Raw genomic sequence first — 72,089 nt, forward strand, 5'->3', positions numbered from 1 at the left:
AAACTGACGCAACTTGAAGCTCCTGCGAATTTGAATGACCCGATATGACATTTTAATTTGAATGCATTATCTTTGAAATTAAATCATTGAAAAGTACAATCGCATGCCTTTACATTTCAATTTAACGATCTATTTAGTTAATTGAATGTTGATCTAAACGTGCATCCAAATTCGTGCGAAAACGGGTAATTCGTGATTAATTTGGCTGCCAAATCTATTAAACTGAGCGGGAAACCTTTATCAAAAACGACAAACATGGGGCTTTTACACGCAGTATAACAAAATCTAGCAAATATAGGTTTTCCCGCCAAACTTCGCAAATTTAGCATCCGAATTAACGATAGGTACATTAAATTTAGAACGAAATTGATTGACGAACTAGACTTCCATTCAAAGAGAAAAAAGGATCATTCAATTTAACTTCATGAGCACACGATTGCACACGTTTGTTATACAGAATTGAAGAGTCAACATTCAATTTGGAAAAGCATACAAATGGCGTTCAAATTCGCGCGACTCTCGGTAAGCGTTTTCGGCATTCAATTTCGTGAATAGGCAAGCATTTGTGACATTTCGTCACCGACACCACGAATTGACCTTAACCCCGCGAAGCTGAAAATGTGTGTTTCGAGATACAAGCGATTTAAGTTGGTGATGTTTTGAAACGGTGATCTGAACATCGTATTAGCCTCGAAATTCATAATTTTTTACATTGTCTGATAAAGCTGGGATCTTGAATGTCACGTTTATGTGTGATTTTTATTGAAAACAAATAATATTAATGAGTTATCAACTAATTAACCTTAAGGTCACTGAGTAAAAACTCTAAAATCAGAATACGCGCTGTTCGAGTTTTCACGAAGTGACGCTAACCATGTGTATTAGCTAATGGGTTAGCGCTACTTCGTGATGACGCCAGAAGTGAGTCGCGCGTATCACGTGACATTTGTGTTACTTCGTGAAAACGCAAAACCCGTTTTTGACGCGTAGTGTGCAGGCAGTTTACATGCAAAAGAATGGTATAGTACACTTCGTGAAAACGCATTTTCCGGTTTTGACCTATTAAGTTGCAAACGTTCATTAATGTTAATTAATGTTTTGACAAAACTAATTAACTATGTGTTTAGTAACTTCTTGAGGTGATAGATTATGTGTAATTAATCACAAATCAGGAAAAAAATCGAAATCGCAAAATATTGATTTTTTGATGTTAGTGTCACTTCGTGGTGACGGTGACGATTAGTGTAAAATTTGTCATTTAATGTTAATTTTCTGATACGTAATTTGTTTCGTTTTTAATGAAAAGAACGAACAACACCTATATTATAAGTAAACTGAAATAAAACAGCCGAAGGGATATATATATCCTTTCGAGAAAATTAACATTAAATGACAAATTTTATATTTATAACAGAAAGGATTAATAAATGAAAAAAGGAGGGGGCATGCAAAAAGGAGAAACAAAAGATAAATGAAAAATGGAGAGACAAAGAAGTACTTAGAAAATAAAGAATTTAAGCCATCGCGAAGAAATTCCGAATAATTTTAATTTGCACATCACACATAAATCATGCACATGTGAGTATGTAAATACCGGCGCTAACAATTTATGCAAATTATATTATGAAAGGAAACGTGTAGTTTACAAACAGAGATCTCTAATTACACTAATAAATTGCCGTCGAAGGAAGAACATGGAGCATGATGTAAGACTGTAATGATTAATTATGCAAAAATTGAAAAGACAGAATAACAATAGATCAATATTTTCATTGAATGTTAATTTTCTGATACGTAATTTTTTTTTTTTTATAATTATGAACAGAAAAAATAACACCTAATTGAAATTATATAGGTTTTCCCGGCCAATTTCACCAAGTTTTCTTTCAATTTAACGTCATTCGATTCGGATTGAAATTGAAAGATCATGCAGATCGGCATTCGACAGTCAAAAAGAATCCTTCAATTTCCCTATCCGAGCATTCTATCGCCTTTTAGCTTCACTCGTCCCTATCAAAGATGCATTCATATTAAAAGTATCGCGTTGTTCATTCAATTTCGTCTAAACCATTAGTAAGGAGTTGATCGGGCATTCGTTTTCATTAATGGGCAAACATGTTTCACATTTTGTCAAACATCTTTTAAGACTTCATATCATACGTGTCCGTATTCCTTAGCGTAAATCATATTTGATGACTTCAAACCGTTGATTGACTTTCTTTCTTAAAGGGAATGTGCAATGAATTTTTCTCAGGAATTCTTTTTGCGCAACTCTGTGAAATGTAAGAAAACTACACATTTGACAACACTTTTTGGGTTTAATCTTATTGCAAATTATTGTGCACTTCTTTAAGCATTTAAAAGTTTCCATGTTTTTCCGGATTAACGCTGTTACTGTGATGTCATTTCAGGAAGACACTGTTCAGTTTAGGGTGTTTTTATTTCAAATTATTCATCCAAAATTTGCTAATTAAAAACATTTGTGGGAAAGGGGTTGTCATTGGCTTACTGCCATGTACTGACACATCATATAATCACCAAATATATAAAAGAAATTTATGACGGCAAAATATCCAAAATTCTAGCAACTTTTTTTGCTGAAATAGCCGTGTAACATTAATCATGCTCGGAATGCCATCACAGGTTTTCTAATGAATATAAAACTTTGCATTAGCACAAAAACGGAGAAGGCACCAAAAATTAACACCCCTCAAAATGGAAAATAAAACTTGCAAATAAGGTTAAATGTGACACAAAGATGTATTGCATTGAAAACTTTGCATGGGCCCTATGAATATGGTAAGTGTTCGGTCAGACATACGCAAGAAAACATTTAAGAAATAACGCAAAAGAAGTGTTCCCGACGGTACAACCATTTCCAAACATAATTACGTGTCCCGATGTCTTGCACGTCAAGAAATCGTCAACGTAAAAAAGCCCCTTGATCAAACGTTTAAACAAGTAGAAAAGATCAACAGTGAAAAAGAAAATTATCGTAGTCCTTTTCAATTCATTCTTTCGTTGCATGTTGTTTCCCTCATATCAGTTGATTTGTAACATCGTAAATTTTTACAGTCATCAAGATTTTTTTTTGGGGGGGGGGGGAAATGAACCTCGGAGAAAAATAGGAAAAAATATCGATTAAAAAATCTTACTAATTTAAATGACCAAACGATGAAAGCGATTGCCCATAAACGAATAAGAAACGAAAAGCATGGTTATACGTTATAAGCGCACAGATGTTCACTAATTTGAATGCGTTAACCGTCAAAAGGTTACAAAGACTTAATTTAAGACTGCTACAAGTTATGTCTTGAATGCACCAAAACGAAATAGGCTGCCCGAAAACGAAAACGAACATTCACAGAGAAATCTTGGCTGCCTAAAAATGAAATTGAATGAAACCCAAATGAAAAAGAAACCCCAATTGGACCACATGTGCAAAACTCACGCGAAATTGAATGGCTGATAATGAAACTGATTAGAAAAATTCGGAAATTCGCCGGGAAAACCTATAGTATCGCACAAAACCGGTTCGTCCTTGCTGTTTTCTTAGCCAGAAAACCATTTCTTTTTAAGAAAACACAAGTCTGAGAAAAACTTAAATGCATGGTGGCGGCCAAACTCCATCCCATTTAACTTAAAATGTAGTGACGACATGTATGATTACGCCCCTTCCTATTAAACACATAAAATTGGGGAATTGAAGAGACATGGTAATGAACCTCTGGCCCGGACTTGGGGCTTCCAATTCTGAGCATTTTGGATGCTATTGGGCTCGAAAGTGGCGTTTTTTCTTTGGTGTGGAGGGATCGTTTTTCAAGATGGCTACTTTTCCGCTTTGGGGTCAACCCAACAAAAAATGAAAAGAAAATGACACATTGATCATCATTTTTCTGTGTAGCTTGAATACCAGTCCTGTGAGAGTATTTTTAAAAGAATTTCGAAGTATGCGCATTTAGCACTAGTGTCTAGTATGGGATTTGTTTTGCAGGGTTGCACCCTTATTATTTCGCTTTTGCGAATTTGCTCTTGCCGTGGTGAATTTGCTCTTGCCGTGGTGAATTTGCTCTTGCCGTAGCGAATTTGCTCTTGCCGTGGCCCTTTTGCTCTTGCCGTGGCCCTTTTGCTCTTGCCGTGGCGAATTTGTTCCTGCCGTGACACTTGTGGGCCACCTTATAGCTGTGACAATTACGTACAACCAAATAATGTCGCGCCCGATCGCCGTATGCTGGTAACGAAAACAAACTCCGAATACATATCTTCGTGTTTCTAAATTAAAAGACACTGCTATAATTTATCAAGTAGGCCTAATCTTCGAGGCTTAACTTATAAATAATTGACATAAGTCATTGCAATTGGGACAACAAAGGGAATTTTTCTTGTTACATATGATAGGTTATTAAGTTCATATGGTAAATTACCCCGCAGCCACTGGCGCCAATGAATGCCGTTAAAAATGGAGGCCCCTGGCCCACGGAGAATATTTCCCCCTCAAATTAAGGGTCACAATATGTTTAAAAATTACGGGAAATCACCATGAAGTGTGGCTGCCTAAACTCAAGTTGACACTCTTCTCAAGGATTCATCATAATCATATAATAGACAATTTGGTGACATTGTTGTCTGTCATTTCGCCCTCGAGACGAGAGTGCAGAAATAATTGTGTCCAATTTTCAATTACGCCAAGTAAAAAAAAAACATGTTTAGCGTCCTGCCTTTTAAAAATAAAAAGGAAGGAGGAGGCCCTTTTTCCCCTCCAAAATGGCCGCCCGACCGTGCTGTTTTTCATGATGGCCGCCAGCTTTTTTTTAAATGGCCGCCACTTGGACTCAGGAAATGACATACCAGCTTTTTAATATGGGCTACATGCAACAGACAAAGAGGCTAGAATGATGTCACTGTTTAAAATTTATAAATTTTTTCGGTATTAAAAAAAAGAAGAAAAAAAGAAGCTGCCTCCAAAAAAGAAGCGGGCGGGGACGCTAACCATGTTTTTTTTTTAATTTGGCCTTAGGTTTTACTCTGAAATTGTGGGATTTTTGGCTGCCTCCAGTTCCAGAGGGGCCAGCATATTATAGCCCCGCCCCCTAAACGTCACTGACTTCCTCACATGGCACTTGTGAATTAGACTTGTTTAAGTCTCACTTTCGTTAGTGACTGAGTATGATTCCGTGATCGACGCCAATGAGCGAGCTCTATGACATGTACATGTATATTCTGCCATCTAAGGCGTATAGCAACATGCATGGAAAGACTTCTGCTTATGATACTGTGCAATCACCTGCGGTTATTACGCACACGGTGAAGAGCCATTTTGAATTGATGAATGTATTTGTTTCAAGTTGCTCTGAAACTGATCGACTTGCCTTTACTGTATAATGTATCTTGTTTTTTTTATCCTCTATCTCCCCATATCTTTGATCTAGTTTACACCCCACGGATTGGTCAAGACAATATGAAGATTTATTGCGGATTATGGGGTAATAGATATATAGTCATATTTGAAGCCTATCTGGAACCCAATTGGAGAACGTGCTTGTCCAGACGCAAATTCACCACCAAAATGCAAATGTACTGCGAAAGAAATGGGCCCCCCGACACTTGCGAGTTCAAACTGAACGACATCCTCGGATTTAATCCAAGCCCCGACTGCTACGACTACGTTGTCGTCGACTACATGTGCCAGTTCCCCTAGCTGTAGGGAGCAGGCAGATGGATCTCACGAGAATGTCTGACGACTTTTCTCTGTATTATTAAGTTTTCGCATGCAATAGAATTTTGCTCCTCGTTTTAATGTACCAACGAGTTTGACATTAAATACACTTGGGTGAAAGGTTTAAGGATTTTTGATGAGTAAGATATTATTAAAATGCCTATTTGAATTATCCGAGACAGAAAGTAGCTATAGTACGTGCACCTATGTAATACAATTGGACGAAGGAATACATGTTTAAACAGTGCACCCAGGCCTAGGCAAGATTACCATATGCGAAGTTCACTAATTTTCCTCTGTATTGACTAACAAGCCCCCCAGATAGCAATTTCATGTCATCAAAGTAAATTTGAGCAGTGAGAAATAGGAGCATTTTCTTAGAAAACACTTAGAATTTTTCAGTCCACTCTCATAGGGTTTGTACACAGGGTGTTGAGTGAACTTCTTATATGGAAATCTTTCCCAGGCCTTTCCTGCACATTCATGACAATCACCAATTGAAGAATTCCGAAGCGTTCGATTTGGTTAACCTTAAAATACCCCCCCCCCCCATCAATGCGTTCATATATTATTATAAACATGTAGTCTTGTATTTAAACGGCTCGTCCTTTTTTTTTTTTTTTCGTTCTTCAATGCAATCCTTCAAAATGCACGTTTAATGTCCTATCTCAATCTTCGTTTTCAAAGGCGTTTGTCAAGTTTTTGTTTCGTTGTTCTTTGATAATTTAGTAAATGATAGCCATGAAGTCACAAGGGCGGATCCAGAACACAATTTTTTTGGGGGGCCACAAAAAAATTGGTCCCCCAAAAAAGTGGGTAAAAAAAATTACGACATTTTTTGGATTGTAGATGCTCTGTGGTGCGATCTGAGGCAATTTCTGACCACTTTAACAAATTTTTTTTTTAGGAGATGGTGGTGTACTCATTGCCTGCCTTTATTGCGATGTCACATAAAAAAAAATTTAAAAAATGGTTTCGTTTTGGGGGGCCATGGCCCCCTTTGCCCCCCCCCCTCCGATCCGCCCTTGTGAAGTCAATGGACAATCAAAATAAACAGAATGAACTACATTTTAGGTTACCTTATTATGTGCAGATAATCCCTAAATCAAGCGTGCCGATATTTTCAGTTTAGTCCAAATGCATTGATATTTGCAGATTTTTTTTGGGCGAGAACAGTTTTTTATAGACTGTAAATGATCTGTTTATTTGTCTGTTTATTTGTTTTGTTAGGGATAATATCAGGCCATATAGGACTGTGACTACTTTTATGCAGCCAATTGAGATGATGCACAAGTAATGTCTAAATATCTGTTCAAGTTTATTCAATAAAACACATCTTTTAACTGACATTCCGATTAAAATATTTACAAATGTACACTGAAAACAATTCTTGATTTCTTCTTAATCTAAGTTTAGCAGAAGCATTTATAGACAAATGCAACATTTTGTTGGTACAGTTACTTCACTAACAAAATTCAGTACCTCGCAAAAGCATCGTACGTCCACACACTATGGGGAAGTGGTTCACAAGAATGTCTGACAACTGTTGGTCTGCATAGTCCCTAGCTACCTGATGATCAAGATGATTTGGACTGCAGCCATCTTGGAGGTCAGGAGGTGTATGCTTTTGTTCAACAGGGATACGCATGCGCAGAACTCTTGTGCATTGACAAAACAAAACACACCAGAGAGATGACGGCTGAAGCAATCACTCAACACGGTTGCTTTGCCGGGTTTTTAATGAGTGGACCCATATAATGACATGGGCCACAAACGTGCAATTCAAGGCTTCATGTTTTCAAAACATATTATGGGAAACCTGAACAGTATTCATACTCTAGATTTAGGATCCCCCCCCCCCAAAAAAAAAAAATAACTTAGAAAAAAAATCCATTTTGGGGGGGGGGGGGGATCCTAAATCTAAAGTATAAACACTGTTTAGGTTTCCCATAGGGATTATGTATCAGTTTCCCCGTATTCACTAGACATGATTGAAAAGGGCTTTAAAGGGAGTATACAACATTTGCTTTTGCTGTAATTTTCAGAAATGGATGGATTTGGGGGGGTTAGTAATTTATAGCAAATTTTGTTACACTGACTTGTTTGAAGTTTCGTGGGCGTAGATGCTCGAAAAGACAAGAAACGCAATCTTGTTTATGTAGTCTGGTTCCCTGAAACCACTTATGATGAAACGGGGCACTCATCACAGACGTCGGGGAATTGTAAGGTCAAGGAATCAGTCTAGGTGGTGTGTACCCGTTCATAGGTGTGTAATCGATTGCAAACAAAATTCGGACTAACTAAATATGGTAAACTGGGGGCAGTTTTTGAAAAAAGCCAGTTTTTTTTGCAACGCTGGTCGGCCGACCAGTTTTGGAAATTAATACAAAAATACCACTTTTCTTGAAAATGACAGCACACCAGGTGCCATGATTTTACAGGATGCTTTAAACCTCACTAACAGTCCAGAATGGTATTTCATAATAATTTGGTAGTTTTGTTTTTTGATGTTTGCAAATGTTGTATATTCCCTTTAAATCCTGACATTAATTTTATTTTCAGCTAGCTCCAGCTGGCAACAGCCAGCTTGTTTCATTTCAGTTCAACAATAGACATCACATGGCCACTACCACTTCCACATATTATGCTTTGCCATTTGAGACTAGGTCCTAACATCACGAGCTATAATTACAGGCTTTCAAGTATTCCTTTTTTTCCCTATTTTTTGTTTTACTTTGCTCCTAATTTTCCTACTATTTTCTTGAAATTCCTACTTTTTTAAAATAATTTTTTCTTCATTTTTGTTCCCCAACTCCCCCCCCCCCTCCCCAAAAAGGAAAACCCATTGAACATTTTTCATAACAGTGTTGCACATAGTCTGAGTATCACCCGTTATCCACAGAGCCATCTCTGATATGTCAAAGCATGCAGATTTATACAAGCCGCGCGCCAGCCAATTGGAGTCGATTGAGTCGACTAAATCGTGACGTCATTTCATCCCAAAATCAGGACTAACGCTGTGATTGGTCAATTTGAATGCAGCGTTTTGTAATACAACAACAGCCGGGAGCGCATTTGCGTAACATGATACCGAGCGCCGCGCGCCGTGACATTTTTTTTTAAATTCATGTCTATGATGCACAACGGGTGAATGACCGAAGACCCGATAGACCTGTAGAAGACGCCTGCTGATTGGTCAAAATCTAGGAAGTCGAGAGGCGGGGTCTTGCCTAATTAATCAGCAAATCTGTTCACGCATACAATTCGCCGTGGTCTATTACATAGACTATGTTGCACACTGTCAAAATGAAAAATCAAAGTGCTAATTGGGCGCAGAAGTACAGCAACCGTATTTTCCAAGAGCTTAGTTTAGGATGGAGCACACGGTGTTGTGAGTACGTGCCAAATGAGGCTTATGCTGTGGATATAGGCGAGTATCACAGAAAACTACTCCTGAAAGCCCGCAAAAGTCCCTCTTCTATCCTGTTTTTTGTTTTGTTTACTTTTGATCCTACTGTTCTCCTACTTTTTCACCCGAATCAGCTTGAAAGCCTGTAATTATGATTGTCAGATTGCTCAAGGTGCAAGTCATTTAGGAGATCCAGAACCACAAGGATTTACCACATGTAGTCCGACAAGAAAAGTTGGGTCGAGTTCAAAACAGGTGTTTTTGGGATGAGGATATGGCTGCGGATGTTTACTGATTTACTGCAGAGTGTACATGTCAAACACTGAAGCCTTAGCCACAAAACTAGCAATTCAGACGCAGCCGTACTTCGTCTAGTTGCTTTCACGCCCAAGTTCCCAGTTGGGTCATCGGAGCCTGCCCCCGCCCAATTGAGAACCGGATCGGTTATTTGTGCCTCCAGAGAGCGGTCTGTAGTAGGACATTGCAGAAATGAAAAAACAATTGACGTGATTTTTCTGTTAAATTATAATTTCTGGAGTACTTGTGAATCATTATTTGACATCTACTGTCATCAAACAAACTATTAAATAGCCATTTGAAGATCAAAACTGAAAAATATGTACTTACTTTCCCACTGGTCCATGCTTCTTCTTGTTTTGAGATGATTTAGACCTGAAAAAAATAGTTAAAGCTTTGTTAAATTTGTAATGGTACCACAGTTGCATTGAGTACGCAAATGTCGTAAATGAATTACACTATTTGGGGGCTCGGAAAAATCGTTCTCCAATAAAATGCTAAATAACAGGAAATTTTGAAGCAATACTAGATAATTTTGCTTGCAAAACACAATGGAGTTATGTACGGACAGAGTAAACAAGCTGTTTGCATAAAAAAAAGTACATAAAATTTATCAAGGCTGCCAGTGTAATCATATCTTGGGTAACATGTCAAGTTTAGTTCTTCAAAAGAAAAATCAACTTGTCAACATGCGCTTTCAAGATATTCCAAAGCAGAAAAAAAAAATAGAGGGGCTCAACATAAATTTTCAGTATACAGGAGTAAGGCCGACAAAAAAAAGTCTTCGGTTTCTGGTATGGAGTTTGCCCCAAAAGTGGTGCGGCGACAGGGCTTTTTTTTTCTTTTTACTATTTTTTACTTCAAATGTTGGCTGATGACTGCAAATGGTGCCCGACTAAATTTCGTGCAAAATGTATGGGAGCCGAGAGAGGCTACATTTAGCTTATACTCGATCATAACCCCATCTAAAAACACGTTACAATTGTGCAGCAGCAGGATTCCAGTCAAACCAGTGAGTTTGGCAGTTTTGAGACATTTCATTGAAAAAAAAAACCTTTTTTAATTTTGCCGACGCGCATGGCTACGGCGACGCGCGCATACCAGAAGCCGGAGCCTTTGTTTTTTGGCCTAAGCGTTTCACTCCAAAAATGTGATTTGGCCTTACTTCTTGTCTGATTTGCCTTTAAAGACTCGTCCAAAGTCCAGCTTGTTGACTTCCGTGGAGTCACTCTTAGGAGCTCCCTTGGCAGCTTGCCAACTATCGTCCTTTTCTGGTTCCTCCTCAGCCAGGCTAGTCTCCGAATCCAGCCTGATCCGAAGCGGGGAATACAGGTTAAACCATTGCTGTATGCAAGACAAAAAAAAAAAATTTGATTGTTTTTACATAGACTCTACAAACCCGTGGAGCCTATGGGATGTTTCTATTAACATACTTCACTAGTACAAAATGTTCGACTGACTTTTATGTTCAAGTTGATGGGTTTTTTTTTTGGGGGGGGGGGGCAGGTTTTAATTACCTAAAATTTGGGGGCCCTCAATACACAGACGTTTCTAGCATGTGAAGGTGAAGCAAATTTTGTGTCATACACTGCAAAGAAATTTGCCAGGGAAGATATACGTGTTCAACTTTGGTAAATTCTAGGGGTAAGCATATACGGACGTATGCGAACTGGGTACCTGATTGAAAAAAAACACGGGTACTCGGGTACCCGTTAAAGAAACCCAAACACGAAACTCAGGTCTGGGAAAGTACTATCCAGATTTTTCACAATGGTCCGCATGATAATACTAACACATGGGTTCGTCAATACAGCAAGATACAAAAGTGTACAGTGAGCTTTACGGTCTAAACTGCAACTTTGGCGAATGTCATAAACGTGAAATACGGTTTGTTTTCCCTTGTAGCCGGGTTTTCACTTTGAAAATACCCCACAAATGGCATTCAAAACCTTTTCTTTTTAAATTGTCTGAGAAGTTACTAATATGTCATTTGTAAAGTTGGTTATGGGTACCCGATCCCATAATCTGGAACCGGTTCCTGACATCAAGGGTCGGGTACCCGGCTCCGATGCACAGCCCTAGCAAATTCGTATCGTGGGCACTAATTACTGTGAAGTTACAAATTCACGTTTGTACCGAGTTCTATTAGACTCGGAGAAACAGCCCTTGGGCAATACTAGGAAAGAGGCCACACTTGCTCATTGCTGGGCCCAATACATGTATCTTTACACTGCTATGCAGATGATACTGCTTACCAAAAGGATGTGCTAAGCTAAAACAGTAGAGCACCAGTCAATACAAATAAACATCACAAGGCATTTTGGTTGGTAAGCTAATTTTGCTAAACAATATTTGTCTATGCTAAGGCCAAAAAAAAAAATAGTTCTGCTTCCGATTACATGCCTTTCAAAAATAGGGTCGGTCGGTCGGAATTTTTTTTTTTTTGCCAATTTTTTTTATGCAGATTGAATGGGGTATTCAATTATATGCGAAGTTTTAGCCTGAACTATTTCCATTGCACTACGAAAGCTATACACGAAATGGCAACAAAAAGTGAATAAAACCTACCTTTAATTATTGTCAATATATTTACGTTCGATAATTTCAAAAAATAATGGAAAATTCAGGTCGTTCGCACCATATGCACAACGCTAGTCAAGACGCGGGGAGCTGGCCAAAACTCCGAGGTGTGTGATGCGAGCATGTGTGGCGAGCGGCCCACCATGGGCCGACAGACCTGTTTTCACGGTCAAAAATTTCGGGAAACACGCGGCATGTATCACTCCAAATACGAGTAGTGCGATCTCAAAATGAACCCTTGAACACAGAAAATACATACACAGACAAGCTAGATCAATTCTGTAAATTAACTTGCAAAAATGTTCTTTCTCCATCGGTGTTTTCTTGGCATTTTTCACGATGTCGAATCCGACCAGTTGACAGTGGCCTGCACTGCTAGCGCGCTATCGGTCGCGATCGCATAGCTATGGACTGGTTACCGCATTTTCATCATGTCTTCTAAATTGGCCCCTGCGCGGCGCTGCGGGAACCAGTCGTCGCCACGTGATATAGTCACCGTACGGACATCGTTTATATCGCGAAGCGAATTTGTAAAAATAACGGAGGTTTCTTTTGAAAAAAGCGAATGTAAGTAAGAAAACAAATAAATACAAGCATTTTTTTATGCAAAAGGGTTGTTTGATAGGTATTTTGTGAAGACAGAAAAGACAACAAAATTTTATTTTTATTTATTCAATCTTTTTTTTTTTTTTTTTTTTGGAATTGCCCATAAATTTTTTAGGGTCGCAGCCTAAAATTAGGGTCGGTCGGGTAACCGGAAGCAGAACTATTCTTTTTTTTGGCCTAAGCAGCTTGTTAGCCCTTGGTCGCAGTGACGTCATGGAACTGTGACCAGGAGGAAAAGAACAGCTCGGTGAGTTTCATTCCTTCTCCCATCCATCTAACCTTTGCCTGTGGGCTGAGGCCGACATCAGTGTAGGCCAGCTGCCACTGGGGGAGCCCTAGGTGCATCAGCATCATGCGGAAGTACTGGCTGAACGTGTGGGCCAAGAAATGCCACCTCAGGGCTCTGTCTAGAAGCCACACCTCAGGATGCTGGGCAGGGCTGCCTGTGGAAAAGTAACCAAACCAAACAAAATTGCATTAAAAAAACGTGACTGAATCAATTGACGGTCTTAACCTTTGCTTGATAAGTGCAATCTGTTCAATTACTTTAGCCCTAGCTCTCCCAGATTCAACACAATCCACAGCCTGTGGGACCTTGCTGCGTACACTGAGCTTCAACACCAGTGCATAAGGCCAAGTTCGCGCAAGGACTACATGTATAGTGGACCAATGGTTAACCATAGTCCGACTAACGCTTGCCCGAACTCTGTCTAGTCGACGGTGGTTGACTAGGCTAGTCGACTATTTGGAAGTAACCTACTGGGGCTGGTTGCATCGCTGGTAACCAATAGCCGCGTGCATTCATAACGCTTGCAGAGAGCCAGGATCCAGAAGTTTTGCAATGACATTTTGACCAGCGTTTGACTAGAGACGTTCGCACGTTGCTATCAGTGTGCAGGCGTAAGGTACATCACAAATCAACCACTAGTCGACTAATGGTCCTTGCCCGAACTTTGCCTTAGCTGTCACATCTGAGACAGTGGGGGCTAGTCCCATTGAACAATGTTACTAGTGTTGTTACTCTGTCGCAGTTGGTGACTCGGGCATTTTGACCATGAGATTTCTGACCTGATGGATCTTGCTAGGCTGGACAGGCTTCTCATTTGGACAAATGTTGCATTTTGCTGCATTCAGGAATGAGGATTCAAATCAAGCTCAAAATGACGTCAATGAGAATTCGGGCGATTCACAATGCAGTGCGTCACCAAGAGTTTGCCATGGAGAGTCAACTTTTCAAGTCTACGGTCGACAAAACACGGCCCATTTGAATGAGTGTCAGTAGACAACTTGAGCAAATTTGTTATAGATTTGGGCATAGCGTTCTGCCGCCTTATCAAAAATCACCATATTGGTACAAAGAAAAGAAAAGGGCAAACATATACTCGAATCATATGCTTATAAAACTACTGACCGGGAAAAACGAAAAATTTCGAATGTCCCGCGCTGCGAATTTGTCGACCATCTCCCACAATGCACTGGGAAAAATGAACTCTCTGTGGCAAACTCTTGGTGGCGTACTGCATTGTGAATTGCCCGAATTGTAATTTGGATAAATATATGGCCGCAGAGAACACTGTCCCCACCCACCCACCTGGCCTGGTATTCCTGTAGACCAGACAGACCTTGGCAATACCTCGGCAGGGATCCAGCTCAAAGATGCGACTCCTTGTGTCAAAATGTGGCTTGGCTGGAACATCAGTGTCCTCATCTGACAATGTCAAGAACAAAAGTTTAAAGTGTCCTTCATTGTAAGTTACCATTTATCAATGAATATTTTCTTTGTTTCCCTGTTTGTAAGATGTAGAGTACAATTTTAATAATGCAGCAAGGATTTTTGTCGTCATTCATATCAACAGATCTGGGGGCACTAGTTCAGGAGAACCTTCTTTCCTCAAGTAACATTTGAAGAAATTGTTTCCAAAATGCAATAAATGCCATTTGGTTACCTTTTAGAAGTCCACCCTCTCCTGGTTGCCTAAATAGCAGTTTTGACGGCTATGATATAGTTTACCACATTTTCAGAATACAGTGAAGCGAAAAAAAATGTGGTTTAGAAACAGTTCTTATATTGTCTATGTTCGATAAGTTTTCATAAACTTCTTCATGTTTTTTAAATGGATATATCTTAATAGGACAGGATATCAGGAACGCTATAGAGCATATAGATGTATACATGTACAGTCGACTCCCGTTATAACGAGCTCGGTCATAACGATAACCCGGATGTAACGAGCACATTCTCCCAGTCCCGATCAATTTGTGTACATTGTAGTACACTGTGGCAAAGTAAAATTTTGCATTTGAATGCTGAGGGCGTTCTCACAGGGGGACGTCTCTATAGTCCGAAGTACCATTGGTCCGAAGTACCATTGGTCCGAAGTCCCATTGGTCTGAAGTCCCATTGCTCTATACGTTCCATTGGTATAAACGTCCCATTGGTCTGACGTCCCATTGGTCCGAAGTCCCATTGGTCTGAAGTCCCATTGGTCCGAAGTCTCCTTGGTCCGACGCCCAATAGGATTAGGGTTAGGGTTAGGGTCAGTCAACCTGAACCAGTGAAACTACACAGTATAAAGTTTACTTTGGACCGATGGGACTTCGGACCAATGGGACTTTGGACCAATGGGACTACTTCGGACTATCGAGACTCAACCTTCACACAGTATGCATGGAGTCCTAAGGCATGGGTTTGGTTGGCAGTATTATAGCATACCACACTGCTCCTCATCGCTTGCGTAGTCCACATCAGCTAGTGACGGCGTGTTGGCATTGCTGGGGGCTTTATTTCCAGCCAGCTTGGTCACATTGCTGATCTTGTTAATCTCCATCCGCCCGACCGACTGCAACTGATCTGAATGAAAAACAAAAATTACACAAACTAAGGTCAAATTCACAACTCAGAAATCTTACAAAGACGGTCTTTTTTTATCATTTCAACACCATTCTACACAATAAACAATCAAATCATCCTGATTTTGGTATTTGTGCTTGCAGCAGCAACCGGGTACGACGACCCAATGTTTTAATTACATCTTTCAATACTTTGAACCTTTAAAGACTTGATGGTATTTACAGAACTATCATCTATTATCTAGGCGTAAGAGCCTTTCATTATAGACACATTTAAGTAATCAATTAATTATACAGAATTATACCTGAGACAACACTCGTTTTTGCAATTGTTATGATTAATTCTAAATATTCGTACCCCATTTGATTATGTTTAGTCTCATCGCTGTGATGACTACCAGGTACGACAGTGTTTTAATTACGGTCATTCAATAATTTGAACCTTAAAGACGTCTTGATGGAGACAATATTTACAGAACTAGGGTCCATCATTTAGGCGTAAGAGCCTTTCATTTAGCATATTTGCGTAATCAATAATAGAATTAACCTTGAGACTTCCCTCCTCTTTACAATTGTTATGGTTATTTCTAAATATTTATACCACATTTGATTTTATATTAAGGCAAGCTTTTCAGAACTATCTTTTTTGGTCTTGTACAATACCAAATACCTTCCGCTGAGGATAAATCACGCATACTATGGTGGAAGTCTATTCAGACTTGTTTGCGTTCTGAACGCATTAGATCACTAGAACAATTCTAGCATCTCATCTAGTAGATCTGATCTTTATGAATCTTACTGCCGACCTGCAAATCTCGTTTTTATACCTCCGTCAGAAACTACTCCGACCATACCTTGATTGCCACTTGTGGATTTCATTTGAACCTTCAAGCTTTACAGAACTTTCCTTTTGGCTTCAGAGCCTTTGACTATACTTAATTGAATAATCGCAAGATACCACTCGTCTATTACATTATGGCTGTTTCTGGATTTGTACCCTATCTAACATTGCTGTGTTGACTGCCAGATACGAAAAACCAAAATCATATTTGGAAAAATGGAAACGTACACCTGAACTATGCAAGACAACTCCTTCAGGCAAGGGTAGCAATGTTCGTCTCTTATAAATACTGTTTGAGACATTGAACAACTATGAAATTACAACCAGACTTAACAACTGTGTTAAAAATTGTATGTTGTCGTTGCTGCTCGCAAGCGTGAAGTGATCTACCTTCAATCCAACCACGCACACATTCCTGTGCCACTCCCTATTCAAATTACCCGCCCTTAACCACTCTACCGTGTCTCATTTACATATCAATGATAAAGCAAATTTATTCTAATTCGTCCCGGTACTCAACCGAATAAATCAATATTTTTAAACATAACCTTTGCAAAATAAACACTACGGTGCTTAAATACAAGGTTTTGTCCTCCACAAGCACATGGCTTGCTTTTGCATAATGGTAAAAAAGTATTGCAGGAAAGGGAAAAGCCATACGTATTGCCCTTTCCATATCCCTCCGACTTTGGTTTTTAGTAATTGTACAAAATCACTCGAGCAATCATTGGGATAAAGAACAACTGTTGCTGAGTTCATGAGCAGAATGGAAGAAAAACTTGACGACTTGAAATGCACAAATACTTGCTTTTGAGCATTAAGCATAAAGCAGCCCTTCCTTTTTCCCTAAAATCTAAGTCAAAGTTAGGACTTAGCCCCCCAAAAATAATAGTTCTGCTTCCGGTTACCCTACCTACCCTATTTTGACAGCCCCTACTCTAATTTTGTTTTGGGAAAAATGAGGAAGATGCGAAGAAAACCTGAAAATCATCAATTTCTACCTTTTACCCTTGACTACATGCAGACACCTCCATATGATTGTTTGTACACACACAAAAAATGCCAACAAAAAAAATCCCTACCTACACGTACCTACCCTATTTTGAAATGCCACGTAATCAGAAGCAGAACGATTTTTTTTTTTGGCCTGATGTCAGTGCTGTTTGAAGTTGTATACTGTAATTACCATCAAATCTGACACTCCATGTCAGCAGTAGCCCATCTGAGGTCAGGTAAAACCTCTTGAGGTCATCTGGCAGCATGCAGGAGTTGCGCTGTTCCCAGGACACCACTTGGTGGCGCTCCGCTGGCTGCAGATCAGCAAGCGTAATGTCACAAATCCCTGCCCTCTTTTCTGGAAAGAAAATAGTCAGTTGAAAAAAAGATTTGGCGAAATGCAGTAACCTAAAGCCACTTTCTTCACTATTCCTTCAATGACCAGTTAGTGCTTTAATTCAATTAATTGACTAAACTGTGTTAGATCCCTCGTTTTAGTAACATGTGGTTACTGAGTTAGGATCTGATGGAGAAACTCGCTTCAAATTTTGTTTCAACAATTTTCATAATTCCATAAATTTAATGCTCCTATACATGAAAATCTCTTAGCAGTATCGACAAGTTAAACACAAATTTATGTTTAAAAAAAAACATTTTACGCAGCTGTCCATATTTGTACATTTTCTTACTTACAATCGCTATATTCAGCAGGAAACCTGTGCTTGAATACTACATTCAATCAGCACACACAAGAATTGCAGAATTAAAACAATTCCCAGCCTACCAACCCTATTGATGAAAGGCATGTAATCGGAAGCAGAAGTACATTTTCCTTTGCCTAATCAGGCTAATCACGCCAAAACTGCCTTCAATACAAGTAGTTTGTATTGAAGGCACTGATTCTGATTATCCAAGTTTGTTAATTCTCTAGGGTTGGTGGAGCCGTTTCTTCCCAGCAACTGTCAAACTGCGTGAGATCCTAGCTGCTGGTCTTATTGGCAATGTAAAGGTTTTCAATGCATCGTTTGGCTTGCCAATAAGTTCTCAGGAAAGAATAGCAAATAAAGGAACGGCAGAGTTAAGTTGTTGAAGTTTGAATTTCTTCATATTTTTAGGCCAGTCTTGTCTCAAGACCATCTGTAGACCTAATTTGCAGTGTTCCGGTCTTGACTTGGTTTCAATCTTGGTTGCAATTTACCAATGACCAGACCAAGAATGTTTTCAGTCTTCCATTGCTGGCACTAATTAATGTCCTCATATAAGTGCATGAAATGCGAGCAGTCAATGGTTTGTGTACATTTACGCATTGATTTTAATTGTTGTGTGGCTAAAAGTGTTTTGGAGGGTGAGATAGAGCAGGGGTTAGACCTTTTTTTGAGATTACTTAATTATGAAACTTGAATATTTTGGTAATGTCTGATGGCAGATGTTGGAGGGGGAGGTCTGTTGGACTTGGGCATCTATCCTGTGCAGGAAGCCCTCATGGTATTTGGAGAGGCTCCGTTATCATGCAAGACTACCGGCACCTTAACAGATTCAGGTGAGATTTCTTTCTTGTTGGGAGTATGAGGTCGGAAGTTAAGATAACTGACCAGTTGGAGATCCAAACCAAGTATTGTATTAGCATCCGTCACAAGTCCTTGCACAAGTCTGATCATAACAGGGGATAAACAATAACAAAGTAAACGCCTTTGTCACAATTAATTTGAATATCTTTTGACGTGAGTTTGGAGAACTTGTCATGGACTTGTGCGATTCTTGAGGACTTGTGATGACAGTCAATTCACAATCCAACCATAAGTAAGGACACATGTACAATGTAATAGAGAATGCACACTAATACGGAATGTCTTTTTTTTTCCATAGTTCATTTGATTAACTTGTGACTGGACTTGCTCTTTATAATGTGTATTTTTATAAAACGCACTTATCCACCAATATCATGAATATTGATGCTCAAGGCGCTACATCATTATTACGTCATTATCAACCTGCTCATTGGGCCAATGTATGAAACATTCCAAATACCATCTCAGTTCCCCAGGTAGTATACATGTCGATGCTGCCAAATTCGGCGCAAAGCAGCTAAAATCAATTGCAATAACAATCTCTGCCCTCACAGGTACCCAATCTACTCCTGGGTGGGGAGATGCAACGAGTGACAAAGTGGCTCGCCCAAAGGCACACGCACCATTATCCCAGGCTGGACTCAAACCTGCAAAATTACCCGCAGACCGAGAATTCAATGCTCCAGAGTCCAGATAGACCACGAGGCCACGGCCCTCCGATTGACTCTTTATTGACTTGTGATCAACTTAATCACATCAACTCTACCTTCTTGCATGAAAATCTCCTGTGACTGTGTGTCCTGTTATTCAGGTGTGGATGAGACAACTGCTACTACATTGTTGTTTCCCAACAAGGCTGTCGCAACACTGAGCACAAGCACTGTGGTGAGACTCCCCAATGAAGTGGAGATAAGAGGAACCAAAGGTCATATCAAGGTCAGTCAGTGAATGTGAAGTTGTTTGGAAATGCCTGGGAACCCGAAGGAACATCCTTAAACACATAACAGAGATAACAAATCTCATTTAGAGATATATTGGTTACTTGTCAGGCTCAGGCTACCTTAATTCCTTGATCCCTTGGAGGTTCAGGGTTTACTGAAGATGTCAAAGTGTAAATAACCAAATAATTATGTGACTCACAGTTGGGCTTGGATGCAAGCCAAGGTTTATTGTATAAGATATTTGTATAGTGTATGGTTATTCTTATAGTGGTGGTTTGTGGGTCGAAGGTTCAAATCCTTGGGCAACTGCTTGTGTCCTTGGGCTAGCCACTTCACCCCCATTTGCTTCTCTCCACCCAGGAGTGGGTACCGGCATTGGCTGGGGAGTAACCTGTGATGGACTGGCATCTTATCCCGGGGAAATAGAAATATTCTCAATCATTTGATAGCAGGGAAACTAGAGGTAAACATCAACGTGATGAGCCTCATCAACTCAAGACATACTTCTAGTCATTCTTGTCTTTTGAAAACTGCAGATCATTAGAACAACCTCCTCCAAGATGGATTGTTCCGAGTGCACCCTCTCTGTGTAATTGCAATTCCGTTTTGCAGTCCTTTTAACTGTTTTTGTTGCAGGTGCCTTGCCCGTTTTGGTGCCCTACAAAACTTGAGGTGACAACCTCCATTGGAGAGGCTGATCTGAAGACCGAGCTGTTCGAGTTTCCCCTGCCAACAAAGGCTGACAATAGCTTCCTCCACGTCAATAGTGCTGGCTTCCGATATGAGGCAGAGTGTGTGCGACAGTGTCTTATGAAAGGTGAGCTGTTATTGAAAAATTATCATAATCTGCGGGATAAAGTAAAAGATTCCCAACATTAGACTGTTTGTTTCTTCAAGTTCTGCTTGAAGTTAAATTATCCATATAATTCCATTAGAATAGAACCACAAGTTGATATACAAATAATAATAATCGTAGTGCTGATGAAGCGCTTTCCATCGTGAAAGCGCTTTACAATTATTACCCCGAGTACCCATTTCTACTCCTGGGAGGAGACAGGCAATTGTAGTTAAGTGTCTTACCCAAGGGCACAAACACCATGTTCCTGGCAGGATTCGAACCCACGCACCATCGTGGTTGAGTCAAACACCGCAACCACTGGACCATGGCATTCTACTCAATGTCATAAAAATTAAAAAGCTTTGCCAGATTTTGAGCTGATTTAAGATGCCCAAAATAAAACATAAAGTACAAGTACCTATTTTTTGGGCTCTTAAAAGTAAAACATAAAACTTGAAAATTTAATTCGAAAACAAACGCAATTGTTGAATTATACATGGAGAGCAACTGTAATGACTAGTGTTTGACCCACAGGTCTGAAAGAGTGTCCAACTGCACGCCTAAAAGAGAGTTTGTAGGCGGCCGAGATCCTGGACAGTGCCCGGCGTGATGTGGGCTATAAAATACCTGCAGATGACCTTTGACCTCTAACTCTAAAGGTCATACCCCCCTTCATAACCCTATACCTAGGAAGCAACAGCAATCAAGTAAGCTATAGTTTAGAACCCATTCGCCAGACACATCACCTCTGCACTTGTGCGCAATAACAGTGATGCACGAGCTCACCAGCAAGTGCAAAAAGTTGTGATTAAACAGAGGTTCAACCTGATATGATTTATGTTGCTGAATCATGATTGTTTCAATTGATAAATATCTTGAAAAATTACCCCTTTTTGTTGCTTGATGTATGACTAAATTTAAGATGGAATGTTCTGTTTTTGTTTGAAAATTTAAAAATGGCTCAACGTCATCTTTTTTTTATAGAAGATATTGTATAACATTTGACAGTTTGAAGGGGTATTTTTGGAAATTTTATGACAAAAAAATATATATATATATAATAATAGTAATGATAATGATGATGATGATGATATATTAATTTATATAGCTCAAATTCTATAACAAAAATATATTCAAATGTGCTTTCCATAAAAATTCTTCAAAATCCCCCAAAATAATAAATTAATTAAGCAAAAACATTCTGATCTTGTAAAAAATAAAAATGGGGGTGCTGTTCCAAATTGACGATTATGTACACTAGTGGACAATGTCTGGTGCTTTTCAGGGCGATAAATGCGTGAAATTAAAAGCTTTAAATTTATAACTGAATAAAATTAAATGTCAGCATTAACACTGCATAGACAAACCTATACAGTTCAAAGTAGAAGTTGTATATATTCTTGTTTTCTAGTAAAACTATAACACGGCTATAATATCACCAACAGAAGCATTTGCTGTTTTTTCTTCAATATACACAAGGGAATTTTCTTCAACTTAAAAAAAAATTATATCTAAATTAATTACTTAGAAAGTGTATGATTAATCAGTGACGACAAATGGCTGTCATTGTTTTGAATACGTAAAAGATCGCAGAAGACACAAACAATAATGTGTATAGATTCGCAAACGGGAGAACTAAGGGGCTTCTTCTTTGGTTCCCTTAACAGACTTGGGAAAGCGCCTGTGCACGGCCAACCTCATCCACAGGGTGTGAGCATGAACGGGCCCACTACCTATCTCACCCTGGTACTACTGGGTCATTTGCAGCAGGGTGACCGTAAGGTCATGCCCAAATTCTGCTAAATGCACTTCAAAAATCTGTCAGATTTATCAAAAATCTGCCGAATTCCCATGAATTACTCGAAATACACTATAAACACTTGAAATCACATGCAGATGTTGTAATATTGCCTTAATTAAGGTTCAAATTACATTACAAACAGTCTATATTCATATAAAGGTGTTATGAAATTGCGTAAATTTCAGTCAAAACGAGGTTGCGTCACGACGAAATCTGATTCCCAGTGAACGTCAGCACATACACAAGGCAACCTGTCCTATTTTGCAAGGGTTTGTTTGAAAAGGTTGAAGTTTGTTTAAACAAATTTTCCTTTTTTCAAATTTGCTATGTTTTCCTGTTAAATAACCATTTTTGCAGAATTCTGCCAGAAATCTGCCAGAAAAATCCATTCTGTCAAATTTTCTGTCAAACTCATTTTTAAACAAAAAATCTGTCAAAGTTAGCCGGAAATCGGCTAAAACGGTCACCGTGTTTGCACGTGCAGAAATTTTTAACGCGTATGCAAATGAGGAATAGTCTGGTGCCTGCCTCCGCGTTACATTGAGCGTTTGTTTTTGTATGCGGTGTCTGGGGCAAAAACAGAATCAAGTTGTCGCGCCGTGTGTGAGTTACGAAAACACGATTGTTAAAATGTTACCATCTTATCCCGCCAATATGCAGTATCACATTTCATATTAATATAAAAAGTATGGTGTTCCATATGTGCGTTGCATTTTTCGGTGTCGCATTGTTCAGCTCTTACAGGGATCATTGTGATCGATTTCATGAAAGACTTTCGCAAGACTTCTTGCAACACGGCCAGAGCGTATTGTGCGTTTTATTGCACGTCCTTATCTATCTCCTATGATGTGAATGCTTGAGTCCATGAATTGTACCATACTTTCAATGGGGGCGCTGTTCAAATCCGACGATTATTAGGCCAAAAAAAAAAAATAGTCAGTCTCTGGTCAGCGCGCGCGTCGATTTTAATCATGCGCGTCGATCTTTTTTTTTCCAAAATGTTCCGTGGTAGCTCCAACAGCGCCCTCTATTTCCGCACCTTCTCAATTTTTTTTTACCAAAGAGCACCAAGGAATGGGAAATTGCACCAAGGCAAATGATTGAAAGCACCAAGGCAAATTATGGAGGACACCAATGTATATGAGGACACCAAAAAAGCAAACTAGTACCCCACCTTGTCTGTATAATCCAAGCTTGAAGAAAAAAAAAAAGCAAAAAAAATAAAAAGAGCCGCGTCGCCGCGTCAATTCCGGAACTTTGGTCTGACCAGAGACCGATTTTTTTTTTTTTGGCCTTAACACTATTATTACAGATTAGTGTACAAATACCCCCTAACCAAGCTGGCTCTGTCCGTATTTTGTGCACAGGCGGACATTACCAGAACAATTGTTGTGGGTGTCAGAGCAGAGCAGGGGTGGGGGGTCCCATTATTGTTAATGAATTTCCATGAAAAAAAAAATTGACAGAGCTGGGATTTTTTTAACCCCCCCCCCCCCAGGAGTCTGGGCTCCGTGGATTACGGGTGATACTCAGACTACCCTCCCCCCCCCCCGGATCCGCGCCAGTTTAGGAATTCGAATTCGCCATTGTTAGCAAAGGAATTCGAAACCGGTTCATGTAATCACTTTGTTCGTCTTTGTTCTTTGTTTCTTTGTTCCTATTTGAAAACGCATAAAACTAACTGTCCCCCACAAGATTCGGCTACAAAGCAGCAGCCACAAAATGACCATATTGATCACTTTTTTTGCATAAAAAGAAAGCTCATGTGACTGAAATGAAGCATGTTTAAGATAAAGCCAATTGAGGAAAAGATTAGAGATATAGGACAATTGCCCAGATCGCAATTTAAATAGGCTAGAAGATGAAAAAATGTGTAAAGGTAACAATTAAGAACGTAAAACAAAATATGTGAACACGATAAAAAGAGGGCAAAGGAGCTCCTAGTTTAATGTTGCCTGAGTTTGTTGTTTATAATGTCGATTTCGTGTGTGGTGTTAAATTTTCTCGCATCACTAGTTTACACTGTTGCTTGTTTAGATTAAAGACAGATAACAGATACTTTGAACATGAAGGGACTATAATTAAACCAATAACAAACGAACATGTAAAAAGTGAAGAAAAACAATAAATCTCGCATCTTGCCTTCGTTTCCCATTATTTTGAATGCAGAATGTGCTAAAAAATAGAATGCGCAGAGATGAAAACGAAAATAAAATTCTAACGCAAATATCCCTAAACCAAACAGACTGCCAAATTGAATGACCAGTTAAACCGAATGACATAACTTCAATTTAGGATGTGTTAAACTTGAACTTGTCAGGTCTAACAATGAATTGGAAGGTCTGAAAACTAATACGAACTACGGGAATGCCATTAAGGAGCTTCGAATCGGCAACTATCATGATGAATTTGAATGCTATTTTTCCAAAATTGGCCGGGAAATCTACATGTATACTAGGCCAACAAATATCACAATGTAAAGAGGGACACCAAAATTCACTGGCCTGCACATTGACGGAATCACCCATATGGCTAATCTTAAATAGAATCAGTATCGATAGACTTGAATGAAGTTAGACAGAGCCTCTGAGGTATCTGGAGTTGATGGAACATATGCGTATCTAAAAATAAATGTTTTCAGGGCTTTTTTTGTCTTTGCACGGGCATAATAAAATTCTGCTCGAGCTTACAAAAAAATATGGTTCGTGGCTACACGGTACGAAATACTATTACATGTATTATTAATTATATTTGATTAGCCTGCTTGAAATGCACAAAATTATACTTGCTTTGAGCATTACGCATAAAGCAGCCCTTCCTTTTTTTTCTCGGATTCAGCTAAATATCAAGTCATAGTTATGTCAGTGCTGTTTGAAGTTGTATGCTGTAATTACCACCAAATCTGACACTCCATGTCAGCAGTACATTTGTACACGATATGGGACAGAGGCACCCCCCCCCCTTTGTGTTGGTCATTGTGTTACCAGAATCTCAGAAATTCTTTGAGATGATATCTAGAGGGATGTGTTATAGGTAACAGTCTAGGGCTTGCATAGGGTATATAGGAGATTGGGGGAGGGGGTACCTCTCCGTCCCATATCGTGCTGGGTATACATCAGTAGCCCATCTGAGGTCGGGTAAAACCTCTTGAGGTCATCTGGCAGCATGTATAAGGACACCACTTGGTGGCGCTCCGCTGGCTGCAGATCTTCAAGCGTAATGTCACAAAATGCCTGGCCTCTTTTCTGGGAAAAATTTAATTGTCAATTGAAAAAGAGATTGGGTACTAAAATGCAGTAACCTAAAGCCACTCTCTTCGCCATTTCCTCAATGCTCAGATAGCGCTTTTGGGGTCATTCAATAATTTAACTGTCTAACTGTGTTAGATGCCTTCTGACACTATGACTGGGTTACATCCGATGGAGAAAACGTTTCAAAGTTTGTTTCAAAAGTCTTCATATTTTCTTATAGATTTGGTGCCCCTGCATCTCTTGGCAGCGTTTTTCCCGTGCATTGTTATTGTCATCTTATTATTTTTTTCCCATAAGTTTTAACATAATGAAGGAATGATAATTTTGAAGTACATACACGTAGGCCTACTGTTTTTCTTTGCCTTGAGATGAAATAAAGTAAGTAGGCCTGAGTATACATTTATATGTAATATTGTTTCTTTGGGGAAAAAATTGTCAATATATTGTGTAGCCTGGCTCTGGGCAGATTGAGTCAACATGGAGCCACCAAGTTTTATGGATAGATCGGAAGAGTGCCATGTGTGCAGTGAAGGTAATGCTGCGCGTTGCAACCTGGGATAGTTTGCGCAACAAACGGGGAATTTTACAATGCAAAGTGTCCCACAGTGCAACGTAACATATACCTTCACTGCACATTTCCAGTCTGGCGGTCATCCGTGAAACTAAAGGGTCCATGGTAAGATGCTGCGATGGTCAATATCATCATTGATCATGTCTTTGTGAACAAAGCTCCATGTCAGCATGTAGACCGAAAATTGGGGACTCTCAATACTCTGTATGAGAGTCCCAAAACTTAAGACATTGAAAATATGCAATACAAGAAAATAGACTGGCACCTGAAACAACCAGTCCAACAACCCTTCAGTGCTGCATCAATCAACTGTGCCAAAAGAAACATCTGGCGTGTCTGGTAATGGTCTCTATTTCTACACAATTTCTCCCTAGTCAGCCACCAGACTTCGGCATGTACCAGTCTATAGTCTTTAGCCTCATTTTGAAATCACTTGACTTCCCCCTCATGTGCAAAATATTGAAGAAAAGTATAAATTGAGTCTTCAAACTTGGTTGGTGAAATTAGGACCTTTTCTTTGCCCAATGAATATTTTGGAGAATTTCGCTGGCAAAAGATGGAGTAAAGTTGGCCTGATTTCGTTAGGATGTTTTTCAGTACTCAGCTCAAGGTCCTTGTTACCTACGCATCATTTTTGGAAACAAAAAGAACAAAGCGATGTCTCCACAAGGATACACATTTGAGTGTGTATACGTGTTCCCTCTGCAAAAGGCAATATCTACCACCTCACAAAATGAACAGGATACTCAATTCAGTTCTAAAGTCATTTGTCAAAATTAGACCTTAAACGCTTGTATTTAGAAAAGCTTGAACTTATAAACGCTTGTATGTTTAAAGATGTGGCAGTTTTTTGAAGTCATCGGATAAACAAACTAAATCAACATCGGATGAACCCAAAAGCGATGATTGTGGCACAAAAACTGATATTATTACCATAATTTCTTGATATGATCTAAGTCATTCGAATGATAAGACGTCATATTAAAATAGTAGCAAGTGGCACATGTAGGACTATACGTGTGCATGTATATTGAAGAGATGAACTAACTTTTTGAAGCGCATTTCGGTTGCTGCACAAAATGGCTCATCAAAAATAGAATCAGTATCGATAAACTTCAATATGGAGTAAGATGGCGCCTCTGACGTCTTTGGAGTTGATGGAACATATGCGTATCTAAAAATAAATGTTTTAATGGCTTTTTTTGTCTTTGCACGGGCATAATAAAATTCTGCTCGGAGCTAACAAAAACATGGTTTGTTGCTACACTGTACGAAAACTATTATATGTATTATTATTTATATTTGACTACTTGAAATGCACAAATACTTGCTTTTGGGTATTACGCATAAAGCAGCCCTTCCCTTTTTTTTTAGATTCAGCTAAATATCAAGTCATAGTTATGTCAGTGCTGTTTGAAGTTGTCTGCTGTAATTACCATCAAATCTGACACGCCATGTGAGCAGTACATAAATTGTAGCGCAATATGAGACGGAGGGACCCCCCCCCCCTCTTTTGTGTTGGTCATTGTGTTACCAGAATCTCAGGAATTCTTTTGAGATATCTATGATCCATGTGTTATAGGTAACAATAGTCTAGGGCTTGCATAGGGTATATAGGAGATGGGGGGGGGGGTACCTCTCCGTCCCATATCTTGCTGGGTAAACATCAGTAGCCCATCTAAGGTCAGGTAAAACCTCTTGAGGTCATCTGGCAGCATGTATAAGGACACCACTTGGTGGCGCTCCGCTGGCTGCAGATCTGCAAGCGTAATGTCACAAATGCCTGGCCTCTTTTCTGGGAAAAATTAAATTGTCAATTGAAAAAGAGATTGGGTACTTAAAATGCAGTAACCTAAAGCCACTCTCTTCGCCATTTCCTCAATGCTCAGATAGCGCTTTGGGGTCATTCAATAATTTAATTGTCTAACTGTGTTAGATGCCTACTGACACAATGACTGGGTTACATCCGATGGAGAAAACGTTTCAAAGTTTGTTTCAAAAGTCTTCATATTTTCTTATAGTTTTGGTGCCCCTGCATCTCTTGGCAGCGTTTTTTTCCCGTGCATTGTTATTGTTATCTTATTTTTTTCCCATAAGTTATAACATAATGAAGGAATGATAATTTTGAAGTACATACACGTAGGCCTACTTTTCTTTGCCTTGAGATGAAATAAAGTAAGTAGGCCTATTAAGTATACATGTATATGTAATATTGTTTCTTTGGGAAAAAAATTGTCAATATATTACTATGTAGCCTTGCTCTAGGCCGATTGAGTCAACATGGACCCACAAAGTGCCATGTGTGCAGTGAAGATATGCTGCGCGTTGCAACCTGGGATAGTTTGCATAACAAACGGGGAATTTTACAATGCAAAGTGTCCGACAATGCAACGTAACATATACCTTCACTGCACATTTCCGGTCTGGCGGTCATCCGTGAAACTAAAGGGTCCATGGTAAGATGTTGCGATTGTCAGTATCTTCATTGATCATGTCTTTGTCAACATTGCTCCATGTCAGCATGTAGTCCGAAACTTTGGGACTCACAATACTATGCATGAGAGTCCAACAACTTAAGACATTGAAAATAATTACGAAATACAAGAAAATAGACTGGCACACGAAACAACCAGTCCAGCATTACAACCCTTCACTACTGCATCAATCAATTGTACCAAAAGAAACATCTGGCATATCTGGTACTATATAGTCTCTATTTCTACACACTTTTTCCATAGTCAGCCACCAGACTGCTGACATTGAAGGAAGAGGTCAGTCTTTTCAAACAATTGGACCATGGTTGGACATGTACCCGTCTAGTCTTTAGCCTCATTTTGAAATCACTTGACTTCCTTCTCATGTGCAAATATTAAAGAAAAGTATGAATTGAGTCTTCAGACTTGGTCGGTAAAATACAGAAGACCTTTTCTTTGCCCAATGGAAATTTTGGAGAATTTTGCTGGCTAAAGAGTGAGTAAAGTTGGCCTGATTTCGTTTTGCATGTTTTTCAGCACTCTACTCAAGGTCCCAGTACGCTACCTACACATCGTTAACATAAAGTTAACAAATTGAAAAGTGTGCGGAATTTCTTCCATATAAAGTTGTAAGATCACTTGTAAGAGCACTTCGATTACTTGCTTTAATAGGAAGGAGCATATGTCGATGTTTAAAAACTGAACTCGGTATTTAATTTGCTCTCCAAAAGTAGTGTCGTCAATGTTGAAGTTTTTGCAAACCTTGTATGTAGGCCTTTGCACCTTGTATGAACCAAGATCAATACGACACGCTTGTTTTTGAACTCTTTCTATTGTGCCACATTGCTGTTGGGTAATAGATGTATGCCAGACCAGCCATGCAAGATTGGGATCACATATAGGCAACAAATACGGCTATCATGATATCTTGTATGCAAAGTTCCAAACTCAAATGTTCTAGCATCCTGCTAGAAACAGTCACTGGGAAAAATAGACGGGATAGGCCAAGGAAGAGATGGAAAAATGACATCATGGATAACAGCGCCCTCTACCTGGAACACCGTAGAGCGCAAGACAGACAGGAGTGGAGAGTGAAAAATCGTGCAGCCAACGTCCTTCGGGACATGGTGCAAGATTAGATTAGATTATATACAGAAACTTTTTTCTCAACACAGCACGAGAAATTTCTGTTCCAACTGAATTTTGTTTTTACAATTCTATTATTTAGAAAGCTGATCAGTGTATGATTAATCAGTGACGACAAAAGTTACATATGGCTGTCATTGTTTTGAATACGTAATAGATGGCAGAAGACACAAACGTTCATGTGTATTATAGATTCACACACGGGAGAACACATTCCGAGCCACATGTCAATACGATGTCGGTTTCAGCTTTTCAATTGGTCCAAGGTTCATGAATATGCATCATCAATTGTTTTGGATTGGTCCAATCTCCCTAGCAAAGGCCTATGTACGCAGGGACGTTCTGATCTTCAATTGGCTTAGAAAGCCAGCGGGAAAATGATAAAAGGGACAATAATGACCGGCTGACTGGAACCACGTTTTTGCGACACGGATCAACCGTCATCATTTTGCTGTCTCGGAGGCTGATTTCGCTGAAGTTTTTCAAGTTTACGTCAGGATGTTTCGTCTCTTGTGCTTGATCCTGGCTTGTGTCTTTTCCTGCGAGGGCGAACGTACGTATACCACACGGGCGATTGGGCTCAATCCGATCACCGTTTTCAAATCGTTATCATTCTATACGCTTCTTAGTTTCTTATTTATTGCCAATATTTCTCCGCGACCTTTTTTTCTAAACGGTACATGGTATGAAACTTGGAACATCAACTCTGATCCAAAGGTGTGCATATTACTGTGACGTAATGGTATCAAGTTACAAGCGATTTTAGCTCAAATGACTGAGTATTGTCATTCATGACTCATGAACAAACTGAACAACCATCTCTGAAGGCCGCTTATCGAGGACGGATCCAGAACGCAATTTTTTTTTGGGGGGGAGGGGGCATTTTTCCCCCAAAGAGGGTCCAAACTTTTCTGCCCCAAATTTAATATGAAAAGCAAGGAGGGGGAAATCCTTATGTTGCGACGTCACTTAAAAGAAAATCAGTTCTTTTGGGGGGGGGCATGACCCCCGTTGACCCCCACCTTAGTTATTTTCTGGAGATATCTGATTAAATAAACAAAATCCAAAGTCTCATTTTAAGCATTTTATCATTTGACCAGAGGTAAGGGGAAATATAAAATGGTTTCAATCAGTGACTCTGTGACTGAACCAGACCTTTTAGCTTTATCGTTTAGCATTATTTTTTTGTCTTATTCTCACTCAAGTTTGCCTGATCACACTTCTTACGGGATGGATTTAACGCGTTTACACAAGGTCAAGTGCTCGTGTGTAAAATCGTAAAAGGATAGAAAGCTATTTTCAAAATGCTCTTTTTTAACCAGAATTACTTTCCTGGATTGAAATTCTGATTATCCCGGACATAAAATACTTTGTTTGCGACGATAAGTACACCTTGGAAATTCCTAGTGTTTGAGTAAAATCCACATATCTATTTCGTGAAATCCTTGACCTATTCACCTTTAGAAATGGCCTTGTGGTGACCTTTGCAATCTTTCGTTCCGTATCAAACTCCGGTCTCCACAAGGCAGCATTTTTTGGAAACAAAGGAACAAAGCGTTGTCTCCACAAGGATACAAATTTGAGAGTGCGTGTTCCCTCTTGTTGCACAAGGCAATATCTACTACGGTACCTCACAAAATGAACAGGATACTCAATTCAGTTTTAAAGTACTTTGGCAAAATTTGACCTTAAAACGGTTTTATTTTGATATATGATGACGCCATGGTGACGTCACCCCAAAAAACGCTCATCTTTGGACAAGGGTTTATGTTTGCACAATGTTTCTTATTCATCTCTTTTACCGTTTAATTTTTCCAGTTTATATTCCTATATTATCGTTTCCAGTGCTACACACATTATCATTTTTATAACCCTGGCCCAAATTGCAAGAGTACAAGCGTGACTTCATCATAACGTCTTGCATATCAAATTACAAGCGATTTAACTTCCAAAAAAAGATTACCATCTTCTGTCATTTATATCTCATGAACACAATTTACAATCATGTAAACACTTTTCGATCTGATAAACTATCCCTTGATAAATTTGTCGTGCACGTTGGTTGACATCGAAAGGTCAAATGCTAACGCAAATGGCATTTATTCCAAACCATTCAAGGAATGAAGATAAGTCCTTGTGTGAACACAAATGCCTTATTTAAAGATGGGGCAGTCTTTATGACGTCATCCGATGAACAAATGAGCATCGGATGAACCCAAAAGCGATGATTGTGGCACAAAAACTGATAGTATCACCATTTCTTGTTCTATGTCTTTCGAATGATGTGACGCCATATTGAAATCCGATGTTTGATGTAGCAGTGGCAAATGTAGGACTACGTGAACATGTACATTGAAGACATGAACTAACTCTTTGAAGCGCATTTCTGGTGCTGCATATATGGGTGATTCCATAAATTAGGGTACCAACTTTTGACATCTTGACCCAAAATGGAAAAAATGTATTAATACTTGTTAGTATAATTAGATCTTGACATTCCTCATTAGCCAAAATCAGACATTATTTACTCCAGAAATGCCAAAATACCATGTCAAAACTCATTCACAGTTTCGCGTATAAAGGGGACACCAAACTAATTTTCTGCTATTTTTGTGATGATTCATGCTCAATTTGGTGTGTTTCTTTCAAAATATATTTTGTTTTGTCTTACCCAGGATAACACATCAATTGTTTATTGTGAAAATAACTTTGTTATATCACGGATCCTATACACAATGGCCATGTTCAGACACCGTGTTAGCTAAAACGGTAAAAGTTAAAACGGTCGCTCACCACGGGAGGCCCGTCGTAAAAAATAAAACTACCAAGCGTCCAGACATCGTTTTAAATATAGAAAGTTCAACTCGAAGCAGTTTATCTCAGTTTCTAAGGTCACATAGAACATCCGCCTCAGGAAAAACCGCGCGCTAAAAAGAGCCTTCACTCTTCCATTTTTACAGTTCGCTACACGTGGTCCGAGCCCCTCAGCGTGTGATGCATGTTGCTATGCCGTGTTTGACATCGCAGCCTCGGCCGGTCATGTAGCGTGGCACGCCGGTAAACATTACGACAGTCACTTGTCCACCGCGGCAATTTCCCCATTTTTTGGAAGTATCATACATCTTTACATATACACCATTTTTACATATACACCATTTTGTGTTTACATTTTGGGGGCTATTTTCTGTACCTTTCGTGGTGCAAAAAGACATAAAAAATGTTCTGAAAAGTTGTTCGAAAACCAGTGTTCGAAACGAGACGTCATTGAACAGATTTCACTCAAGGTTTAATACATCAACTAACCCGCACAACATGTCAGTCACGTGAAAATACACGTGATATTAACGTTGCAATATTGACCAATCGACGCAAAGGTTTTCCTGGTAGTTGAATATATTAGTGTATTATGATAATTATGCTCCGGTTAGCGGTTGTTGCGTTGCCATCTAAACGTTTGTTATGCGAGTGAGCACGATGTGAAACTCGGACCATGTGGTCAGAAAACTTGCGGAAATTGTACTTGAAATTTGATTTTTTTTTTAACAGTAGGAGAATTAGGACATTGTTTGCTTAATACAAAAGCGCACCACAGAGAAAGCGTTCCGTAACTCCGGGTCACTGCGCTGGCTAAAACGGGCAGCGTTAGCTAAAACCGTTCAGACATCGTACTAGAAGATAAACTCGTTCTGGTTATTCGCTAAACCCTCCCTCCGAGGGGGTTTAAGTTGCCGTTTTATCTTTGAGTTTAACTCGATTCGGTCTAAATAAAAAAGCGTTCAGACATCGTTTTAGCAAGAAAGTTACACTGAATCGAGTTCAACCGGTGTTTTAAGGGAATTTAAAACGGTGTCTGAACGACCCCAATGATTAACGACTCAACCAAATTCCTGGTTAGACGCGTGATAACGGCCCGTAGAGGTGGCAATACTGGGGTCGTTCAGACACCGTTTTAAATTCCATTAAAACACCGGTCTTTTTGCACCACGAAAGGTACAGAAAATAGCCCCAAATTGTAAACACAAACGGTCTAAGGCCGATATGATACTTAAAAAAAAGGGGAAATCGCCGCGGTGGACAAGTGACTGTCGTCATGTTTACCGGCGTGCCATACATGACCGGCCGAGGATGCGATGTCAAACACGGCATGGCAACAGGCATCACACGGTGAGGGGCTCAGACCACGTGTAGCGAACTGTAAAAATGTGAAGAGTGGAGGCTCTTTTTAGCGCGCGGTTTTTGCCGAGGTGGATGTTCTACGTGACCTTAGAAACTGAGACAAACTGCTTCGAGTTAAACTTGCTCAACTTAAAGCGATGTCTGGACGCTCGGTAGTTTTATTTTTTACGACGGGCCTCACGTGGCGACCGACCGTTTTAACTTTTACCGTTTTAGCTAACACGGTGCGTATTGGAAACCCCGTTCTCGGGTGACCCGGGAACAGTGTTCTCGGGTTGCCGGTTACGAACGCCCCAGTGCATGTGGAGAGCAACTGGGCGCAAAATTCAAGATGGCAGCCGCCGCATGAAAACACTGAATGAAAAGAAGGGACAATTAATTGAATAAATACAAAAATAATTGAAATCCCGAAACAGCTATAAAAATGGGCAAAGACAAGGCTGACAAGCCCACTCTAAACCACGTACAATTTTTTTTTTTTATTGTTACTGCTCCTGCATTGAGTGAATGCTTTCAGTTTTTTGTTTTATTTTATTTTATTTTATTACCTTCATTGCACAAATACTTTAGAAATGACATGTGGTGCAAAAGGGAAACCCCGAACAGGCACACAGGCCCATTAAATGGGGACCCTTGTTCACACATCAAAACCGAAAAACAGGGGACAAGCACAACAACAAGCAAACAACCGAAGAAAACAAAGAAATACCGTTCAAAGAAAAAAATGACAAAAAGAAAAAGGAAAAACTACAATTAAAAGCGGCCACAAATTATTGCACTAGCATAATAAAAAATATACGGGTGAACTCTACCCAAATTACACATCACTGACTAGCGAGTAGTGGTCAAGTAGGCCCGATTTAAAAAAAAAAAAAAGAACTTGTGAATTTCTTAGGTTAGATGGAATTTCGTTCCAGGAGTTGTATATGCGGTTAAAAAAAGTTTGCCTAAAAATGCCAGTTTTACATTTGTTGGGAATAAGAGTGGGAGAATCGGAGGATCTCAGATTGTGGAAATCAGTGTTGCGGAAGCTGACCTTATCATTAATTGTGATAGACGTCAAATTCTGGAGGCCCTTGAAAAAGAGACCATTGCCCTTGAGTTTGCGACGATCTTCTAGGCTTAGGAGGTCTAACTCTTTCAGACGCTCCTCGTACGAGGCAGAACTTCTCAGAATAAATTTGGTGGCACGTCTCTGAACTTTTTCAATCGCATTGTTAAGGCCTTTAGCATCCCAAATGGGCCTAACATGCGCTAAATAAAGAATTTTACGAGTAACAGTGTCGTGAACATCAAAACAAGTGTGCCTGATCATACCTAGAATGCGGTTGGCTTTTATACACCAATATTAACGCAAGTTCCGGTAGGGGTTTAAGTCCGCCATCTTTGTTCTTGACGTTCTTCATCTACTCCCCAATAAGTGGAGAGTGAGAATCTTGTTCGCGAACACCGTTCGTGTGTTGGTTCTCGTTATTCGGAACGATGTTCTCGTGTTTATTCAACACGGGAACGGAGTTTCGAATACGCCCCCGGTGTCAGAACATGGCCACTAATAAGTCTTGTCAACAAAGACCCAGACAGCTTAACCGCTTCACTGCACGCGGTGGCTGTCAAATTTGCAGGGCTCTGCGCCCGATCTGGTGTCGAAGTCTGTCAAGCCAGCTAATTATATTGATGAATATTCATGATCCTACGTTTTTGGCCTTTATTATTGAATTCTGATAAGGAAGCTAATTCGCTTCAAATCGGCCACTATCAAGATGAATTTGAATGCTATTTTTGCGAAATTGGCCTGGAAAACCTATATATATGGGGCAACAAATATCACAATGTTCAGACGGACACCAAAATTCACTGGACTCCACATTAAGTTATGGAATCACCCATATGGCTAATCAAAAATAGAATCAGTAGCGATAGACTTCAATGAAGTTAGACGGAGCCTCTGACGTCTTTGGAGTTGATGGAACATATGCGTATCTAAAAATAAATGTTTTCATGGCTTTTTTGTCTTTGCACGGGCATAATAAAATTCTGCTCGAGCTAACAAAAACATGGCTCGTGGCTACACTGTACGAAATACTATTATCTGTATTATTATTTATATTTGTTTGCATTGAGATATGAGAGAAACCTTGTAACATGGCGAAAAAAGTCAGTATTTGAAGATGATCGAACAAGTGTTTCTATTTGTTTCCAAAACAATATGACATCAGCTATACCTTGTTGACGTCGCGCAGTGGGCCAGCAGAATCGCCTCAAAATGTGCCAAAATTCTAAATTAGGGATTGTGACATTTTAAACTTTTTTAACTTGTTTGAGGAAAAAAACATCCTGAAGAATAGTTTTCCACCCATACATGTATTTTATTTTTTGGTAAGTTTTTATAGTGTCACATACCCCTGTGAACATAAAAAAGTGCGAAATCTGCTCTTAAAATGATATAGGGCCTAAGTGGCAACTTTGAAAAACGTATTTTGATTTATATGAAGAAGAAAGCAGGCAATTTCGCAAAAATAGCATTCAAAATCATCTTGATAGTGGCCGGATTTGAAGCGAAGTAGCGCCCTGCTGTCATTCCCGTGGTTCGTATTTGCTTTCAGGCGATCAAATTCGTTTTAAGATCTGATATTTTCATCGATGTACAACTTTCATGTTTAACACATCCTAAATTAAAATTATATCATTCGGTTGAACTGGCCATTCAAATTAGCAGTCTGTTTGGTTTCGGATCATTTGCGGTAGATTCTTAGTTTAGTTTTCATCTCTGCACATTCTATTTAGTAGTTTCTGCATTCAAACTATGGGAAACGAAGGCAAGATGCGAGATTTAATTTTTTTCACTTTTCACATGTTGTTTTGTTCTTGGTTTCATTCTAGTCTCTTCATGTTCAAAGTATCTGTTATCTGTCTTTAATCTAAAGAAGTAAAAACTATAGTGCTGCGAAAAAATGAAACATCATACACGAAAGTCGACATATAAAAAATAACCTTATGCAATATTCAACGAGGAGATCCTTTGCTCTCTTTTTATCGTGTTAATTATTACTTTTTGCTCTATATTATCTTCTATATTTAAATTCTCCAACCTTTTCTTCGATTAGCTTTAATCTTTGCTCGCGTTTCAAAAAAAGCTTGTTTTACCGGCGAATTCGAATTCTCAAACTGACGCAACTTGAAGCTCCTGCGAATTTGAATGACCCGATATGACATTTTAATTTGAATGCATTATCTTTGAAATTAAATCATTGAAAAGTACAATCGCATGCCTTTACATTTCAATTTAACGATCTATTTAGTTAATTGAATGTTGATCTAAACGTGCATCCAAATTCGTGCGAAAACGGGTAATTCGTGATTAATTTGGCTGCCAAATCTATTAAACTGAGCGGGAAACCTTTATCAAAAACGACAAACATGGGGCTTTTACACGCAGTATAACAAAATCTAGCAAATATAGGTTTTCCCGCCAAACTTCGCAAATTTAGCATCCGAATTAACGATAGGTACATTAAATTTAGAACGAAATTGATTGACGAACTAGACTTCCATTCAAAGAGAAAAAAGGATCATTCAATTTAACTTCATGAGCACACGATTGCACACGTTTGTTATACAGAATTGAAGAGTCAACATTCAATTTGGAAAAGCATACAAATGGCGTTCAAATTCGCGCGACTCTCGGTAAGCGTTTTCGGCATTCAATTTCGTGAATAGGCAAGCATTTGTGACATTTCGTCACCGACACCACGAATTGACCTTAACCCCGCGAAGCTGAAAATGTGTGTTTCGAGATACAAGCGATTTAAGTTGGTGATGTTTTGAAACGGTGATCTGAACATCGTATTAGCCTCGAAATTCATAATTTTTTACATTGTCTGATAAAGCTGGGATCTTGAATGTCACGTTTATGTGTGATTTTTATTGAAAACAAATAATATTAATGAGTTATCAACTAATTAACCTTAAGGTCACTGAGTAAAAACTCTAAAATCAGAATACGCGCTGTTCGAGTTTTCACGAAGTGACGCTAACCATGTGTATTAGCTAATGGGTTAGCGCTACTTCGTGATGACGCCAGAAGTGAGTCGCGCGTATCACGTGACATTTGTGTTACTTCGTGAAAACGCAAAACCCGTTTTTGACGCGTAGTGTGCAGGCAGTTTACATGCAAAAGAATGGTATAGTACACTTCGTGAAAACGCATTTTCCGGTTTTGACCTATTAAGTTGCAAACGTTCATTAATGTTAATTAATGTTTTGACAAAACTAATTAACTATGTGTTTAGTAACTTCTTGAGGTGATAGATTATGTGTAATTAATCACAAATCAGGAAAAAAATCGAAATCGCAAAATATTGATTTTTTGATGTTAGTGTCACTTCGTGGTGACGGTGACGATTAGTGTAAAATTTGTCATTTAATGTTAATTTTCTGATACGTAATTTGTTTCGTTTTTAATGAAAAGAACGAACAACACCTATATTATAAGTAAACTGAAATAAAACAGCCGAAGGGATATATATATCCTTTCGAGAAAATTAACATTAAATGACAAATTTTATATTTATAACAGAAAGGATTAATAAATGAAAAAAGGAGGGGGCATGCAAAAAGGAGAAACAAAAGATAAATGAAAAATGGAGAGACAAAGAAGTACTTAGAAAATAAAGAATTTAAGCCATCGCGAAGAAATTCCGAATAATTTTAATTTGCACATCACACATAAATCATGCACATGTGAGTATGTAAATACCGGCGCTAACAATTTATGCAAATTATATTATGAAAGGAAACGTGTAGTTTACAAACAGAGATCTCTAATTACACTAATAAATTGCCGTCGAAGGAAGAACATGGAGCATGATGTAAGACTGTAATGATTAATTATGCAAAAATTGAAAAGACAGAATAACAATAGATCATTATTTTCATTGAATGTTAATTTTCTGATACGTAATTTTTTTTTTTTTTATAATTATGAACAGAAAAAATAACACCTAATTGAAATTATATAGGTTTTCCCGGCCAATTTCACCAAGTTTTCTTTCAATTTAACGTCATTCGATTCGGATTGAAATTGAAAGATCATGCAGATCGGCATTCGACAGTCAAAAAGAATCCTTCAATTTCCCTATCCGAGCATTCTATCGCCTTTTAGCTTCACTCGTCCCTATCAAAGATGCATTCATATTAAAAGTATCGCGTTGTTCATTCAATTTCGTCTAAACCATTAGTAAGGAGTTGATCGGGCATTCGTTTTCATTAATGGGCAAACATGTTTCACATTTTGTCAAACATCTTTTAAGACTTCATATCATACGTGTCCGTATTCCTTAGCGTAAATCATATTTGATGACTTCAAACCGTACATTGACTTTCTTTCTTAAAGGGAATGTGCAATGAATTTTTCTCAGGAATTCTTTTTGCGCAACTCTGTGAAATGTAAGAAAACTACACATTTGACAACACTTTTTGGGTTTAATCTTATTGCAAATTATTGTGCACTTCTTTAAGCATTTAAAAGTTTCCATGTTTTTCCGGATTAGCGCTGTTACTGTGATGTCATTTCAGGAAGACACTGTTCAGTTCAGGGTTTTTTCTTTCAAATTAGTCATCCAAAATTTGCTAATTAAAAACATTTGTGGGAAAGGGGTGGTCATTGGCTTACTGCCATGTACTGACACATCATATAATCACCAAATATATAAAAGAAATTTATGACGGCAAAATATCCAAAATTCTAGCAACTTTTTTTGCTGAAATAGCCGTGTAACATTAATCATGCTCGGAATGCCATCACAGGTTTTCTAATGAATATAAAACTTTGCATTAGTACAAAAACGGAGAAGGCACCAAAAATTAGCACCCCTCAAAATGGAAAATAAAACTTGCAAATAAGGTTAAATGTGACACAAAGATGTATTGCATTGAAAACTTTGCATGGGCCCTATGAATATGGTAAGTGTTCGGTCAGACATACGCAAGAAAACATTTAAGAAATAACGCAAAAGAAGTGTTCCCGACGGTACAACCATTTCCAAACATAATTACGTGTCCCGATGTCTTGCACGTCAAGAAATCGTCAACGTAAAAAAGCCCCTTGATCAAACGTTTAAACAAGTAGAAAAGATCAACAGTGAAAAAGAAAATTATCTTAGTCCTTTTCAATTCATTCTTTCGTTGCATGTTGTTTCCTTCATATCAGTTGATTTGTAACATCGTAAATTTTACAGTCATCAAGCTTTTTTTTGGGGGGGGGGGGAAATGAACCTCGGAGAAAAATAGGAAAAAATATCGATTAAAAAATCTTACTAATTTAAATGACCAAACGATGAAAGCGATTGCCCATAAACGAATAAGAAACGAAAAGCATGGTTATACGTTATAAGCGCACAGATGTTCACTAATTTGAATGCGTTAACCGTCAAAAGGTTGCAAAGACTTAATTTAAGACTGCTACAAGTTATGTCTTGAATGCACCAAAACGAAATAGGCTGCCCGAAAACGAAAACAAACATTCACAGTGAAATCTTGGCTGCCTAAAAATGAAATTGAATGAAACCCAAATGAAAAAGAAACCCCAATTGGACCACATGTGCAAAACTCACGCGAAATTGAATGGCTGATAATGAAACTGATTAGAAAAATTCGGAAATTTGCCGGGAAAACCTATAGTATCGCACAAAACCGGTTCGTCCTTGCTGTTTTCTTAGCCAGAAAACCATTTCTTTTTAAGAAAACACAAGTCTGAGAAAAACTTAAATGCATGGTGGCGGCCAAACTCCATCCCATTTAACTTAAAATGTAGTGACGACATGTATGATTACGCCCCTTCCTATTAAACACATAAAATTGGGGAATTGAAGAGACATGGTAATGAACCTCTGGCCCGGACTTGGGGCTTCCAATTCTGAGCATTTTGGATGCTATTGGGCTCGAAAGTGGCGTTTTTTCTTTGGTGTGGAGGGATCGTTTTTCAAGATGGCTACTTTTCCGCTTTGGGGTCAACCCAACAAAAAATTAAAAGAAAATGACACATTGATCATCATTTTTCTGTGTAGCTTGAATACCAGTCCTGTGAGAGTATTTTTAAAAGAATTTTGAAGTATGCGCATTTAGCACTAGTGTCTAGTATAGGATTTGTTTTGCAGGGTTGCACCCTTATTATTTCGCTTTTGCGAATTTGCTCTTGCCGTGGTGAATTTGCTCTTGCCGTGGCGAATTTGCTCTTGCCGTGGCGAATTTGCTCTTGCCGTGGCGAATTTGCTCTTGCCGTGGCCCTTTTGCTCTTGCCGTGGCCAATTTGTTCCTGCCGTGACACTTGTGGGCCACCTTATAGCTGTGACAATTACGTACAACCAAATAATGTCGCGCCCGATCGCCGTATGCTGGTAACGAAAACAAACTCCGAATACATATCTTCTTGTTTCTAAATTAAAAGACACTGCTATAATTTATCAAGTAATCTTCGAGGCTTAACTTATAAATAATTGACATAAGTCATTGCAATTGGGACAACAAAGGTAATTTTTCGTGTTACATATGATAGGTTATTAAGTTCATATGGTAAATTACCCCGCAGCCACTGGCGCCAATGAATGCCGTTAAAAATGGAGGCCCCTGGCCCACGGAGAATATTTCCCCCTCAAATTAAGGGTCACAATATTATGTTTAAAAATTACGGGAAATCACCATGAAGTGTGGCTGCCTAAACTCAAGTTGACACTCTTCTCAAGGATTCATCATAGTCATATAATAGACAATTTGGTGACATTGTTGTCTGTCATTTCGCCCTCGAGACGAGAGTGCAGAAATAATTGTGTCCAATTTTCAATTAGGCCAAGTAAAAAAAACCAACATGTTTAGCGTCCTGCCTTTTAAAAATAAAAAGGAAAGAGGAGGCCCTTTTTCCCCTCCAAAATGGCCGCCCGACCGTGCTGTTTTTCATGATGGCCGCCAGCTTTTTTTTAAATGGCCGCCACTTGGACTCAGGAAATGACATACCAGCTTTAATATGGGCTTCATGCAACAGACAAAGAAGCTAGAATGATATCACTGTTTAAAATTTATTATTTTTTTCGGTATTAAAAAAAAGAAGAAAAAAAGAAGCTGCCTCCAAAAAAGAAGCGGGCGGGGACGCTAACCATGTTTTTTTTTTTAATTTGGCCTTAGGTTTTACTCTGAAATTGTGGGATTTTTGGCTGCCTCCAGTTCCAGAGGGGCCAGCATATTATAGCCCCGCCCCCTAAACGTCACTGACTTCCTGACATGGCACTTGTGAATTAGACTTGTTTAAGTCTCACTTTCGTTAGTGACTGAGTATGATTCCGTGATCGACGCCAATGAGCGAGCTCTATGACATGTACATGTATATTCTGCCATCTAAGGCGTATAGCAACATGCATGAAAAGACTTCTGCTTATGATACTGTGCAATCACCTGCGGTTATTACGCACACGGTGAAGAGCCATTTTGATTTTGTTTCAAGTTGCTCTGAAACTGATCGACTTGCCTTTACTGTATAATTTATCTTGGTTTTTTTTATCCTCTATCTCCCCATATCTTTGATCTAGTTTACACCCCACGGATTGGTCAAGACAATAAAAAGATTGATTGCGGATCATGGGGTGATAGATATATACTCATATTTGAAGCCTATCTGGAACCCAATTGGAACACGTGCACGTCCAGACGCACATTCACCACCAAAATGCAAATCTACTGCGAAAGAAATGGGCCCCCCAACATTTGCGAGTTCAACCAGGCCGACGTCCTTGGATATGATCCAAACCCCGACTGCTACGACTACGTTGTCGTCGACTACATGTGCAAGTTCCCCTAGCTGTAGGGAGCAGGCAGATGGATCTCACGAGAATGTCTGACGACTTTTCTCTGTATTATTAAGTTTTCGCATGCAATAGAATTTTGCTCCTCGTTTTAATGTACCAACGAGTTTGACATTAAATACACTTGGGTGAAAGGTTTAAGGATTTTTGATCGAGTAAGATATTATTAAAATGCCTATTTAGATTATCCGAGACAGAAAGTAGCTATAGTACGTGCACCTATGTAATACAATTGGAAGAAGGAATTCATGTTTAAACAGTGCACCCAGGCCTTGGCAAGATTACCATATGCGAAGTTCACTAATTTTCCTCTGTATTGACTAACAAGCCCCCAGATAGCAATTTCATGTCATCAAAGTAAATTTGAGCAGTGAGAAAATACAAGCATTTTCTTAGAAAACACTTAGAATTTTTCAGTCCACTCTCATAGGGTTTGTAAACAGGGTGTTGAGTGAACTTCTTATATGGAAATCTTTCCCAGGCCTATCATGCACATTCATGACAATCACCAATTGAAGAATTCCGAAGAGTTCGATTTGGTTAACCTTAAAATACACCCCCCCCCCCCCCATCAATGCGTTCATATATTATTATAAACATGTAGTCCTGTATTTAAACGGCTCGTGCTTTTTTTTTTGTTCTTCATTGCAATCCTTCAAAATGCACGTTTAATGTCCTATCTCAATCCTCGTTTTCAAAGGCGTTTTGTCAAGTTTGTGTTTCGTTGTTCTTTGATAATTTAGTAAATGGTCAATGGGCAATCAAAATAAACAGAATGAACTACATTTTAGGTTACCTTATTATGTGCAGATAATCCCTAAATCAAGCGTGCCGATATTTTCAGTTTAGTTCAAATGCATGGATATTTGCAGATTTTTTGGGGGCGAGAACAGTTTTTTATAGACTGTAAATGATCTGTTTATTTGTCTATTTATTTGTTTTGTTAGGGAGAATATCAGGCCATATCGGACTGTGACTACTTTTATGCAGCCAAACACATTTGAGATGATGCACAAGTAATGTCTAAATATCTGTTCAAGTTTATTCAATAAAACACATCTTTTAACTGACATTCCGATTAAAATATTTACAAATGTACACTGAAAACAATTCTTGATTTCTTCTTAATCTAAGTTTAGCAGAAGCATTTATAGACAAATGCAACATTTTGTTGGTATATACTTCACTAACAAAATTCAGTACCTCGCAAAAGCATCGTACGTCCACACACTATGGGGAAGTGTTGGAATGCATTTTTCCACTGGTTCACAAGAATGTCCGACAACTGTTGGTCTGCATAGTCCCTAGCTACCTGATGATCAAGATGATTTGGACTGCAGCCATCTTGGAGGTGTATGCTTTTGTTCAACAGGGATACGCATGCGCAGACCTCTAGTGCATTCATTGCATTGATCTCCATATGATTCATTGTCAGCCTCGACTCCAGGGGCGCGTGCTCGTTCCTTACACTAACCCCTGGCTGTGATGATGACGTAAATGACGCTGAATGGCTATTCAAAGCGTACTGCACGCGCATTTCGAAGATTGCACGCCGGGCGCGCCCATAATGCGCTCGCGTGCTTTGCACGTAACGTCACGTACGAAAAAAAAAAATTATGATTCAAAAGTCGCGATGCCTGTACGATATGGATTATGTCAGCCGCGTTTTTCACTAAAAAAACCCTGTATCTGTGGTTGTAAAGGCACGAAAGGGGTACGTACATTTATAGCCCCACTAGTGTGGCCGTCGGTATGCTGCGCTGACGGCCACACTAGTGGGGCTAGTACATTTAATACAAATCTTTGCTAATAACACAACGTCACACGTTGTGTTTGAAAGGATTGATTCTTCCAAATCACAACTTTTAACATTTTAAAGATGGCGTCGGCACGTAAAACGGATAAACTGCAGCCCTAATTATAATGTACCGTATTTTGGCACATTTAAATTACACAATTCCTGGGGTTACGATCGCGCAAGGCATGATGGGAAACAACATGGCGCTGAAAGTGATCGTACCCACGGGGACGAGGTTGATTTATTGTTAATGAATGAACAAAACAAAACACACCAGAGAGATGACGGCTGAAAGCAATCACTCAACACGGTTGCTTTGCCGGGTTTTTAATGAGTGGACCCCTATAATGACATGGGCCACAAACGTGCATTTCAAGGCTTCATGTTTTCAAAACATATTATGTGAAACCTGAACAGTATTCATACTTTAGATTTAGGATCCCCCCCCCAAAAAAAAAACCACTTAGAGAAAAAACAATTTTTTTTGGGGGGGGGGGGATCCTAAATCTAAAGTATGAATACTGTTCAGGTTCAGGTTTCCCATAGGGATTATGTATCAGTTTCCCCGTATTCACTAGACATGATTGAAAAGGGCTTTAAAGGGAGTATACAACATTTGCTTTTGCTGTAATTTTCAGAAATGGATGGATTTGGGGGGGGGGGGGTAGTATTTTGTTACATTGACTTGTTTGAAGTTTCGTGAGCGTAGATGCTCGAAAAGACAAGAAACGCAATCTTGTTTATGTAGTCTGGTTCCCTGAAACCACTTATGATGAAACGGGGCACTCATCATAGACGTCGGGGAATTGTAAGGTCAAGGAATCAGTCTGGGTGGTGTGTACCCGTTCATAGGTGTGTAATCGATTGCAAACAAAATTCGGACTAACTAAATATGGTAAACTGGGGGCAGTTTTTGAAAAAAGCCAGTTTTTTTTTGCAACGCTGGTCGGCCGACCAGTTTTGGAAATTAATACAAAAATACCACTTTTCTTGAAAATTACAGCACACCAGGTGCCATGATTTTACAGGATGCTTTAAACTTCACTAACAGTCCAGAATGGTATTTCATAATAATTTGGTAGTTTTGTTTTTTGATGTTTGCAAATGTTGTATATTCCCTTTAAGTCCTGACATTAATTTTATTTTCAGCTAGCTCCAGCTGGCAACAGCCAGCTTGTTTCATTTCAGTTGAACAATAGACATCACATGGCCACTACCACTTCCACATATTATGCTTTGCCATTTGAGACTAGGTCCTAACATCACGAGCTGTAATTACAGGCTTTCAAGTATTCCTTTTTTTTCCTATTTTTTGTTTTACTTTGCTCCTAATTTTCCTACTATTTTCTTGAAATTCCTACTTTTTTTAAATAATTTTTTCTTCATTTTTGTTCCCCAACTCCCCCCCCCCCCTCCCCAAAAAGGAAAACCCATTGAACATTTTTCATAACAGTGTTGCACATAGTCTGAGTATCACCCGTTATCCACAGAGCCATCTCTGATATGTCAAAGCATGCAGATTTATACAAGCCGCGCGCCAGCCAATTGGAGTCGACTGAGTCGACTAAATCGTGACGTCATTTCATCCCAAAATCAGGACTAACGCTGTGATTGGTCAATTTGAATGCAGCGTTTTGTAATACAACAACAGCCGGGAGCGCATTCGCGTTACATGATACCGAGCGCCGCGCGCCGTGACATTTTTTTAAAAATTCATGTCTATGATGCACAACGGGTGAATGACCGAAGACCCGATAGCCCTGTAGAAGGCGCCTGCTGATTGGTCAAAATCTAGGAAGTCGAGAGGCGGGGTCTTGCCTAATTAATCAGCAAATCTGTTCACGCATAATATTCGCCGTGGTCTATTACATAGACTATGTTGCACACTGTCAAAATGAAAAATCAAAGTGCTAATTGGGCGCAGAAGTACAGCAACTGTATTTTCCAAGAGCTTAGTTCATGATGGAGCACACGGTGTTGTGAGTACGTGCCAAATGAGGCTTATGCTGTGGATATAGGCAAGTATCACAGAAAACTACTCCTGAAAGCCCGCAAAAGTCTCACTTTTATCCTGTTTTTGTTTTTTGTTTACTTTTGATCCTACTGTTCTCCTACTTGTTCACCCGAGTCAGCTTGAAAGCCTGTAATTATGATTGTCAGATTGCTCAAGGTGCAAGTCATTTAGGAGATCCAGAACCACAAGGATTTACCACATGTAGTCCGACAAGAAAAGTTGGGTCGAGTTCAAAACAGGTGTTTTTGGGATGAGGATATGGCTGCGGATGTTTACTGATTTACTGCAGAGTGTACATGTCAAACACTGAAGCCTTAGCCACAAAACTAGCAATTCAGACGCAGCCGTACTTCCTCTAGTTGCTTTCACGCCCAAGTTCCCAGTTGGGTCATCGGAGCCTGCCCCCGCCCAATTGAGAACCGGATCGGTTATTTGTGCCTCCAGAGAGCGGTCTGTAGTAGGACATTGCAGAAATGAAAAAAAAATTGACGTGATTTTTCTGTTAAATTATAATTTCTGGAGTACTTGTGAATCATTATTTGACATCTACTGTCATCAAACAAACTATTAAATAGCCATTTGAAGATCAAAACTGAAAAATATGTACTTACTTTCCGACTGGTCCATGCTTCTTCTTGTTTTGAGATGATTTAGACCTGAAAAAAATAGTTAAAGCTTTGTTAAATTTGTAATGGTACCACAGTTGCATTGAGTACGCAAATGTCGTAAATGAATTACACTATTTGGGGGCTCGGAAAAATCGTTCTCCAATAAAATGCTAAATAACAGGAAATTTTGAAGCAATACTAGATAATTTTGCTTGCAAAACACAATGGAGTTATGTACGGACAGAGTAAACAAGTTGTTTGCATAAAAAAAAAGTACATAAAATTTATCAAGGCTGCCAGTGTAATCATATCTTGGGTAACATGTCAAGTTTAGTTCTTCAAAAGAAAAATCAACTTGTCAACATGCGCTTTCAAGATATTCCAAAGCAGAAAAAAAAAATAGAGGGGCTCAACATAAATTTTCAGTATACAGGAGTAAGGCCGACAAAAAAAAGTCTTCGGTTTCTGGTATGGAGTTTGCCCCAAAAGTGGTGCGGCGACAGGGCTTTTTTTTTCTTTTTACTATTTTTTACTTCAAATGTTGGCTGATGACTGCAAATGGTGCCCGACTAAATTTCGTGCAAAATGTATGGGAGCCGAGAGAGGCTACATTTAGCTTATACTCGATCATAACCCCATCTAAAAACACGTTACAATTGTGCAGCAGCAGGATTCCAGTCAAACCAGTGAGTTTGGCAGTTTTGAGACATTTCATTGAAAAAAAAAACCTTTTTAATTTTGCCGACGCGCATGGCTACGGCGACGCGCGCATACCAGAAACCGGAGCCTTTGTTTTTTTGGCCTAAGCGTTTCACTCCAAAAATGCGATTTGGCCTTACTTCTTGTCTGATTTGCCTTTGAAGACTCGTCCAAAGTCCAGCTTGTTGACTTCCGTGGAGTCCATCTTAGGAGCTCCCTTGGCAGCTTGCCAACTATCGTCCTTTTCTGGTTCCTCCTCAGCCAGGCTAGTCTCCGAATCCAGCCTGATCCGAAGCGGGGAATACAGGTTAAACCATTGCTGTAGGCAAGACAAAAACAAAAAAATGTGATTGTTTTTACATAGACTCTACAAACCTGTGGAGTATATGGGATGTTTCTATTAACATACTTCACTAGTACAAAATGTTCGACTGACTTTTATGTTCAAGTTGGTGGGGTTTTTTGGTTTTTTTTTGCAGGTTTTAATTACCTAAAATTTGGGGGCCCTCAATACACAGACGTTTCTAGCATGTGAAGGTGAAGCAAATTTTGTGTCATACACTGCAGAGAAATTTGCCAGGGAAGATATACGTGTTCAACTTTGGTAAATTCTAGGGGTAAGCGTACGGACGTATGCGAACTGGGTACCTGATTGAAAAAAAACACGGGTACTCGGGTACCCGTTAAAGAAACCCAAACACGAAACTCAGGTCTGGGAAAGTACTATCCAGATTTTTCACAATGGTCCGCATGATAATACTAACACATGGGTTCGTCAATACAGCAAGATACAAGAGTGTACAGTGAGCTTTACGGTGTAAACTGCAACTTTGGCGAATGTCATAAACGTGAAATACGGTTTGTTTTCCCTTGTAGCCGGGTTTTCACTTTGAAAATACCCCACAAATGGCATTCACAACCTTTTCTTTTTAAATTGTCTGAGAAGTTACTAATATGTCATTTGTAAAGTTGGTTAGGGGTCCCGATCCCATAATCTGGAACCGGTTCCTGTCATCAAGGGTCGGGTACCCGGCTCCGATGCACAGCCCTAGCAAATTTGTATCGTGGGCACTAATTACTGTGAAGTTACAAATTCACGTTTGTACCGAGTTCTATTAGACTCAGAGAAACAGCCCTTGGGCAATACTAGGAAAGAGGCCACACTTGCTCATTGCTGGGCCCAATACATGTATCTTTACACTGCTATGCAGCGGGTACCGCATGAACTATTATAAGATTGAATTTTGCGTCGGGGTGATATAAATCAAATTAGGTTTTGCCCTTCACCGACGTACATAGTAGCGGTACTCGCTGCTATGTACATCAGATTCGAACCGGCCACCCGATCCCGTTAGCTCGGTGGTCGAGTGGTAAGACATCTGCACTAGAAAGCAGGAGGTCGTGGGTTCGAGTCCCACCCGAGTGATTTTTTCCAACTTTCACTCGGGAGGTAACACACTGAGTATACAGTGTTTAAAAACGTCGGTGAAGGGCAAAACCTAATTTGATTTATATCACCCCGATGCAAAATTCCATCTTATAATAATATTTGTCTATGCTAAGCAGCTTGTTAGCCCTTGGTCGCAGTTACGTCATGGAACTGTGACCAGGAGGAAAAGAACAGCTCGGTGAGTTTCATTCCTTCTCCCATCCATCTCACCTTTGCCTGTGGGCTGAGGCCGACATCAGTGTAGGCCAGCTGCCACTGGGGGAGCCCTAGGTGCATCAGCATCATGCGGAAGTACTGGCTGAACGTGTGGGCCAAGAAATGCCACCTCAGGGCTCTGTCTAGAAGCCACACCTCAGGATGCTGGGCAGGGCTGCCTGTGGAAAAGTAACCAAACCAAACAAAACTGCATTAAAAAAAACGTGACTGAATCAATTGACGGTCTTAACCTTTGCTTGATAAGTGCAATCTGTTCAATTACTTTAGCCCTAGCTCTCCCAGATTCAACACAATCCACAGCCTGTGGGACCTTGCTGCGTGCACTGAGCTTCAACACCAGTGCATAAGGCCAAGTTCGCGCAAGGACTATAGTTGACCAATGGTTAACCATAGTCTGACTAACGCTTGCCCGAACTCTGTCTAGTCGACGGTGGTTGACTAGGCTAGTCAACTATTTGGAAGTAACCTACTGGGGCTGGTTGCATCGCTGGTAACCATAGCCACGCGCGTTCATAACGTACAGCAGAGAGCCAGGATCCAAAAGTTTTGGTATGACATTTTGACCAGCGTTTGACTAGAGACGTTCGCACGTTGCTATCAGTGTGCAGGCGTAAGGTACATCACAAATCAACCACTAGTCGACTAATGGTCCTTGCCCGAACTTTGCCTTAGCTGTCACATCTGAGACAGTGGGAGCTAGTCCCATTGAACAATGTTACTAGTTACCATTGTTACTCTGTCGCAGTTGGTGACTCGGGCATTTTGACCATGAGATTTCTGACCTGATGGATCTTGCTAGGCTGGACAGGCTTCTCATTTGGACAAATGTTGCATTTTGCTGCATTCAGGAATGAGGATTCAAATCAAGCTCAAAATGACGTCAATGAGAATTCGGGCGATTCACAATGCAGTGCGTCACCAAGAGTTTGCCATGGAGAGTCAACTTTTCAAGTCTACGGTCGACAAAACATGGCCCATTTGAATGAGTGTCAGTAGACAACTTGAGCTAATTTGTTATAGAGTTGGGCATAGCGTTCTGCCGCCTTATCAAAAATCACCATATTGGTACAAAGAAAAGAAAAGGGCAAACATATACTCGAATCATATGCTTATAAAACTACTGACCGGGAAAAACGAAGAATTTCAAATGTCCCGCGCTGCGAATTTGTCGACCATCTCCCACAATGCACTGGGAAAAATGAACTCTCTGTGGCAAACTCTTGGTGGCGTACTGCATTGTGAATTGCCCGAATTGTAATTTGGATAAATATATGGCCGCAAAGAACACTGTCCCCACCCACCCACCTGGCTTGGTATTCCTGTAGACCAGACAGACCTTGGCAATACCTCGGCAGGGATCCAGCTCAAAGATGCGACTCCTTGTGTCAAAATGTGGCTTGGCTGGAACATCAGTGTCCTCGTCTGACAATGTCAAGAACAAAAGTTTAAGTGTCCTTCATTGTAAGTTACCATTTATCAGTGAATATTTTCTTTGTTTCCCTGTTTGTAAGATGTAGAGTACAATTTTAATAATGCAGCAAGGATTTTTGTCGTCATTCATATCAACAGATCTGGGGGCACTAGTTCAGGAGAACCTTCTTTCCTCAAGTAACATTTGAAGAAATTGTTTCCAAAATGCAATAAATGCCATTTGGTTACCTTTTAGAAGTCCACCCTCTCCTGGTTGGCCTAAATAGCAGTTTTGACGGCTATGATATAGTTTACCACAATTTCAGAATACAGTGAAGCGGAAAAAAAATGTGGTTTAGAAACAGTTCTTATATCTATGTTCGATAAGTTTTCATAAACTTCTTCATGTTTTTTAAATGGATATATCTTAATTGGACAGGATATCAGGAACGCTATAGAGCATATAGATGTATCAGGCATGCAACTGGGAATTTAGAAAAAAAACGAGGAAACTCCAAACCACACAAGACTATGTACAGTGTTTTTCAATTTGTAATGGCATTATGAGAAGTAAAAGACGAGGAAATCAGCGGATCCGAGGAAAAGTTGCACGCCTGATGTATACATGTAGTACACTGTGGCAAAGTAAAATTGTGCATTTTAATGCTGAGGGCCTTCTCACAGGGGGACGTCTCTATAGTCCGAAGTACCATTGGTCCGAAGTACCATTGGTCCGAAGTACCATTGGTCCGAAGTACCATTGGTCCGAAGTACCATTGGTCCGAAGTACCATTGGTCCGAAGTCCCATTGGTCCGAAGTCCCATTGCTCTATACGTTCCATTGGTATAAACGTCCCATTGGTCCGACATCCCATTGGTCCGAAGTCCCATTGGTCAGAAGTCCCATTGGTCCAAAGTCCCATTGGTCTGAAGTCCCATTGGTCCGAAGTCTCCTTGGTCCGACGCCCAATAGGATTAGGGTTAGGGTTAGGGTCAGTCAACCTGAACCAGTGAAACTACACAGTATAAAGTTTACTTTGGACCAATGGGACTTTGGACCAATGGGACTTCGGACCAATGGGACTTTGGACCAATGGGACTTCGGACCAATGGGACTTTGGACCAATGGGACTTTGGACCAATGGGACTTCGGACTATCGAGACTCAACCTTCACGCAGTATGCATGGAGTCCTAAGGCAAGGGTTTGGTTGGCAGTATTATAGCATACCACACTGCTCCTCATCGCTTGCATAGTCCACATCAGCTAGTGACGGCGTGTTGGCGTTGCTGGGGGCTTTATTTCCAGCCAGCTTGGTCACATTGCTGATCTTGTTAATCTCCATCCGCCCGACCGGCTGCAACTGATCTGAATGAAAAACAAAAATTATACAAATTAAGGTCAAATTCACAACTCAGAAATCTTACAAAGACGGTCTTTTTTTTAAAACATAACCTTTGCAAAATAAAGACTACGGTGCTTAAATATAAGGTTTTGTCCTCCACAAGCACATGGCTTGCTTTTGCATAATGGTAAAAAAGTATTGCAGGAAAGGGAAAAGCCATACGTATTGCCCTTTCTATATCCCTCCGACTTTGGTTTTTAGCAATTGTACAAAATCACTCGAGCAATCATTGGGATAAAGAACAACTGTTGCTGGGTTCATGAGCAGTACTTGAAATGCACAAATACTTGCTTTCGGGCATTAGGCATAAAGCAGCCCTTCCTGTTTTTCCTAAATTCAGCTAAATCAGTAGTAAATCTAAGTCAAAGTTAGGACTTAGGTCCAAAAAAAATAATAGTTCTGCTTCCGGTTATCCTACATGTACCTACCCTATTTTGACAGCCCCTACTCTAATTTTGTTTTGGGAAAAATGAGGAAGAAAACCTGAAAATCATCAATTTCTACCTTTTACCTTTGACTACACGCAGACGCCTCCATGTGATCGTACACACACAAAAAATGCCAACAAAAAAATTTCCTACCTACATGTACCTACCCTATTTTGAAATGCCACGTAATCAGAAGCAGAACGATTTTTTTGTTTGGCCTGATGTCAGTGCTGTTTGAAGTTGTATACTGTAATTACCATCAAATCTGACACACCATGTCAGCAGTAGCCCATCTGAGGTCAGGTAAAACCTCTTGAGGTCATCTGGCAGCATGCAGGAGCTGCGCTGTTCCCAGGACACCACTTGGTGGCGCTCCGCTGGCTGCAGATCAGCAAGCGTAATGTCACAAATCCCTGCCCTCTTTTCTGGAAAGAAAATAGTCGGTTGAAAAAAATTTTTGGCGAAATGCAGTAACCTAAAGCCACTTTCTTCACTATTCCTTCCATGACCAGTTAGTGCTTTAATTCAATTAATTGACTAAACTGTGTTAGATCCCTCGTTTCATAGAGTAACAGTTACTGAGTTAGGATCTGATGGAGAAACGCTTCAAATTTTGTTTCAACAATTTTCATAATTCCATAAATTTAATGCTCCTACATGAAAATTCCTTAGCAGTGTTATCATAATGATATTTTCTTCATAAGTTATAACATACATTGTATGTAGTGGCTATCGCTACAGCAGCCTTTATGTAATTTTCAACTGCTATCATTACGGCACTGCAACAACACTATTGTGAATTTATATCACATTTACTACTGCCCGTCCAACCAGAACGCTTCGGTAGCTTGATTGGTTAAATGTTCGGGGCCGTATCATAAGTCCGACGCCTCATAGGTCCGACGCCTCATAAGTCCGAAATTTCGGACTTATGAGGCGTCGGACTTGTGAGGCATAACATTTATTTATTCCGCCTCATAAGTCTGACGGCTCAAAAGTCCGACAACGGAAAAACGAGGCATTTAATTTGTCGGACTTACGAGGCGTCGGAGCTATGAGACGTCGGATTTTTGAGGCGTCGGACTTATGAGGCGTCGGACCTATGAGGCGTCGGACTTATGAGGGGACCTCAAATGTTCAGCTACTATGCGGAAGGTTCCGGGATCGTTTTCCATGTTTTTCAGCACTCAAGGTCTCAGTCTGGATCAACCTCCCAGAGTGCTGAAAAACATAAAAAACGCAAGTGAGTTCAATTTTCGTCTGGTGCGTTGTCGAGGAAAGCATTCTCCTTGTCTTGCTTTCCGCGACAATGCACCAGACCAAAGTTGAACTCACTTGCGGTGCCTGAAAGCGGTGTGGTACCCACATACATCGCGCGCGCAGATTTTTTTTGATGTCATCACGTGATGCATACATGCATTTACATAAATAGCAAAACAAAATGGACGACAGCCGTTGGAACTGGCGTTTTTTTACGGACAAGCCACCGAAATCGTCAAGATTTTTCACATTTTTTTTTTGTGGTATGGTCTGTTTCAAGTCGATCATTGGGCTTCGTAAATGACTGCTGAATGTACTATGAGGTATGAAAATGAACTCGGGGGTGGGATATTAGAGGTGAAAATGAACCATTTTTGAGAAGCCATTTTTTTAGGGTCTCTTGCTACCACATTCTAACGAACAGGTTATGCCTCCAGCGTTACATGTGAATGAATATGGAGCATGTTAGACCCGTGAACGTGGCTTGTAGTTGTAAACTATACAACGTCCACGTTCACGGGTCTAGGAGCATGTCAGCTGGAGTTACTCAAGCTAATTTAGGGCCTATATTTAAGCTAATTTAATACTAGACCCGTGAACGTGGCTTGTAAACTACGCCACGTTCTTATGTCATTTCGAACCTGGCGAACGTGTCCTTCTGACTCCCTCCGTTACACACACTGGACGTTATTTTGCCCATGTAATAAGTACTCACATATGAAGCTGTCTTGAATTCTATTTGTACGTCAAAACTTGCATTTGACGAAAATTGAGGAAAATTCTTCCCGGTTCATAATAATAATAATAATAATTAATTCTTATATAGCGCATTACATCATTGACACAATCTCAATGCGCTTTACAAAGTTAATAAAACAAATGTCATTAAATACACTAAAAAAGCTCATTAAAAATATTAATACATCACCAATCTATTGATTTAAATACCAAGTAAAACTCATTAAAAATACATTAAAACCACAATCAGTCAATCATCATGAATGTTATTTAAAAATAATCATCATGAAGTCCGTCCGCTACTGCTAGCTGCCATTTTCTCCCAACTGACGCATGCGCATTGCGTTTTATTTTCGTATGATTCGACGGCTGTTTACTGTCGCAGCTAAAACAGACATCGTTTTAGACAAGTTTCAAGTCCTTTCCTCTCTCACCGCACTGCACGCGGTCGCACGTGCGCCCGCGTGTGTGTGCACACACGTACTGTACACGAGATGAGCCGAGCAGCCAATCGTCTGCGGGGGGGGGGGGGGGGGGGGGGGGGGGGGGGGGGGGGGGGGGTTTCGGGGTTGCGACATGAAACAGCCGTCAATCTGTCCAAGCGACTCAGACGCGTCCGGGGTTATTTGTCAGGGTCAGGTTAAAATCTAATTTCTACACGTTCGTATGGGTCTTTACTGATGGGCAAATTTCGTCGAAATTACACAACCGAAACAATCGGACGGGCAAATTTAGATTTTTTAGGTGAGTACTCAACACCCATACGGAATTATGTATGTTGGATCGATTTCGCCAGGTTCGAAATGAAACAAGAACGTGGCGTTGTATACAACGCCACGTTCACTAATTTAATACCTACCAAGCGATTTTACGACACCTAAGGTTAACTGATTGAAGAGATCTTTCGTATGCGGGATTTCTTCCATACTTGTTAGAGTTGTAAGATCAAAATTAGCCATCAAAATAGACCAAAGTATCGTCGTTTTTTACGGACTTGGTTTACAGTCGCTATGTACGCTGCCATCTTGAATGTCCTGAAATATAAAGACCGCCCTCTACGTTAGTATTTTACCTTTCCTTTAATTTAGTTGACTAATGAGGGCGCTGTTTTTTCTGTTATAAAGGCCGCCCTCTACGGCAGTAATTTTACCTTTTCTATGCTTGACTATTGAACCAGGCTGATCTTGGCACGAAAATCGGGCCGGATTTTCGGCTAGGCACTATTTTTACGGTGGCGCGCCGCCGCGAAGATTGCCACTACGGTGGCCCTAAACAGTCATTGCAAATATACCTTAGGAGAAAACGAATTATAAAGGAAGTTCAACTTCTTATCACGGTGGATTACCTTAAATAACTGAAACTGTTGTTTATTCGACTCTAAAGTAAATTGTAATGAAGACTGTGGCAATATATTTTCAGAATCGGGAATGTTAATGTTATAAATATTAACGTTACTGAATTAAGGTTCTGCCTTATAGCCGATGAGAGGGCGCTATATCCGCCAGACTACTCCTTGTAATGAGTAGTGTTGCGTTGCGGAAAGGACCGGGTCCCAGGCATGAGAATCCTGTTTAAACAGGAACCGGCCGCGATTTTCTTTTCCCAAACTACATGGTTGTTTAGCGCCCTCTACGATACTTTTATGACACGTACGTACGCAGGTATTATAATAAATGTAAAATGATTTTGTACCCTCCTAAATGCCAGAAATGTCCCGTTCCAATTGCATACACGGGTTAAGGGACATCCAAAGTGTATTCTATTCGCGCCCCGAATAAATCGGTATTGAAACAGAGTCAGCCCAATTAAATTAATCCAACGATTGATAATTAACGTACAAAACAGCCGTTTTCCAAAGAAAATACGGATATCCCATTTTGAAATGATTTTGTACCATCCTAAATGTCCGAAATGTCCCGTTCCAATGGCATACATGGGTTAAAGGACATCCAAAGTGTATTCTATTTGCGCCCCGAATAAATTGGTATTGAAACAGAGTCAGCCCCATTAAATTAATTCGACGATTGATAACTAACGTACAAAACAGCCGTTTTCCAAAGAAAATACGGGTATCCTTTTTTGAAATGATTTTTTACCTTCCTAAATGTCTGAAATGTCCCGTTCCAATGGCATACACGGGTTAAGGGACATCCCAAGTGTATTCTATTTGCGCCCCGAATAAATCGGTATTGAAACAGTGTCAGCCCAATTAAATTAATCCGACGATTGATAATTAACGTACAAAACAGCCGTTTTCCAAAGAAAATACGGATATCCTATTTTCAAATGATTTTGTACCTTCCTAAATGTCTGAAATGTCCCGTTCCAATGGCATACACGGGTGAAAGGACATCCAAAGTGTATTCTATTTGCGCCCCGAATAAATCGGTATTGAAACAGAGTCAGCCCAATTAAATTAATCCGACGATTGATAATTAACTTACAAAACAGCCGTTTTCCAAAGAAAATACGGGTATCCCATTTGGAAATGATTTTGTACCATCCTAAATGTCCGAAATGTCCCGTTCCAATTGTATACACGGGTTGAGTGACTCTCAAAGTGTATTCTATTCGCGCCCCGAATAAATCGGTATTGAAACAGAGTAAGCCCAATTAAATTAATCCGACAATTGATAATTACGATACAAAAGACCGGTTTTCCAAATAACATACGGATATCCCATTTAGAAATGATTTTGTTTCATTCTAATTCCTAAATGTCCGAAATTTCCCGTTCCAATTACATACACGGGTTAAGGGACATCCAAAGTGTATTCTATTCGCGCCCCGAATAAATCGGCATTGAAACAGTGTCAGCCCAATTAAATTGATCCGACGATTGATAATTACGATACAAAACAACGGTTTTCCAAAGAAAATACGGGTATCCCATTTTGAAATGATTTTGTACCATCCTACATGTCCGAAATGTCCCGTTCCAATTGTATACACGGGTTGAGTGACTCTCAAAGTGTATTCTATTCGCGCCCCGAATAAATCGGTATTGAAACAGAGTAAGCCTAATTAAATTAATCCGACAATTGATAATTACGATACAAAAGACCGGTTTTCCAAATAACATACGGATATCCCATTTTGAAATGATTTTGTTTCATTCTAATTCCTAAATGTCCGAAATTTCCCGTTCCAATTACATACACGGGTTAAGGGACATCCAAAGTGTATTCTATTCGCGCCCCGAATAAATCGGCATTGAAACAGTGTCAGCCCAATTAAATTGATCCGACGATTGATAATTACGATACAAAACAACGGTTTTCCAAAGAAAATACGGGTATCCCATTTGGAAATGATTTTGTACCATCCTAAATGTCCGAAATGTCCCGTTCCAATTGTATACACGGGTTGAGTGACTCTCAAAGTGTATTCTATTCGCGCCCCGAATAAATCGGTATTGAAACAGAGTAAGCCCAATTAAATTAATCCGACAATTGATAATTACGATACAAAAGACCGGTTTTCCAAATAACATACGGATATCCCATTTTGAAATGATTTTGTTTCATTCTAATTCCTAAATGTCCGAAATTTCCCGTTCCAATTACATACACGGGTTAAGGGACATCCAAAGTGTATTCTATTCGCGCCCCGAATAAATCGGCATTGAAACAGTGTCAGCCCAATTAAATTGATCCGACGATTGATAATTAACGTACAAAACAGCCGTTTTCCAAAGAAAATACGGATATCCTATTTTCAAATGATTTTGTACCTTCCTAAATGTCTGAAATGTCCCGTTCCAATGGCATACACGGGTGAAAGGACATCCAAAGTGTATTCTATTTGCGCCCCGAATAAATCGGTATTGAAACAGAGTCAGCCCAATTAAATTAATCCGACGATTGATAATTACGAAACAAAACAGCAGTTTTCCAAAGAAAATACGGATATCCCATTTTGAAATGATTCTGTACCATCCTAAATGTCCGAAATATCCCGTTCCAATTGCATACAGGGGTTAAGGGACATCCAATGTGTATTCTATAGTACAAGGGTTAAGGGACATTCAAAGTGTATTCTATTTGCGCCCCGAATAAATCGGCATTGAAACAGTGTCAGCCCAATTTTATCCGACGATTGATAATTACGAAACAAAACAGCCGTTTTCCAAAGAAAATACGGATATCCCATTTAGAAATGATTTTGTACTATCCTAAATGTCCGAAATGTCCCGTTCCAATTGCATACAAGGGTTAAGGGACATTCAAGTGTATTCTATTTGCGCCCCGAATAAATCGGCATTGAAACAGTGTCAGCCCAATTAAATTGATCCGACGATTGATAATTACGATACAAAACAACGGTTTTCCAATGAAAATACGGATATCCCATTTTGAAATGATTTTGTACCATCCTAAATGTCCGAAATGTCCCGTTCCAATTACATACACGGGTTAAGGGACATCCAAAGTGTATTGTAATCGTGCCCCGAATAAATCCGAACTGAAACAGTGTCAGCCCAATTAATTTCATACTGAGGCTAAAATTGAGGCAACACAAACATTTTTCATCAGAAATACGGATTTCCGGATTTGGAATGAATTTGTTCCATCGTTAATGACAGAAATTCATTCCAAAACAATCCTTCAAAGAGATGATCAACAAAGATTTTATAAGCGCACCGAGAAAATCTGTTCGTTAAAAAGCACAGCCCAACTAATTTAATAATAAGACGGAGATCATGCTTTTTGCCAGCCATTGACATTGATTGAAACGGAAAGCCGTATTTTCAAACGATATTGTTCCATCGTTAATTACAAAAGTATTCAGATCTGAATGGATAGGAGGGTGAAATGACTTTCAAAGTTTATTTTATAAGCGCCCCGAATAAATTGGTATTGAAACAGTCTCAGCCCAATTAATTTCATACCGAGGCTAAAATTCAGGCAAAACAAACATTTTTCATCAGAAATAGGAATTTCCGGCTTAGGATTTATTGGAATGAATTTGTTCCATCGTTAAAGGGAATGTACATCATTGGCTTTTGCTGTAATTTTCAGAAATGAACTATTTGAGGGGTTAGTATAACAGATCAAATATTATTACACTGACATGTTTGACGTTTTTGTGTTCGAAAATACTGGAAAAACCAAGAAAAACAAAAATGTTCAAGCAGTCTGGTTCCTTGACTCCACTAAAGATGAAATGGATCAATTTATAGATGCCGGAAAATTGTAAGGTAATGGAACCAGTCTAACCAGGGTCTAACTGGCCTGCACCCGTTCATGATCATGTAACCAATAGCAAACAAAATTTGGACTGAAAAAAAAATTCGTAAATTTGGAGCAGTAGTTGAAAATAGTTAGGTTTTTCCAACGGTGGTCGGCGCTTGCAGGCATTGCTGTATATAGACAGACTACACATAGAGGTACTACTGGAATTGATGCGCTAAATCTTAAATTTTCTCCGCAACTGCTGGGTTTCAGGACCTGTCCTTTTGCCAGCTTGTGGGCCTCATCACAAGCTTCCGAACAAGGTATAGTTTGTGCAGAACTGCCCAGGTTAAGGTACCTTTAGACCGCGATATACGAAGTTCGTGTCGCGGGCGCTTGAAGGCATTGCTGTATAGACTGACTGCACATAGGGGTACTACTGGCATTGATGCGCTAAATCTTGAATTTTCTCCGCAACTGCTGGGTTTCAGGACCTGTCGTTTTGCCAGCTTGTGGGCCTCATTACAAGCTTCCGAACAAGGTAGAGTTTGTGCAGAACTGCCCAGGTTAAGGTACCTTTAGACCGCGATATACGAAGTTCGTGTCGCGGGAGCTTGCAGCCATTGCTGTATAGACTGACTGCACATAGGGGTACTACTGGCATGGATGCGCTAAATCTTGAATTGTCTCCGCAACTGCTGGGTTTCAGGACCTGTTCTTTTTCCCAGCTGGTGGGCCGCATCACAAGCTTCCGAACAAGGTATAGTTTGTGAAGAACTGCCCAGGTTAAGGTACCTTTAGACCGCGATATACGAAGTTCGTGTCTCAGGCGCTTGCAGACATTGCTGTTAAGACAGACTGCACATAGGGGTACTACTGGAATTGAGGCGCTAAATCTTGAATTTTCTCCGCAACTGCTGGGTATCAGGACCTGTCCTTTCGCCAGCTTGTGAACCTCATCGCAAGCTTCCGAACAAGGTATAGTTTGTCCAGAACTGCCCAGGTTAAGGTACCTTTAGACCGCAATATACGAAGTTCGTGTCGCGGGAGCTTGCAGCCGTTGCTGTACAGACTGACTGCACATAGGGGTACTACTGGAATTGAGGCGCTAAATCTTGAATTTTCTCCGCAACCTGCTGGGTATCAGGACCTGTCCTTTTGCTAGCTTGTGGGCCTCATCGCAAGCTTCCGAACAAGGTAGAGTTTGTGCACAACTGCCCAGGTTAAGGTACCTTTAGACCGCGATTTACGAAGTTCGTGTCGCGGGCGCTTGCAGGCATTGCTGTATAGACTGACTGCACATAGCGGTACTACTGGCATTGATGCGCTAAATCTTGATTTTTCTCCGCAACTGCTGAGTTTCAGGACCTGTCCTTTTGCTAGCTCGTGACCCTTATCACAAGCTTCCGAACAAGGTATAGTTTGTGCAGAATTGCCCAGGTTAAGGTACCTTTAGACCGCGATATACGAAGTTCGTGTCGCGGGCGCTTGCAGGCATTGCTGTATAGACTGACTGCACATAGGGGTTCTATTGGCATTGATGCGCTAAATCTTGAATTGTCTCCGCAACTGCTGGGTTTTAGGACCTGTCCTTTTGCCAGCTTGTGGGCCTCATCACAAGCTTCCGAACAAGGTATAGTTTGTGCAGAACTGCCCAGGATAATGTGCCCTTAGACCGCGATTTACGAAGTTCGTGTCGCGGGCGCTTGCAGGCATTGCTGTATAGACTGACTGCACATTGGGGTACTACTGGCATTGATGCGCTAAATCTTAAATTTTCTCCGCAACTGTTGGGTTTCAGGATCTGTCCTTTTGCCAGCTTGTGACCCTTATCACAAGCTTCCGAACAAGGTATAGTTTGTGCAGAACTTTTCAGGTTAAGGTACCTTTAGACCGCAATATACGAAGTTCGTGTCGCGGGAGCTTGCAGCCATTGCTGTATAGACTGACTGCACATAGGGGTACTACTGGCATTGATGCGCTAAATCTTGAATTGTCTCCGCAACTGCTGGGTTTCAGGACCTGTCGTTTTCCCCAGCTGGTGGGCCTCATCACAAGCTTCCGAACAAGGTATAGTTTGTGCAGAACTGCCCAGGTTAAGGTACCTTTAGACCGCGATTTACGAAGTTCGTGTCGCAGGCGCTTGCAGGCATTGCTGTATAGACTGACTGCACATAGGGGTACTACTGGCATTGATGCGCTAAATCATAAATTTTCTCCGCAACTGCGAGGTTTCAGTACCTGTCCTTTTTTCAGCTTGTGGGCCTCATCACAAGCTTCCGAACAAGGTATAGTTTGTGCAGAACTGCCCAGGTTAAGGTACCTTTAGACCGCGATTTACGAAGTTCGTGTCGCAGGCGCTTGCAGGCATTGCTGTACAGACTGACTGCACATAGGGGTACTACTGGCATTGATGCGCTAAATCTTGAATTTTCTCCGCAACTGCGGGGTTTCAGGACCTGTCCTTTTTTCAGCTTGTGGGCCTCATCACAAGCTTCCTAACAAGGTATAGTTTGTGCAGAACTGCCCAGGTTAAGGTACCTTTTATAGGCCGCGATATACGAAGTTCGTGTCGCGAGCGTTTGCAGGCATTGCTGTATAGACTGACTGCACATAGGGGTACTACTGCTATTGATGCGCTAAATCTTAAATTTTCTCCGCAACTGCAGGGTTTCAGGACCTGTCCTTTTGCCAGCTTGTGGGCCTTATCACAAGCTTCCGAACAAGGTATAGTTTGTGCAGAACTGCCTAGGTTAAGGTACCTTTAGACCGCGATATACGAAGTTCGTGTCGCGGGCGCTTGCAGGCATTGCTGTATAGACTGACTGCACATAGCGGTACTACTGGCATTGATGCGTTAAATCTTGAATTTTCTCCGCAACTGCTGGGTTTCAGGACCTGTCCTTTGGCCAGCATGTGGGCCTCATCAAAAGCTTCCGAACAAGGTATAATTACGAAGTTCGTATCGCGGGCGCTTGCAGGCATTGCTGTATAGACTGACTCCACATAGGGGTACTACTGGCATTGATGCACTAAATCTTAAATTTTCTCCGCAACTGCTGGGTTTCAGGACCTGTCCTTTTGCCAGCTTGTGGGCCTCATCACAAGCTTCCGAACAAGGTAGAGTTTGTGCAGAACTGCCCAGGTTAAGGTACCTTTAGACCGCGATTTACGAAGTTCGTGTCGCGGGCGCTTGCAGGCATTGCTGTATAGACTGACTGCACATAGCGGTACTACTGGCATTGATGCGCTAAATCTTAAATTTTCTCCGCAACTGGTGGGTTTCAGGACCTGTCCTCTTTGCCAGCTTGTGGGCCTCATCACAATCTTCCGAACAGGGTATAGTTTGTGCAGAACTGCCCAGGTTAAGTTACCTTTAGACCGCGATATACGAAGTTCGTGTCACGAGCGTTTGCAGGCATTGCTGTATAGACTGACTGCACATAGCGGTACTACTGGCATTGATGCGCTAAATCTTGATTTTTCTCCGCAACTGCTGAGTTTAAGGACCTGTCCTTTTGCTAGCTTGTGACCCTCATCACAAGCTTCCGAACAAGGTATAGTTTTTTTTGCAGAACTGCCCAGGTTAAGGTACCTTTAGACCGCGATATACGAAGTTCGTGTCGCGGGCGCTTGCAGGCATTGCTGTATAGACTGACTGCACATAGGGGTACTATTGGCATTGATGCGCTAAATCTTGAATTGTCTCCGCAACTGCTGGGTTTTAGGACTTGTCCTTTTGCCAGCTTGTGGGCCTCATCACAAGCTTCCGAACAAGGTATAGTTTGTGCAGAACTGCCCAGGATAATGTGCCCTTAGACCGCGATTTACGAAGTTTGTGTCGCGGGCGCTTGCAGGCATTGCTGTATAGACTGACTGCACTTTGGGGTACTACTGGCATTGATGCTCTAAATCTTAAATTTTCTCCGCAACTGCTGGGTTTCAGAATCTGTCCTTTTGCCAGCTTGTGACCCTTATCACAAGCTTCCGAACAAGGTGTAGTTTGTGCAGAACTTCCCAGGTTAAGGTACCTTTAGACCGCGATATACGAAGTTCGTGTCGCGGGCGCTTGCAGGCATTGCTGTATAGACTGACTGCACATAGGGGTACTACTGGCATTTATGCGTTAAATCTTGAATTGTCTCCGCAACTGCTGGGTTTGAGGACCTGTCATTTTGCCAGCTAGAGGGCCTCATTACAAGCTTCCGAACAAGGTATAGTTTGTGCAGAACTGCCCAGGTTAAGGTACCTTTAGACTGCGATATACGAAGTTCGTGTCGCGGGCGCTTGCAGGCATTGCTACATAGACTGACTGCATATAGGTGTACTACTGGCATTCATGCGCTAAATCTTGAATTTTCTCCGCAACTGCTGGGTTTCAGGACCTGTCCTTTGGCCAGCATGTGGGCCTCATCAAAAGCTTCCGAACAAGGTATAATTACGAAGTTCGTATCGCGGGCGCTTGCAGGCATTGCTGTATAGACTGACTCCACATAGGGGTACTACTGGCATTGATGCACTAAATCTTAAATTTTCTCCGCAACTGCTGGGTTTCAGGACCTGTCCTTTTTCCAGCTTGTGGGCCTCATCACAAGCTTCCGAACAAGGTAGAGTTTGTGCAGAACTGCCCAGGTTAAGGTACCTTTAGACCGCGATTTACGAGATTCGTGTCGCGGGCGCTTGCAGGCATTGCTGTATAGACTGACTGCACATAGCGGTACTACTGGCATTGATGCGCTAAATCTTAAATTTTCTCCGCAACTGGTGGGTTTCAGGACCTGTCCTCTTTGCCAGCTTGTGGGCCTCATCACAAGCTTCCGAACAGGGTATAGTTTGTGCAGAACTGCCCAGGTTAAGTTACCTTTAGACCGCGATATACGAAGTTCGTGTCACGAGCGTTTGCAGGCATTGCTGTATAGACTGACTGCACATAGCGGTACTACTGGCATTGATGCGCTAAATCTTGAATTGTCTCCGCAACTGCTGGGTTTTAGGACCTGTCCTTTTGCCAGCTTGTGGGCCTCATCACAAGCTTCCGAACAAGGTATAGTTTGTGCAGAACTGCCCAGGATAATGTGCCCTTAGACCGCGATTTACGAAGTTCGTGTCGCGGGAGCTTGCAGGCATTGCTGTATAGACTGACTGCACATTGGGGTACTACTGGCATTGATGCGCTAAATCTTAAATTTTCTCCGCAACTGCTGGGTTTCAGGATCTGTCCTTTTGCCAGCTTGTGACCCTTATCACAAGCTTCCGAACAAGGTATAGTTTGTGCAGAACTTCTCAGGTTAAGGTACCTTTAGACCGCAATATACGAAGTTCGTGTCGCGGGAGCTTGCAGCCATTGCTGTATAGACTGACTGCACATAGGGGTACTACTGGCATTGATGCGCTAAATCTTGAATTGTCTCCGCAACTGCTGGGTTTCAGGACCTGTCGTTTTCCCCAGCTGGTGGGCCTCATCACAAGCTTCCGAACAAGGTATAGTTTGTGCAGAACTGCCCAGGTTAAGGTACCTTTAGACCGCGATTTACGAAGTTCGTGTCGCAGGCGCTTGCAGGCATTGCTGTACAGACTGACTGCACATAGGGGTACTACTGGCATTGATGCGCTAAATCTTAAATTTTCTCCGCAACTGCGAGGTTTCAGTACCTGTCCTTTTTTCAGCTTGTGGGCCTCATCACAAGCTTCCGAACAAGGTATAGTTTGTGCAGAACTGCCAAGGTTAAGGTACCTTTAGACCGCGATTTACGAAGTTCGTGTCGCAGGCGCTTGCAGGCATTGCTGTACAGACTGACTGCACATAGGGGTACTACTGGCATTGATGCGCTAAATCTTGAATTTTCTCCGCAACTGCGGGGTTTCAGGACCTGTCCTTTTTTCAGCTTGTGGGCCTTATCACAAGCTTCCGAACAAGGTATAGTTTGTGCAGAACTGCCCAGGTTAAGGTACCTTTAGGCCGCGATATACGAAGTTCGTGTCGCGAGCGTTTGCAGGCATTGCTGTATAGACTGACTGCACATAGGGGTACTACTGGCATTGATGCGCTAAATCTTAAATTTTCTCCGCAACTGCAGGGTTTCAGGACCTGTCCTTTTGCCAGCTTGTGGGCCTTATCACAAGCTTCCGAACAAGGTATAGTTTGTGCAGAACTGCCTAGGTTAAGGTACCTTTAGACCGCGATATACGAAGTTCGTGTCGCGGGCGCTTGCAGGCATTGCTGTATAGACTGACTGCACATAGCGGTACTACTGGCATTGATGCGCTAAATCTTGAATTTTCTCCGCAACTGCTGGGTTTCAGGAACTGTCATTTTTCCAGCTTCTGGGCCTCATCACAAGCTTCCGAACAAGGTATAGTTTGTGCAGAACTGCCCAGGTTAAGGTACCTTTAGACTGCGATATACGAAGTTCGTGTCGCGGGCGCTTGCAGGCATTGCTACATAGACTGACTGCATATAGGTGTACTACTGGCATTCATGCGCTAAATCTTGAATTTTCTCCGCAACTGCTGGGTTTCAGGACCTGTCCTTTGGCCAGCATGTGGGCCCCATCAAAAGCTTCCGAACAAGGTATAATTACGAAGTTCGTATCGCGGGCGCTTGCAGGCATTGCTGTATAGACTGACTCCACATAGGGGTACTACTGGCATTGATGCACTAAATCTTAAATTTTCTCCGCAACTGCTGGGTTTCAGGACCTGTCCTTTTGCCAGCTTGTGGGCCTCATCACAAGCTTCCGAACAAGGTAGAGTTTTTTTTTTTTTTTTTTTTTTTTTTTTTTAGAATATGGTACAGCTTCTTTGCACAAATTTTCCTAGCCGCATACAAAGCTCAATCTACACGGTGGTCAAAAAAGTTTACACATTTTCAGACGCAAATTTCTTGAAATTTGGGAGACACGTTAAAATTGTTTTCAGATATTCCTAAACTAAAGCATCTTCGTGATATACATGTATGGTGGTAACGGCGCTGAAAATAAAGACTAAATTAAAAAATGACGATAGTTTAAAGAAAGATGGTCAAAAACCAGTTTGTTCACACAAAAGTCTATGAGATATGGTCAACACAACAGCACTGCGTGCATAAAATAACTGCAAAATTAGGTCTACATGACCGCCATAGACTTGGAAAAACTAGTTTTCGACCACTTTTCTGTAAATTTTCTGTAAATGGCCGCTATTTCTTAATTTTTTTTTTTTTTTTTTTTTTTTTTTTTATTCCGCTTTACATTACAACAAAATACACACCTGTATTATTCTCTATTAAATATGATCTAATAGCTTTAAGAAAGGGGCACTTACATTCCATCAAAACACAATGATTTTAACAAAACAATGTATATCTATATATTTATAAATATAACTTTGAGTTCATTTGAAAACAGTTGACATTCTTTGCGATAATCAAACCTGTATTATTCTATAATAAATATGACATTTAACTAAACCTTCATATAACGACACGTACATTCCATTCCAAAAGTGGCTTTAAAATGTATCCAACAGGAAAACGCAATTAACATAACTTTTTAACAAAATAATACATGTGTAGTTAGATATTTTACGCTCTGGTTGCACTCCGCGGTCGATGTCCAGGTTGTTGGGGAAGCCTGACCAGGGTACAATGTCATTTAAGTGTTTGGCGGAGTGTTGAATTTTACAAGAAACAATTCCAAAACTTCTTATTTGTCTTTTGTAATTTAGCTCTAAAAACGAGTTCGCGTAAAAAAATATAAAAAGTGCTATTCCATGTATTGTTTTGGTATGCTGTCAGTCTAACTTTTAATATAGAAAACATCGCTATTGTAGTAATCAAATTTGTTTCAAGGTCAAAGTCCGGGTTTAGTATTAAATCTGACATTGATGGAAAGTTATAACAATGCTTTGTTACTGATTGATAATACTTAATAAATTGATTCCAAAATTTAACTGTGTGTGCACAAGAAATAAATACGTGTTCATAATCATCTACGGTATTACACAGGCTGCATAGTGGGCTATCTTTGATTTTCCATTTATACAGTAAGTATTTGGTTGGCATAATGCGATGTATTAACTTGAAGTTAAAATTCCTTAATTTGGCTTCTTTTACATTCATAACTTTTTGTTTCCACACTGAATTCCAATTGAGTCCTTCAGTCTGCAGTATTTCGTTCCAACGCTCTTGTGCGACAGGTGTTTTACTTTTATACTCGAGTAAAATCTTATACATTTTTTTTGTGTTTATATTTTCCAACTTACCGAGTTTTTCACTGATATGAACATGCCTTTCAGTTGGAATGTTATCTTTATTTAAGAGTTTTGTTAACCATACTTTGGGTAGGGCCTTCTTTAGTATATACATTTCAACTAGCCAGTTCTGTTTGCTAATTAGTTTACCACTCACATACCTGATGGAGAGTTCGCCCTTTTCATTCAAAATGTCATTTACATAAATGATATTGGATTTGATCCAATTTCTGAAGAACAAAGGTTTGTCGTTATACTTTATGTGTTGATTACCCCAAAGTACTTGTGTCTTTATCTCAGTTCGGGATAAATCTGCTTGCGTTTTTTTCTTTTGTTTGTTCAGTTTCTGCCAGCAGAGTATTATCTCTTTGTAAAATTGCGGTAATTTACCTGGAAGATTTGAAAAACATTTTGTATTTTTAAGGTTCATATTTAGGACAGCTAAATCAGGGCAACATAGATTAAGGAAGTAGTCACATAAGCTTGTCCATTTACCAGCTTTTTTGTTAATCAATTTAATGATCCAGTTGCATTTTAGCGCTGCATTGTGTGATTCAAAGTCAATTAGATTTAGACCTCCTTCATCTAAACCACGAATCAAAGTTTTTCTAGAAATCTTATCTATTTTCCCTTGCCAGATGAAAGGAAAAATCAGATTTTCTATTTTTGTAATTTGTTTTTGTGGGGTTGGAATAACTGATGCTAGAAAGGTAAATATTGGTATTGCCAAGTTGTTTACAATGGTTACTTTACCTGGTAGTGTCAGGTTGCGTCTTTTCCATTGGTTAATTAAATTTGCACAATTAGTTATTTTTTCTTCCCAGATTAATTCATAGCATTCATACATGTTCTTTCCAAAGTAAACGCCTAGTGTTTTGATTGGTCTTTGCTGCCAATTTATAGTTTCTTGGAGATTCTGGTCCAGATTAATATCGCCAATAACAAGTCCTGTTGTTTTTTGAAGGTTCAGCTTTGGACCTGCTATTCGTCCAAATTCTTTAACAACGTCAAGAGCGTTGTTGATTGATTTAGAGTCTGACATAAAAAGAGTGGTATCATCTGCATACATAGAGATACGAAGATTTGTTTTGTTTGGTAATTGTACCCCATGTATTTCATGGTTTGTTCTTATTCTGTTCGCGAGAACTTCTGCTACGATTAGGAACAATAAGGCTGAGAGAGGGCAACCTTGTCTAAGCCCACGTTTCAATGTGAAAAATTCAGACATATAGTTATTATTAATAATTGTACTTTGAATGTTTTTATACATTGTTTTTATCCAACTGATAAAGCTATTTCCAAAATTAAACTTTTTTAGTGTTTTTATTAGGAAGCTCCATTCTACAGTGTCAAAAGCCTTTTCGTAATCTAAAAAAAGAATTGCAGTATTTTTATTACTTTCTTGGCTAAAATGAATAACATCATCGATTAACCTAATACTATTTCCGATAAATCTTCCTTTGATGTAGCCTGACTGGTCATCTTGAATGATATCTCCAATTACGCCTGACAGTCGATTTGCTAATGCTTTAGCAGCTATTTTGTAGTCAATGTTTAGAAGGCTGATTGGTCTCCAATTTTTTAAATTGTTTCGCTCACCTTATTTATACAGTAATGATATTATAGCACGGCGTTGGGATATCGAAAGTTCCCCTTCTAGGTAACTTCTATTCATTGAATTCACAAAGAGGTTTTTTAGTTGCTTCCAGAATGCAAGGTAAAATTCAACTGTTAAACCGTCTGTTCCAGGACTTTTGTTCTTTTTCAAACTTTGTAGTGCTTTCTCATATTCTGCTTCGGTAATAACCCGTTCACATTCCTCTTTCTGTTCTTCGTTTAACACAAAATCAAACTGAGTATCATCTAAGTATTGGTTTACTTCATTTATTTCTACGCTGTTTGAAGAGTACAGACTTTGGTAGAATTTTTTTTGTTCATTGAGTATGCCAACTTCATCTCTGATTATTTTATTATTTTCATTCTTTAATTCTGTAATAGTTTTTCTCAATGCGTTACGCTTTTCAAGTCCCAAAAAGTATTTACTGTTTCGTTCACCCTCTTCGTACCACTGTTCTCGAGACCGAACCATTTGTCCTGCTATTTCTTTCTCGTACATTATCTCTAAAGTTGTTTGAAGTTTGTTTTGCTCTTCTGATTCTTCTTCACAGTCATTCATGTTTTTCAGCCTTGTTATTAATAATTCTTTTACTGTATTTTCCACCCTTTTCTTCTTTTTGGAATAATTTATGGCATACTCTTTAAGTTTTAATTTACATATTTCCCAGCAGAATCTTTGATCTTCAAATTCCGTTACTAAGTTATTCGTTAACTCATGCAAATATGACTTCATTTTATCTACAAAGATTTTATCGTTAAGAAGGGAACTATTGAATTTCCAATAGCCTGGCCCTCGTTGAGCTTTGCTGCTAGCTAATTTAACTGAAATCGCTTGGTGATCGGTTTTAATGCTTGGTCTTATGTCACTCGAAGTAACTGCATCAACAAGAGAGGTTGAAATAAGAAAGTAATCAATCCGTGTTTTTATACTGGGATTCTTTTTTCTAAAAGTGTACTGGTAAGTATCTGGATGTTGATTTCTCCATATATCTGTTAAATGTTTTTTTTTACACAAATCTATCAGTGAAATCGTATCCTGTTTTCGTAGTTTAATCCCTCCTTCTTTATCACATCTGTGGTTAAGTATGCAATTAAAATCACCTCCTAATATTAACTCATTGGTATTGGGGATGTATTTAAAGATCCACTTCTCCAATTTTTTAAAGAATTGAACCCTTTCTTTGCAAGTGTTAGGGGCATAAATATTCATAAATGAGATGCATTTATCTTCATGGATTGCATTAATTAAACATATTCTTCCAAACGAATCACAATGTGAATCTTTTACCTCAATGTTAGCTGAATCTCTAATTAAAATACTGGTACCTCGACTATAAGAGTTGCCATATGAGTGATAACTTTTCCCATTTTGCCAGTCATACATATCATGAGTATTTGCTGTATCTTCTGTGAAGTGTGTTTCTTGTGTAAATAGGATGTCGGCTTTTTGATCCTGGAACCATTTATATGTTGCCAGGCGTTTGCCTCTATCCCTCAAACCTCGAACATTCAAACTAATTATGTGGAGAGAAGCTGTGCCAAACAATTAGGAGCTTTGATTAGATTTTCTTTATTTCATCGATTTAATCATTATTGGTTTATTTATTTACTTCATTACTTGTTTATTTTATATTTTTGGTTGTTGAGAGGATTCAGCTCGTTTTGTACCTGATGAACTCCTCTTCGTCGGTGTCATATGTTGCTGTAGCTTGTTTCTTTTGGATGTCTTGGTGTGTCGATGTTTGCTGCTTGCTGTGACGCTTCCTGCGTTTCCTGCGTCTCGTTTGTCTTGTTCCGTCGTCTGTTTTCTCGATCGGGGTTGTGGGGCTTGGTCGAGGTCGTTTGGGAGTGTTGGCGGTCTCGGCTGGATGAGCTGTAAGCGGTTGTCGCTCAATGTGACTTTGAAACGCCGATTCAATGACCCGGATTGCATCAGCTGTGTTCGGTGATGTGTCAACCATGTTTGGTATGTTGACTTCATTGTCGTCAGCTGTCTGTGACAAGTGTTCCTCTGAATGGGATTCACTCGGCAGAATAGCTGACGGAGTCCCAGGTGCTGAACCTTGTTCCAGGATGGAGGGTCTGAATACAGGGTATCCTTTTGAGAATGCTGGGCAACAGGGGTCCCCCGGTC

The 72,089-nt window shown here is 40.0% G+C and overlaps 3 protein-coding genes across 5 annotated transcripts; 1 reads left to right on the forward strand and 2 right to left on the reverse strand.

Annotated features, from left to right (window-relative positions):
* Positions 1-8,912: 8,912 nt before the first annotated feature.
* LOC119741271 (tubulin polyglutamylase complex subunit 2-like) lies at positions 8,913-18,755 on the reverse strand. The gene is made up of 8 exons (XM_038217023.1): positions 18,748-18,755; positions 17,486-17,727; positions 15,322-15,459; positions 14,200-14,316; positions 12,888-13,051; positions 10,588-10,766; positions 9,753-9,797; positions 8,913-9,593 (listed from the first exon to the last, which is right to left on the reverse strand). The coding sequence occupies exons 1-8, from the start codon at positions 18,753-18,755 to the stop codon at positions 9,530-9,532; spliced, it is 957 nt and encodes a 318-aa protein (XP_038072951.1). The 3' UTR covers positions 8,913-9,529.
* Positions 18,739-22,372, forward strand: LOC119740270 (trans-1,2-dihydrobenzene-1,2-diol dehydrogenase-like). Of its 2 annotated transcripts, XR_005272662.1 has the most exons (5): positions 18,739-18,835; positions 19,675-19,799; positions 20,441-20,621; positions 21,177-21,349; positions 22,310-22,372. XR_005272662.1 is itself a non-coding variant. In XM_038215531.1 (4 exons), exons 1-4 carry the CDS (start codon positions 18,778-18,780, stop codon positions 21,218-21,220), a joined length of 408 nt encoding a protein of 135 aa, XP_038071459.1. In that variant the 5' UTR covers positions 18,739-18,777; the 3' UTR covers positions 21,221-22,026. The 2 variants fall into 2 exon arrangements, 1 of the variants encoding a protein (XP_038071459.1); XM_038215531.1 differs by lacking the exon at positions 22,310-22,372 and having other exon boundaries at positions 21,177-22,026.
* A 24,178-nt stretch (positions 22,373-46,550) lies between these two features.
* Positions 46,551-55,995, reverse strand: LOC119741813 (tubulin polyglutamylase complex subunit 2-like). 2 transcript variants are annotated; one of them, XM_038217713.1, is made up of 8 exons: positions 55,795-55,995; positions 53,195-53,362; positions 52,335-52,472; positions 51,043-51,117; positions 49,690-49,853; positions 48,170-48,348; positions 47,334-47,378; positions 46,551-47,174 (listed from the first exon to the last, which is right to left on the reverse strand). In XM_038217713.1, exons 1-8 carry the CDS (start codon positions 55,892-55,894, stop codon positions 47,111-47,113), a joined length of 933 nt encoding a protein of 310 aa, XP_038073641.1. In that variant the 5' UTR covers positions 55,895-55,995; the 3' UTR covers positions 46,551-47,110. The 2 variants fall into 2 exon arrangements, with proteins under 2 accessions (XP_038073641.1, XP_038073640.1); XM_038217712.1 differs by having other exon boundaries at positions 46,552-47,174; positions 51,001-51,117.
* Between the last annotated feature and the right edge of the window lie 16,094 nt (positions 55,996-72,089).

The sequence above is a fragment of the Patiria miniata genome, unplaced genomic scaffold, assembly GCF_015706575.1.
Source record: "Patiria miniata isolate m_02_andy unplaced genomic scaffold, ASM1570657v1 HiC_scaffold_5, whole genome shotgun sequence".
NCBI classification, from domain to species: domain Eukaryota; kingdom Metazoa; phylum Echinodermata; class Asteroidea; order Valvatida; family Asterinidae; genus Patiria; species Patiria miniata.

Excerpts from the sequence above, each read along its gene's own strand:
- LOC119740270 (XM_038215531.1), top strand. The coding sequence starts at position 18,778 with ATGGTATTTGGAGAGGCTCCGTTATCATGCAAGACTACCGGCACCTTA. Across the intron at positions 18,836-19,674 it reads CGGCACCTTAACAGATTCAG|GTGTGGATGAGACAACTGCT; the intron begins GTGAGATTTCTT and ends CCTGTTATTCAG. Across the intron at positions 19,800-20,440 it reads GAACCAAAGGTCATATCAAG|GTGCCTTGCCCGTTTTGGTG; the intron begins GTCAGTCAGTGA and ends TTTTTGTTGCAG.
- LOC119741271 (XM_038217023.1), bottom strand. Across the intron at positions 13,052-14,199 it reads CTACAGGAATACCAGGCCAG|GCAGCCCTGCCCAGCATCCT; the intron begins GTGGGTGGGTGG and ends ACTTTTCCACAG. Across the intron at positions 9,798-10,587 it reads AAAGGCAAATCAGACAAGAA|GTCTAAATCATCTCAAAACA; the intron begins GTAAGGCCAAAT and ends TATTTTTTTCAG.
- LOC119741813 (XM_038217712.1), bottom strand. The coding sequence starts at position 55,894 with ATGGCTAATTTTGATCTTACAACTCTAACAAGTATGGAAGAAATCCCG. Across the intron at positions 53,363-55,794 it reads AGGTGTCGTAAAATCGCTTG|AAAAGAGGGCAGGGATTTGT; the intron begins GTAGGTATTAAA and ends TTTTCTTTCCAG. Across the intron at positions 47,379-48,169 it reads AAAGGCAAATCAGACAAGAA|GTCTAAATCATCTCAAAACA; the intron begins GTAAGGCCAAAT and ends TATTTTTTTCAG.